At 42.4% G+C, this 72,089-nt stretch overlaps 1 long non-coding RNA gene across 1 annotated transcript; it reads left to right on the top strand.

The window, feature by feature from the left end:
• Positions 1-40,122: 40,122 nt before the first annotated feature.
• Positions 40,123-53,511, top strand: LOC138845791 (uncharacterized). The gene is made up of 3 exons (XR_011382941.1): positions 40,123-40,702; positions 41,441-41,577; positions 53,241-53,511. It is a non-coding gene; the product is annotated as an uncharacterized lncRNA (long non-coding RNA).
• The last annotated feature ends 18,578 nt before the right edge of the window (positions 53,512-72,089 follow it).

Here is a 72,089-nt window from a genome sequence, read left to right as displayed (position 1 = left end):
TGCTCTCTTATGTTTGACCTAGAAACTTGCTAACATAGCTATTTTTAAATATTTTTCTAACTCAGTAATGCCCATAAGAGTTAATTTGGTGGGGGCAGTGTTATGCATAGTATATAAAAGCCACTATGCACTGACGCTATCTGGGGAGCAAACTAGCAATATAAGTGCTCTCGCGTGCTCTCTCACTCTCTCTCTCTCCATCTCTCTGTAACTCTGATTTAGAGTTAAATGTGGGCCAGCGTGTGGTTAAGCAGGTTAAGCTACAACCTGTGATGTCAGCATCCCATATGAGCACAGGTTCCAGGCCTAGCTGCTCTACTTCTGATCCAGCTCCCTTCCAATATGCTTGGGAAAGCAGTGGACAATGGCCCAAGTACTTGGACACCTGCCACACACATGGGAAACCTGGATGGTGTTCCAGGCTCCTGGCTTCAGCCTTGCCCAGCCCTGGTTGTTGTAGTCATATGGGGAGTTAACCTGTAGATGGAGGATCTCAATCCCTCTCTGTCCTTCTCTCCTTTTCTGTAACTCTGCTTTTCAAATAGATAAATACATGCCCTTAAAAAAAAAAAAAAAAAAAAAAGAGGCCGGCGCCATGGCTCACTAGGGCTAATCCTCTGCCTGCGGCGCCAGCACCCCGGGTTCTAGTCCTGGCTGGAGTGCTGGGTACTAGTCCCAGTTGCTCCTCTTCCAGTCCAGCTCTCTGCTGTTGCCTGGGAGGGCAGCGGAGGATGGCCCAAGTACTTGGGTCCCTGCACCCGCATGGGAGGCTGGGAGGAAGTACCCGGCTCCTGGCTTCGGATCAGCACAGCGCCAGCCATAGCGGCCATTAGGGGAGTGCATCAATGGAAGGAAGACCTTTCTCTCGGTCTCTCTCTCACTGTCTATAACTCTCTCTCTCTGTCTCTGTCTCACTGTCTAACTCTGCCTGGCCAAAAAAAAAAAAAAAAAAAAACTAAATTGAATAAATTGAAATTGAAGATCCATGGTGGCTGATTAGGGAAAAGACGTGCTGATTTTGACCACAGAAAGATAACAGAAGAAAAACAGAGGAAGTGCATTACCAGGGGAGAGTTGGAGAGAAGTTTACCGTGGAAATTCTACAGAAAGGAGAGGGCAGTGTGGAGCAGCATGGGCAGCACAAACACACAGTGAGCAGGGACAGCGCCGGTGACTCCTGCAGCTGGGGCTGGAGGAGATACTATCTTCCAGGAGCAAGGTGGGAGGATACTGTAACAGCCCATGTCACCAATGATATTGATTTTGCGTAGAGAACCTTGTGGACCTAGCTGAATTAGAGTCCCTGCTGGAGTGCTAGCAGGGGACAGGTGCCCCCTTAAGAGAGAGCACATTTCTTTCTCCTCATTCCCCTACAAGGGTGCCTGGAGACTCTCAGCGAGGAAGTACCATCTTAATAAACGTGAGTGCAGGCTGCAGCAACTCATGTGCACTTACGATGAGGGAATTTTATCAGAGGGCTAACTCTGAGTTCCCCACTGACTTTGAGTATGGCCTGGAAGGTTGGCAGGGGGCTGGGTGCCCATTTAGGATTGTGAGGCTCCCTCACAATCACAAGAGCTGTGCTTCAACTTCCAAGGCAGAGCGCCCACAGCCAGCTGGCACTCCCACATATGGGGCAGGCTCGTGGGGCTGACAGCGGATCCCCCGCACACTGTGACTGTGGGGGCTTTCTGTGCTATGACTGCCGGAAGTCTGACTGTACGACAGAGTCGGGGTTTAGCTGGGTCTCTAAGCAATCACTGTGTCTGTCTTCAGATTCTCAGTGTTCCCTTAGTGCCTTGGGGTGAGTCATTGCAGAGGGTTCCACGTTCACACTAAGAATGACACAGATTGTACATCCACCTGCATGGGTGAGGGGGTTGTAGTCACTGTGGGCTAAGCCCAGGCATTGATCACCTTGCCAGAGAGGAGGTGAAACTATAATTATGCCAGCAGACGTGAACATACCCTCCCTCTGCTGACAATAGAGGACATCAATCATGCCCAACTTGGGTGTCACCCTGAACTCTTGCCTGACTCAAGAGCAGTGACCAGGACCTCAGTCCTTATTCAGCACACACTTTGATATCCACTGAAGGTGCACAGGCTCCACTGAGCCTCAGAGGCATAGTTCAAAGATAAAAGGCATCAGAGGAGAAAACCAACAAGTATCTCCACAAATGCCTAAAAGTAAATGAAGAAATACAAGAAATATGAACAAGGAATACAATATGACTCCCTAAAAGGAACAAAACAACACTTTAATACTATGAAGAGATTGATGAAATGCCTTAAAAGGAATTCAAAAGAATGATCATATCTTGTATCTTTTCTGACCACAACAGAACTAAACTGGAAATTAACAACTTAAGAATCTCTAGAATATATGCAAATATTTAGAGACTGAACAACATGCTCCTGAATGAACAGTGGGTAAAGGAAGAAATAAAAAGAGAAATAAAAAATTTCCTAGAAATGAATGAAGATGACAACACAACATTCAAAGCTTATGGCATGCAGCAAAATCAGGTTTAAGAGAGAAGTTTATAGCAATTAGTGCCTACATAAAATAAATGATCTAACAATGAATCTCAAGGACCTAGAGAAACAAGAACAAGCCAAACCCAAAATTAGTAGGAGAGAAATAATAAAAAATTGAGAAGAAATAAACAAAACTGAAACAAAAAATATACAAAATATCAGTGAAATGAAGAGCATTTTTTGAAAAAATGAACAAATTTGAAATGGTCACTTTAAGATATGATTGTTGGCCGGCGCCGCGGCTCACTAGGCTAATCCTTTGCCTAGTGGCGCCGGCACACTGGGTTCTAGTCCCGGTCGGGGCGCCGGATTCTGTCCTGGTTGCCCCTCTTCCAGGCCAGCCCTCTGCTGTGACCAGGGAGTGCAGTGGAGGATGGCCCAGGTGCTTGGGCCCTGCACCCCATGGGAGACCAGGAAAAGCACCTGGCTCTTGGCTCCTGCCATCGGATCAGCGCAGCGTGCCGGCCGCGGCGGCCATTGGAGGGTGAACCAACGGCAAAAGGAAGACCTTTCTCTCTGTCTCTCTCTCTCACTGTCCACTCTGCCTGTCAAAAAAAAAAAAAAAAAAAAAGATATGATTGTTATTTTTAGCCATTGGTTATACTCCTGTGGAACAGTAGTCTTCCTACTTTTTACCTGTTGAATATTATGGTTAGTGGTGAATTAAGTTTATGAATATAGAGTGGATTAAAATTGTGTCTCCAATGGAAGCGAGAGGAAGGAAGGAGGAGGACTGAGCAGGGTGGGGAAAGGGGAGGGAAATGTTTTTGCCTTCTTGGAACTTTACCTTTGGAATGCATGAAATCTGTTCTCTTTATACTAATAACAAATATAAAAACAAAAAATTAATACCTCCAGGAAATTATTGAGGCGTAGAAGAAATTGTAAAAGAAAAATCTATTACATTGACCCCTTCAAATGGAGGGATGGGGCATTGACTCAAGTAGTAAAACATGATATTCAAATAAGGGCTGGTGCTGTGGCACAGCAGGTTAAAGCCCTGGCTTCAGCACCAGCATTCCATAGTGCCTGTTTGAGTCCTAGCTGCTCCACTTGCGATCCAGCTCCCTGTTAATGTGCCTGGGAAAGCAGCAGAGAATGGCCTTGGGTCCCTGCACCTGTGTGGGAGGCCCAGAGGAAGCACCTAGCTCCTGGTTTCAGATCAGCTCATCCTTGGCTGTTGTGGCCACTTGGGGAGTGAACCAGTCAGAAGGAAGACCTCTCTCTCTCTGTCTCTCTCTCTCTCTACACCTCTCTCTGTAACTCTGTCTTTCAAATAAATAAAATAAATCCTTTTAAAAAGATATTCAATATATCAATAATTTATAGTTATTGCTCCTTATTAGGTAATAAATAAGACAAATTTCTGGAATTATCTCAATTTCTACAAGGTTGTTTAGGTGAGTATGTAGCTACCCAGAGTATGCTATCAAGGAGACTGAAAAGCAGAACAGGAACAAATGGATGAACTATACTGAGTGTTTGCTGTAGTGAGGAAAAAGAATCAATTATTATGAGAGTGGATTTCTTGCCAGTTACTGTGTAAAGTTTCTTTTTTCATTCATTTCAGGGAATCTTCACTATAACCAGGAAACCAAGGCACAGAGAGGTTAAACAACTTGCCCAAGGCAACAACATAGTTGGTAAGAAGTGGAGTTGTCCAATCTGCTTCTGTCACTTAAACCAAACTGCCCACCCACAATTTGGTAACAATATTGATTTAACAGATTTTATGCAATGCCTATTAGTAACCACATAAGCAGATAAAAATTTAGACAACATTCTTTATAACAATAAAAAGTCAATGAAGTTTTCTATTTATTGTAGCTGTTAAAAGGTTAGTGTTGAGTCTCAGGTTTTACCCACCAAAGAGGTCAATGGGTGTGTAATATCAAGTGAAAATTGTCAAATTAGTAAAAGTAACTTATTTCAGATGTGTTATGTTAGAAAGTAAAAAATTCCAGGATATCCTCAATACACATTACCAATTTGAATGATTCTTTCAATAGCATCTGAAGGTCTTTATTGTACTTCAACTTCTATTTCTTCACAGGTAGTTCATAGTATAGCTGTCAAAATACTCTTATAACTCTAGCTTTGTTTACCATTATTTCACATTATTTGTCCTTGTTCTAGTTGACAATGTATTTCCAAATTAAGAATATTAATAGTTTACATTTAGCTTTTTATATTTACTACTTTCAAAAATATAAATACTATATTTTTCACTTGGAACCTTCTCTGTGGCTACCAAGTAAAAACAAACAAAATCAAAAGAGGAAAAAAAGAGTTGAATTATCAAGAACTCAAAATAAAAAGGAGTTAAATTACAAGTATGGTTTTATAAAGAAAACAAGAAATATCAGTTTTAACCTTCCGTTCTTACAAATTGCCTTCTCAGTGACAACAACTTCTAATTGGTTTTGGTTGTTCTTGTGGGTACTTGCTAGCTACTTTTCCAGAGCTATGTAATAAATTACACAGGTGTTTGGTTCTTAAATTAACTCATTCATTCTTTCATAGTTCTGGATGCAAAAGTCAAGGTCTAGGTGAGGCTCTATTCCCATTGAAAGCTGTCCTGGGAGAAAAATGCTTCTTTTTCTCTCCCTGCCTTCCAATTCCATCACTCCAATTTCTACCACCATCTTCTCCCAGCTGACTTCCCTGTGCATGTGACTTGTGTGTATATGTGTTTTCACAGGAAGTCAGTCATTGGACATCTCACCCACCCTCATCCAAGTCATTACCTCTGCAGAGCCCCTGTGCTATGTTTGCTTATGGTTTGTTTCATGTGCATGCAAGCTTGGTCCCCAGCGTGGTGATGTTGGGGGATGATGCAGGCCTTTTAGAAGTGGGGTCCGGTGCAGAGTCCTTAAGTCATCAAAGCTTGGTTCTCAGAAGAAACTGAGATATTTCTTGTGGGACTCTGGCTATTTCTTGCAAAAGAAAGCCTGAGCCAGGCCCCATCTGGTCTATGGCTTCCTATTTTGAGGACAGGATCTCTCTTTCTCCCTCTTGTTCCTGTCATCTCTCATGAAGTTCTCACCAGAGCTGAACCAGTGCTAGCACCATGCCTTTGAATCCCCAGAACTGTGAAGTAAAAAAATAAATCTTTTCTTTAGAAAGTTAACCTAACTTGGGCACTTCAGAAAGTTCATGGAAAAATAATGGTATTGAAAGATAAGTTTTGGTGCAAAGAACTTGAAATTCATGTGCAGTATTTTCATAAAATGTGTTTCTATGACCTTTTGAAGACCCCTCATATTTTTTTTAACTTTTATTTAATGAATATAAATTTCCAAAGTACGACTTATGGATTACAATGGCTTCCCCCCCATACCATCCCTCCCACCTGCAACCCTCCCCTTTCCCACTCCCTCTCCCCTTCCATTCACATCAAGATTCATTTTCGATTCTCTTAATATACAGAAGATCAGCTTAGTATACATTAAGTAAAGATTTCAACAGTTTGTTCCCACACAGAAACATAAAGTGAAAAATAATAGATAATTTTTTAAATGATGATGAAATCAGATCAGACCTATTGTCATGTTTAATCCCAGTGAGAGTCAAGTTGGGAATTGATAATTTCTTTTTTTTTTTTTTTTTACAGAAGATCAGTTTAGTATACATTAAGTAAAGATTTCAACAGTTTGCACCCACATAGAAACACAAAGTGAAATATACTGTTTGAGTACTCGTTATAGCATTAAATCTCAATACACAGCACATTAAGGATAGAGATCCTACATGAGGAGTAAGTGCACAGTGACTCCTGTTGTTGACTTTACAAATTGACACTCCTGTCTATGGCATCAGTAATCTCCCTATGCTCCAGTCATGAGTTTCCAAGGCTATGGAAGCCCTCTGAGTTCTCCGATTCTTATCTTGTTTAGACAAGGTCATAGTCAAAGTGGAGGTTCTCTCCTCCCTTCAGAGAAAGGTACCTCCTTCTTTGAAGACCTGTTCTTTCCACTGGGATCTCACTCACAGAGATCTTTTGCCAGAGTGTCTTGGCTTTCCATGCCTGAAATACTCTCATGGGCTTTTCAGCCAGATCCGAATGCCTTTAGGGCTGATTCTGAGGCCAGAGTGCTGTTTAGGACATCTGCCATTCTATGAGTCTGCTGAGTATCTCGCTTCCCATGTTGGATCACTCTCCCCTTTATTTATTCTATCGGTTAGTATTAGCAGGTACTAGACTTGTTTATGTGCTCCCTTTGACTCTTAGTCCTTTCATTATGATCAATTGTGAACAGAAATTGATCACTTGGAATAGTGAGATGGCATTGGTACATGCCACCTTGATGGGATTGAATTGGAATCCCCTGGTATGTTTCTAACTCTACCCTTTGGGGCAAGTCAGCTTGAGCATGTCCCAAATTATACATCTCTTCCCTCTCTTATTCCCACTCTAATGTTTAACAGGGATCACATTTCAGTTAATTTTCAACACTTAAGAATAACTGTGTATTAATTACAGAATTAAACCAGTCATATTAAGTAGAACAGACAAAAAAAATACTAAGAGGGATAATGTATTAAGTTGTTCATTAACAGTCAACCCCTCATATTTTGTTACACTAAGAAAAATGGACCATAATACCCTCCTTCCAAAAAAATCATTCCCAGCTTCTGGGTACACATGAATTGTAGAGGATACCATTCAGCCCAGCTCACATACTCTCCTATTTCTTGATTTTAAAAATTTACATTTTCCTACTGATTGATATAATAGCTGTGGATTATTTCACCTAGGCATTTTCCACTGCCCCTCCCCTTTCCATACAATTTAGCAAACATTCAAACATCATATGTGAACCTTCATTTCTGGGCCATTAACCATAGTTTATATCTCTTGGCTTTGTTCCTACTCAAGTACTTCTACCTGTCAACCTATGTCAGTTTTTCAGATGTTTTTGCATTGTTGAGAATTTTAACATTTGAGCTCTAAAGTATAATATGCAGTACTATAACTATTATACATTTTTTATGTTATAACATTGTGCTAGGACTCAACGCTGAGCTACCCAGTGGAGAAAGCACTTAACATTAGATTCAGCTGATTATCTTTTGTGCAGTCCACTAGTTACAGTCACATACATTAAAATGTTTCAAGCACTCAGTCACACTTCTTTTCTGGTTATTAGACTTTTCTCTTTTAGGTAAACTTTCCAAAAAATGTTCATCTCTCTGATCTAATGTGAACTAATCATTTCCCAAATCTATGTAGTCTCCCTCCTGGAGACTACATCCATACCTTTCAGTACATATTTGGAAGAATGTACTCCTTCCTGAATCTCATGCTTTCCTCTTTTATCAAAATCAACTATACTTCTTCTCTGGCAAAAATAAGCACCAGGGGTCACTTACTACTCTTCTTCAGTCTTAAGACTGCTAGCTGATTTTTTCTCTTACTATTTTTTTTGCTTTTCATTAAAACTTCTCCAACTATTTTCCTTTTAGATGACCACATTAATTTATTTACCGCAATGAATCCAACTTCTTAAGGATCTTTGTTTTCTCTATACCACTCTTTGAAACACCATCAAGTCATTTCTTCATACTCTATCACTTACAAATATCCTGAACGAAAATCGTTTTTTTCTTCCCCCTCCTCTATCCTGACAGTAAAATACATGCCATAAATGAGGTTATAGTTAATTAACTGATTGCTTAAGTATTTATTCTTTAAAGATGTATTTATTTGTAAGAGAGAGAGATATCTTTCATCTGCTCATTCACTTTCCAAATGGCTGAAACACACAGGTCTGGGCAACACAGAAGCCAGAAACCAGGAACTCTATCAGGGTCTCCCACATGGGTGGCAGGAATTCAAGAACTTGAGCCATTGTCTGCAGCTTCCCAATTACACTGAAACAACTGTATGGGAAGCAGGGTAGCTGGGACTAGAACCAGCCACTCTGATATGAAATGTGGGCAACCAAAGCAGTGGCTTAATCTGCTGCGCTGCAATGTCTTTCTCTTCTTAACTATTTAAATCTAATTTATAACAAAGATGTTGTTTTCCTTATCATTAAAAATAAAAACCAATGTTGACATAAGTCTCATGAATTTTTGGAGCTTCAGTCTAGTAAGACAGGAACAAAATGTCTTTGAAGATCAAAAAACGGTTGTGTTAAATACACTTCTGGGAAGCTAGAGGCCAGGTCCAGCTATAAACTGTGGTACGTATTTTTAATGTGTGTACATATTTTTAATTGGGCAAATGAAATGATGTAGGTCCTACCAGAAATAATTCTATGGTTATTAAGCTATGTATCTAGAGAAATTTCCAGCTGGATGTTTAGAGAATCCTGCAACCTGTTCTAGTTAACTGCATTAAAACTTTTGCATCTTTATATCTCATTAAAATTTACTTTTTCATCTATATTTGAAATCCAAATATTTAGTGGTTATATGATTTGGTGTTGGAATTAGTTGTATATTATCTATAGAAATGGTTGGTAATGTTTGCTTGTTCCTTTGAAGTAGATAATTACACAATGTAGAATGGCATGAATTCATTGGCATTTGGGTTCATCATTTGTCCTATTGATTTTAAATTGTTTTGTTAAAAAATAAAGAAGTGAACATGTCAGTGATATTCAAATACATTCTTTTGACTGCTCATCACAAGTAAATAGCAAGACTAAGATGCCAATGAAGAAAATTAAGTATAATAAGAGCAATAAGAAAATTACTGCTTTTTACAAACAAATGTAACCTAGAGTAAACATCTCATTACATAACTGATTGTAATTCAAAGTTCTGGTCCACAGAACCATACCTTAACTAGATCCATGCCTTTCTCCAGTCTTGCTTAGCCACAGACTCTATCTTACCTAGTTCTGAAGTAATTATGACCAAGCAAGCATGATGTACCAACCTGAACCTAGGATGTGACATGGCACCTTCTGCTAACCTACCTGAATGACTTTGGCTTCTGAAGACAGCGCCCAGGTGACCCATCAGTCCACTTGTGCTGTGCCCTGCTACCACTGCCTAGCAAAGCCTTGTGATTCCTACTTCGAGGGCTTTACTTGGCTCTTATTTTAGGCTACCAGTTCTGCACCAAATGCCTGTTGCTACTCATTTTCTTCCAGAGCCCTCGTTTCTCAGTGCTTTTCCTACCTCTTATTGTCTCCTTCCAGAATCGACTCTAGTATCTTCCCAGATGAGCTCTTCAAATGTTTATTTGGACTCTTGATTTCTGGTGGAGGTACAACCTATAGCGAATCCTATCCTCACTTGATTCTTCTACCCTCCATGAGAAATGTGGAAATCTGTTGGACGTATTCCTCGTTTATGATGGTTCTTAACCATTTTGAGGTCTTTGAATAGATCTGCATAATCTCCTCACCCCCAAAAAATGAACATAAACATAGACGTGTAAGGTTTGCTTCACTTATATTACAGGGATTAGTGGATTCCCTAATATTCTTCCAAGTACCAAGCACTCCTGCTTTTGTCCTTGAATTCTCTGTGGTTCCATGATATTTAGAATTTCAAGTGCACATGAACTTCTAAATCCAATTATTTTCATGCCTGGATGCAAGAAATCTTTTCTTTCTCAAAAATTCTTATTTCAATTTCCTCGGGGATAGGTTTAAAAATAAAATAAATGTTAAGCTAAAGAGACAAAGCCCTACTTAAAACATTTACTAATTTTCTTACACATTCATGTTTTATGTAGTTAAAAGAATATATTTATTTAGAAATATTGCTGTTTTGGACACTTAACTTTCATAAAGCAGTTGTGCTCATTTCTCTGCATTTCTCTTCCCTGTCAGGTATGCACATCTTCTATCATCTGTAGAGCTCCTTGCTGAGCCATCCAACAGTTTTCAAAGGAATCTGTTTTGTTGTTGTTGTTGTTTTTTATAAAGATTTATTTTATTCATTTGAAAGACAGAGTTACAGAGAGAGGTAGAGACACAGAGAGAGGTCTTCCATCTGCTGGTTCACTCCCCAGATGGCCACAACAGCTAGAGCTGTGACGATCTGAAGCCAGGAGCTTCTTCCGGGTCCCCCACGTGGGTGCAGGGGCCCAAGGACTTTCGGCCATTTTCTACTGCTTTCCTAGGCCATAGCAGAGAGCTGGATCAGAAGAGGAGCAGCCAGTACTAGAACCAGTGCCCAATGGGATGTCAGCACTCAGGCCAGGGCTTTAACCTGCTGTGCCACAGCGCCGGCCCTGGGAATCTGTCTTTAATCTGTATCCAAATTTTCAAGATGGAGTACCTTTAATTCCTGTGCTATGGGTACTATAACTCAAACAACCAACCAAAAGCCCATACTCATCCTCTCAGGGATGAGGAATTTCCAGCCTTCCAGCAATATATATAACATCTGCAAAGTCATTTGGTCAGCCCCTGCCAAGGAGACTGCAGGCAGTACATGAAATTCAATATAGCTAAAGGAAGCTAAGCTTTAAATTGATAATTTTGTATGGCTCATGGATAATGTTATAAATATCTGAATGGCCTTTGAGAAAAAAAAAGTTTCTCATCCCTGCTAGAAGTGTATATGTAGCCTCCATAATAGAATCACTTGCTTCTAAAAGTGATCTTAATGCTTGTTATAAAGATATCAACACTTGCAGTAGTAATAAAACACTAATAAAAAACACCTAAAGGTATCAGATTATTGGAGAAATGAATTGTTTCATAATTACATGTCTACTCTAAATTGTATTTTGGTGTTCAAATTAATTTCAAAAATAGTTACATGAAGCAAGAGAACTAATAACTACTTAAATATTGAGTAATTGTCTTTTTTCTATACTGTATTTTGAGGGGAGAACAAATTATATTAAAGTAGACAAGGTTTTGTGTTTCACTGTCAAGTTAGTTAAAATTTCCAGTCCAAACATTTCGATACACCTATTCCCAAGAGTATAAAGTCTTCTCAGGTATATTTTGTGTAAAGACAACTTGCTGAAACTTCTCCAAATTCCCACCTTTAATAACCATATTGAGTAAAGTATACAAATATCAAATAGAAGATGGATAGCTATAGTAGATATTTTTTCTCCGTTTTTTTTCTCCTAATGACATACACTGCCTTCCCTTTACTGCTGCTTCTCCTTTTTTTTGCTTTTATGTCTGCTTCTAGATATTTCTGAGTTTTTGCTACCTAGATGCTTCAGAATGCTCTATGGGCAACAGATTTTATGAAGATATAATTTTTGCTTTAGTTTTTTTCTTGCACATTTGCATTTTGTTCTAGATTTTTTTTCTTCACCTATTCCAAGAAGATAACCTCAGTGGAGGAAGACAACATTCCTTCCCTTGTAGAAGTCTGAACTCACTGCCAGCAGTGCTAGGAATTCAAAGGGCAAGGGCTACATGGGAACCTTGGAAGGTTGAACTCCAGCCCTGGTACTCTCTCTCTCTCTCTCTCTTTTTTTTTTTTTTTTTTTTTTTTTTTTTTTGACGGGCAGAGTGGACAGTGAGAGAGAGAGAGAGAGACAGAGAGAAAGGTCTTCCTTTGCCGTTGGTTCACCCTCCAATGGCCACCACGGCCGGCGTACTGCGGCAGGCGCACTGCGCTGATCCAAAGGCAGGAGCCAGGTGCTTCTCCTGTTCTCCCATGGGGTGCAGGGCCCAAGCACTTGGGCCATCCTCCACTGCACTCCCTGGCCACAGCAGAGAGCTGGCCTGGAATAGGGGCAACCGGGACAGAATCCGGTGCCCCGACCGGGACTAGAACCCGGTGTGCCAGCGCCGCAAGGCAGAGGATTAGCCTAGTGAGCCGCGGCGCTGGCCCCTGGTACTCTCAACCTTGTACATCCCAACATGGACCACTGTTTTTGTATCCAGGAATAGAACAGAAACCATGGAGGGTGGCTGATTTCAAGAACTCACTAGGGGTGAGAACCATAGTATCTTGTAGGAACCAACATTACTGAATCCAGAATTCCCTCACTGGGTCCCTACTCTGTGTGAGATCCTTGGAAAAATGCTAATCCCAACGGTAGGAAGAGCCCAGGGACTTCCCAGTGGTGCTGATGAGTGAGCATTTGCCATAAAATTAAAACTGATTTGAGGGGCGGGTGGTGTTGCACAGCAGGTAAAGCCGCTGCATGCGACACTGGCATCCCATATGGGTGTTGGTCCATGTCCCAGCTACTTAAGGTCTGATCCAGCTCCCTGGGAAAAGCAGCAGAAGATGGCCCGGTACCTGGGCCCCTGCCACCCATCTGAGAAACCCTGGCTCCTGGCTTCTGCCTTGCCCAGTCTGGCTGTTGCAGCCATCTGGGGAGTGAACCAGTGGGTGGAAGAGCTCTCTAGCTCTCTCTTTCAAATAAGTAAATCTTTATACAAAAATTTTAAAAGTGATTTGAAGAAGAAACATTTCATTTTGTGTCCATCCAAGGTTGTCCATTTTTCCTTATTTTCTACAAAACTTTTTTTTCTCTAGAGTATCAAGTCCTGAACTTAAATCTTCATTTTCTGCACAATTTTTTTAAAAAGTAACAAAAACTCTGTCATCCTAAGTCCTTTGAATTATTATAGACCATCTTTCTACATTATCTTGCCCTCATAATTTACTTAGAATCCAATTTGTTTATTGTATTACAAACCTAAATTTTATTATGCTTATACTATGGAATATATTGTTGAATTAATGGTATCATATTTTATGCCAGTCTTTAAATTCTTACAATGGTTAACATCATAAAATGCAAATAAGGTTATAGGGAGGCATAAACTTGTAATTGACAATATAACAAGAGAATTTCATTTTCAATCAGCCACATCATGGTCTATGGCAGTGGCTACAAAAGAGGTGGAAAAAATATGCAAGAAAACAACACAGCTCACCCAAGTAATGAAACTGACCTGCCGTTCAGACCAGCCCCCTAAGTGAGAAGACACATTTTCTGATGTTAGTTGTGTTGAGAGGATTTTGTAGGGGCCAGTGCTGTGGCGTAGCAGATAAAGCCATTGCCTGCAATGCTGGCATTCCATATGGGTGCTGGTTTGAGACCCGGCTGCTCCTCTTCTGATCCAGCTCTCTGATATGGCCTGGGAAAGCAGTAGAAGATGGCTCAAGTCCTTGGGCCCCTGCATCCATGTGGGAGACCTGGAAGAATCTCCTGGTTCCTGGCTTCGGATCGGCATAGCCCCAGCCCTTGTGGACAACTGGGGAGTGAACCAGTGGATGTGGAAGACTCTCTCTCTCTCTTTCTCTCTCTCTCTCTCTCTGCCTCTCCTCTCTCTGTGTAACTCTGACTTAAAAATAAATAAGTAAATCTTTTAAAAAAAGGATTTTGCAGACATTTAAGACACAGTGACTTAACTGGATCACTATTAGTTTTTTATTACTTGGGTGGTTTTTTTGCATGTGTACAACAAAGTGAAATACCTTTGATTAAATGTATTAAAGGGCATTTTAATTTGATTAAAGGACAATAAATTTATTAAAAGCATTTAATTTGATTAAAGACACCTTAAAATGCCTCATTCTGTTATAAGACTCTTGATACAATGCAAAGTCAGCTGGCAGCTCTAGGCCCTTTTCACTGATGGCACCAAATGTTTGTGTTAAGTTTTTAAAAATTTATTCAGAAGGCAGAGTGATGGAAAGCAAAAGATAGGGAGAGAGGGAGAGGAAGTGGAAAGGAAAGGAGGAAAGGGAAGGGAAGGGGAAGAGAGGGAGAGAGAGAGGGAAAAAGAGAAAGATATTCCATCTGCTGGTTTACTCCCCAAACGCCTGCAGAGTCAGGACTAGGCCAGGCTGAAACCAGGTGCCAGGAACTTCATTTGGGATGCCCATGTGGGTGACAGGTTCCTAAGTATTTGGGCCAATATTCTCTTTTTCCCAGATTAATTAGCCAGAAGCTGGATTGAAAGCAGAGGAGCCAGGACTCAAACAGGAAGTCCATTGGGTCAATTGCTTGAGCCATCTCTGATGCCTCCAAGGCACACTCAAAGAGCTGGATCTGAGGCAGAGCAGCTAGGACTCAAACCAACACTCTGATACGGAATGTGAGTATACCAAGTGGTAGTTTAACCCACTGTCTCCAGTTGGCATTTGAAAATGAGCTGTCAGGTAAAAATCTAGATGTCTGGCTTCCTTTGACAAAGGAGTTTTCCTAGTGCTCACTAGACCCACTTCCCTCATTTTTCACTTTCCCACACGCCAGCTATCTGCCGAACGTGCTCCCTCTGTGGCTGCTCCCTTTATTTTCTCCTTAGTCTCTCAAAATCCTCACACTTGGTCCACTTCCTTCAGGGGCACCTGCACAACTCCCAGGAATATTTGAATTTGAAAATCTACATAAGTTTTCTTCGAGTAATCAAAAACCAACTGGAGTTCTGATACTTATGAGATTGTAACCAAAATCAATACCAAATGATACTATTCCACGTAGTATTTTTTTTTCAAGGTATTAGTGCAGAGAGGGAATGAAATAACTAATACATCTATTTAAAATTACTGGTAGGCCAGCGCCACGGCTCAATAGGCTAATCCTCCACCTGCGGCACCGGCACACCAGGTTCTAGTCCCAGTCGGGGCGCCGGATCCTGTCTGGGTTGCTCCTTTTCCAGGCCAGCTCTCTGCTACGGCCTGGGAAGGCAGTGGAGGATGGCCCAAGTCCTTGGGCCCTGCACCCGCATGGGAGACCAGGAGAAGCACCTGGCTCCTGGCTTCAGATCAGCACAGTGCAGCGGCCATTGGGGGGTGAACCAACAGAAAAGGAAGACCTTTCTCTCTGTCTCTCTCTCTCACTGTCCATTCTGCCTGTCAAAAAAATTTAAAAATAAAATAAAATACATAAAATTACTGGTATGTATGCCTTTCTACCAGTAATCGAGCAGTGACATATCTTCTTGTTGAAAAATAAATCTCAGGGTTGCCAGGCAGGACAGAAAAAGGAATCACTAATTGGAGCCCCTTCCCAATTCACCGAGTGTCCATTCTCCGACCACTGGGCACCCCAGCCAGCTTCAAACCAATCAGAAGCCAGGGGTATACAGACCCTAACTGCAAAAGACCTCCTACTGCCCCATTAGAGACATTCTCCACCCCAAAGCAGCCCAGAATTGCCCAGTACAGCTGGCATAAGAGCTTTCTAGGAAGCACCGTCATTTTGAGTGTGTCGTGCGCGAGGAGAAGCAATGAAGCCTGCGCAGAGCTCTGAGCCATGAGCCAACGGGAATGAGCCAGAGGCTAGTGCAGAACAGCCACGCCCCGTCATCCCACAAGTCCGCTGGGCTCCCGTCAGCCAGTTGGCTGCCCCTCCTGGCCTGTGTTCTTCCTGACGGAACACTGACCGCCTGTCAGTGTCCACTGCCTGTGAGTCAACACCCCCGAGTGCTGGCAGCTGGATGTGAATGGATAATTATCTTTCTTGCCTACTGTGTTTCACTTTCTCTCCCTGGGAGTACTGTGGAACTCTATGCCCTGCAAATAAGTAATATGACAGAAAAGAACAAACGTCTTGTTTATGACAACAGTCACCAGTGCTAACGGGGCGACGGCTCAATCGAGAGGGGGAGGGGAGGGGGAGGGGAGGGGGGTGGGGAGGCCCTCAGGTGACACTTCCAAGGAAGCAATCTTCCCGCCACCACTCAAATGCCATCTATCATGCTGATAGAACTGGCCCGCGGAAGCTCTCTGCGGATGGTGTTTACCCCGAAGTCTGAGGAGCCAGGCAGCGCGGCAAAACAGGCCTTCCCGGGCACGGTGTCTGCTTGAGCTACTCCTGACCAAGGCTCAGCCTTCTGTGCCCCTTGGCAGCCGTGCGAAAAGTGCCCGCTCCCCGGCCAGCTGGCCAGAGGAGACCGTTATCTAAAGAGGTGAACGCCACAGCCCCGGCCTGCCCGGCTGCAACTGGAAACCAAAGCCACGATTAATTATGGATGGAATGCGGCCAGGCGAGGCTGCAGTTGTAATCAAAGGAGACCACGCGGAGGAAAAATAACATTTTATCCCGCACTGGGTAGCTCACAGATAGATTTATGACTACACTGCCAGCTGGAGATAAAGTAAAAATCAATCATATTATTCATACGAGTAACATAAGCAAGAACTGGAGAAACAAAAAATAGGCTTCCTATGATTGTGTTGCAGATACTTCATATACACACAGCTTTATTCAGCAGAATCACAGATCCACAACTTTTTTTCATGAAAGCTGAGAAATACACTATCAGCTGCCACTATAATGAAGAGATCTGGGAACATTTTATATTCCAAAGCCTTCCTTGCAAAAACATATTACAGTATTTCCTGCTTTATGGCCTTGCTTATATTTTATTACAACTTCACTGCATATTAAAATGTGGAGCCTGGATACTACTAAATATCCAGAATCAACAAATAGACCAGCTTGTTAATTATGTCTATGGGTAACGAAAATGATTTTTTTTTTAAATTCTAATTTTCTGCAAGAAAAAGCTAAAGGACACTTTTTCTTTAGAAGCACGATTTAAATCTCCAACCAGTTTTGTAGAAGAAGGAGCATCATTAGTTCAATGTTCCCTGGAAGAGCTGGCCATTCTTTAGAGGATTAATTTGCCAAGCTGAAAAGAGAAACTGCCACAATAAACCACAGGTTAATGGAAAAGCATGGCTCAGGGACTAGAATTAATTACAATTTAGCAAGTCCCACCCCATTAAAAAAAAAAAAAAAAAAGAAAGGAGAGGGGGGGGGGGGGAAGAAAGCATTCTGTTGGTATTTTCTTGATGCACTTACTTATTCGCAACAGAAGTGACATCCCCTTAAAAAAAAAAAAATCCCTCAAGGGCCTGTTTTGTAGCAAAGCGGGAAAAGTCACTGTGGACCACACCTGCATCCTTTATCAAGAGTGTTGGTTCCAAGCCCGGCACCTCTGTTTCTGATCCAGCTCCCTGCCCAGGTGTCGGAAAGCAAAGGAAGATGGCCCAAAACCTTGGGCCTCTGCCACCCATGTGAGAACCCTGGATGGAGTTCTAAACTCTTTGGCTTTGGCCTGAACTAGCCCAGCTGTTGCTGCCATTTGGAGAATGTACCAGTGGATGGAAGTGCTTGTGCACTCTCTCTCTCTCTTGCTCTCTCTCGCTCTCTTGTCTCTCTCTCTCGCTCGCTCTCTCGCTCTCTCTCCTCTCTCCTATCACTCCGACTTTCAAATAAATGAATCTTTTTAAAACAATTATAAAAAGAATCAGAATATGATTGTTTTACAGGGAAGCTTAAGTTACTTTAGCAATTAAAATGAAAATAGATTTCTCTGTTTAGCCCCCAAACCTGTAAATTATCTGGGGCAGTGAGATCTACAAATCAACAGTCTAGAAGATATTGCATAGGAACTGGAGTCTGCCTGCCTAAATCTTCCATCGCACTCCATTTTCTGCTTGCTTTCAGTCATACGCCTTGTTCAGCAAAGGTTGACTGGAGAGAAGCCAGGGGGTTCCAGCAACAGAGGAGGGAGGGAAGGAACTGGGACAGAGTGCACAGCAGGCTCACCTGTCATACACGTCTCTGTTCATGCTCCCTTTCTTTCTCTCCCTTCCAATATCTGACAGGGAAAGCCAGATTAATCAAGTGACCATAGTTTACATGAAGTCATCTTTAATCAGTGTCAGCCAGTAACATTAGGCCTGTGAAAGGGAACAGGACATGAATACACAGTTAAAAAAAAAAAAAAAAAAAAAAACAGGCACAAAGCCAGAAGCAAAGTGGTTGCATTTGTGGATTTCGTGGATGTCTTTACACTTCTCAGTCCCGACAGGACTGCACCTCTGAGTGTAGCTTCTAATGAAAATTAAATGATAAATATTGATAAAACAGCAATGGTTTCTTGCTCAAGGGGGCTTGTTGTTGGCTTACTGTGGCACAACTGATGTTGCCTTTCCACATTGCCTTGCTCTTCAGAATGAAGCAACTACACGTATTTGTTCAAATTACAGACAATGACTCTCATTGCCTCACTGAAAATCAAGATGGACGAACAAGGACACCATAAGGAGTTCTAGGAAGCAGGTGCTCCAAGAGCACGCACTATCCACTTATTGCCATGTATACATGAAATTCAAGTGCCAGTAAGTGTCTCCCTGATCCCTTTGCCTGCGTGAGGCCCAGTTACAAGTGAGTAAGGCTTTGATTTGTTTTCCTGAAAACTGAATTCCTCCTTCTCTGTAACTGGATAATAGGATCCAGTTATGCTGCAAGACCGAAACAGAATTTTCAAACTACTCAGGAGCCTGTGTGTGTGTGTGCACACACGTGTGTGTGTAAATACACTAGGAGAAAAAAAGAATATTTGCAGTCTCTTAGTTCTTTCAATTTCTGTCTGAATTCAGCATTTTGTCATGACTTTACAGGAAATCTTTCTCGGTGCTCAGATTGGGTTTATTCCTTCCTAGGGCTGTGCCTTTGTTTTTATTGGCTGGGAATCTATCACTTCCCCAGGGACTCCTCCTCCTGATCTGTGTGCCTATACTGGAACTGTGCTTATATTTATGGCTTTGACTAGTCAGCTGCTTCTGTGCCCAACAATTCTCGATTCCTCTGAGACATATGTGAGGGCAGAATCTGCAGTAATGTGTGCACAGCCTGGCACCTAATAAGTGCGCAATATAGTTTGTTAAGTTGGCTCAAATTTAATAATTCAGAATATAGCTGGTGAAGAATTCCTGTGTACACATAGCCTCTTTCAGTCTGCACTGCTGTTTCTTAAACATGTATATATTTTAGGACACATACTAATCTATCTAATTGTATTGTTCCTTCAGTTTATTTATTTAATATTTATATATTTATATGTATATATATTTACATATATATAAGTAAAAAATCTGTACAGGGATGGCTGTGTGGTATAGTGGGTTAAGATGCTACTACACCTGCATCCCATGTGAAAGTGCCTGGGTTCTAGTACAGGCCTTCACTTCTGGTCCAGCTTCCTGCTGATGCTCACTCTGGGAGGCAGCAGTTGATAGGTCAAGTACTTGGGTTTCTGACACCCAGAAGTGAGACCTGAGTTAAGTTCCCTGGTCCTGCCTTTGGCATTTGGGTAGTGAACCAAAAGAGCAAAGATATATATTCTCTCTCTCTCTCTCTCTCTCTCTCTCTCTCCCCTCCACACTTTCAAATAAATAAATGTTTTTTTAAAAAAGCTGTAAAATGTCCAGGAAACTACAAATCTATAGTTTAGGAAATGTTACATAGAAACGCTGGCCCCAGTTCTGTTCCACTTAACTTCTGCCTCTTTCCACCAACAACTGAGTTTCCTGTGTATATTTCTGGGGCACCTGGATAGAATCAGGAGACCCCAGGCCTAATAAGACAGGGCTATATTGTATCCAGTGCTCTCTACATATTAGTTTAATTCCAAAGTATAAGTTTTTATTAATTAATTTTTTGAAAGGCAAAGAAACTTAGAGAGAGAGAATCTTCCCTCCTCTGGGTCACTTCTTTTTTTTTTTTCTGACAGGCGTCCACAGCAGCTAGGGTTGAGCCAGGCAGAAGTCAGGACTCTGGAAGTCCACCGGGGTTTCCCACAAGTGTGGCAGGGATCCAAGTACTTGAGCCATCATCTGTTGCCTCCCAGAGTACACATTAGCAGGAAGCTGGAATCAGAAGCTGATATGTGATGCAGGTGTTGCAGGGAGAGTCGTAATTGCTGTTCCAAATGCCTGCCCCTGCAAACTATGTTTTCATTTCCTATTTTGCCCATAAGAATGAAAGATTGTCTCTCACACAAGCTATTAAACAGAAGGAACACAATTCAAACATTACTTTCTGATTTCCAAAACTAGATGAATCGTTCTGTGACTTTATACAGCAATCAAACTGTGCTTACTTAGCATATTTTTAGTATATCACTACATCACTAGATTTTTTTAATTTTTAATTTTAATTAGTTTTTACCAGATTCAGTGTGCTTTGTAGATACAATGCTAAGAACATAATAATATTCCCTTCCTCCCTCCCTCCCACCCTACATTCTTCTCCCTTTCTATTTTAGTTTTTGAGATAGCATATTTTAAATTTACATTACAGTAAAAAGGCTTAATACTTCAATGAATAAGAAGTTTAACAAGTAAAATGCAAAAAAAAAAAAAACACCTAGTCTAATGGGAATATAGATAGTGGCTGTAAATAATAATTGAATGGAAAAATTACCATTTCATAAGTTACCATATACAGTAAATTTTAACATTCTTAGCTTTTTAACTAGTTGGCAAAAGGTATTTCTTATTCCATTAACAACTCCTTATTGAGTACTCAAGTGATGGTAAACAGTCTGATACATGTAATATAAAGTACCCGGGAAAGTTCATGAGAAAATGCATTTATGAAAATCTGCATGGATTTCTCTTTTTACACCAACATAAATGTATCTTTTAATTCCATTTTTTCACAAGCTTTTTGGTGTATCCTCATATGTGTTTTAAAATAACTAGAAGAGAAAATTCTGAATGTTCTTAACACAAAGAAACAATACATGTATGAGATGACTGAGATGCTAAATACTCTGGATGATTACACCAAAATATGCACCAAAATATCTTTCAGTACACATAAATTTGTACACTGTCAATGAAAGACAAACTAAAAAAATAAAAAGTAGGCCGGCACCACGGCTCACTGGGCTAATCCTCCGCCTGTGGCGCCGGCACACCAGGTTCTAGTCCCCGTCGAGGCACCAGATTCTGTCCCTGTTGCTCCTCTTCCAGTCCAGCTCTCTGCTGTGGGCCGGGAAGGCAGTGGAGGATGCCCCAGGTCCTTGGGCCCTGCACGAGCATGGGAGACCAGGAGAAGCACCTGGCTCCTGGCTTTGGATCAGCGCGGTGCTCTGGCCACAGCGCGCCGTCCACAGCGCGCCGGCCGTAGCGGCCATTGTGGGGTGAACTCTCTCACTGTCCACTCTGCCTGTCAAAAAAAAAAAAAAAAAGTAAAATAAAATCTGCATGGTGTGTGCATATTGAGCTAATCTTCAGAAACATACTACCAAAAAAAAAAAAAACCCCAGGAGCTGACTATTGTATGCTTTGTCTTTAACAAAATACTTCAGAGTGAAACGTCTAGCATCAGAGAAAAATGTCTTATAAATAAACACTTAGGTACCCAACTGTGACTTGATTCCCAATTTAGAAATACATAAAGAATGGCTTGAGTCATATATTTAGTCTGTTTTAAAGCATTTTCATTTTGAAAGTAGGCACAGTAACATTTAAAGCTTGGTATGCAAAAACAACATGCATTTTTCTCACTTGTACATAATCATAGAGACGTTTGTAGGAAGGAGAGTTGTATGTATTCCGTTTATGCAGGAAAGCTTCATAGAAACCAAACCTGTGCCTTCACTGTACACAGACTGATAAAAACAAGTCCCTTGGCTTCCATCTGGACCCTATATAGTTCACTTTTTTGAGCTTGAAAAACTAATCCTAGGGGCACTGTGGCTCAGTAAGTTAGTCCTCTGCCTGCAGCACCAGCATCCCATATGGGCGCCAGTTGTAGTCCCGGCTGCTCCTCTTCTGATCCAGCTCTCTGCTATGGCCTGGGAAAGCAGTAGAAGATGGCCTAGATGCCCTGCACCTGTGTGGGAGACCTGGAAGAAGCTCCTGGCTCCTGGCTTCAGATCAATGCAGCTCCAGCTGTTGCAGCCATTTGGGAAGTGAACCAGCGGATGGAAGACCTTTCTCTCTGTCTCTCCCTCTGTCTGTAACTCTCTCTCTCTCTCAAATAAATAAATAAATAAATAAATAAATAAATAAAATCTTAAAAACTAATTCTGTGCCTTGTTGTCTTGATCTGATTCCTACTTCTCTTTCCACACAATGTCTCTAGCTTGGAAGATTTTTTTTTCCTACCTCCTAGCCATCCGTTGACTACTTCCGATTTTTCCCAAGGATTCTTCTCCTGGAACTGCTGAATGCTCAAACCCCGCAGAATTTCATGTCTTTATAAATGTCAGTTTCTTTTGAAGTGCTACGTATGTTAGTTCACATAATTAATTTTTTTTCTTTTTAGAAGGGAGTCCAACATCCTGATTTCACTACTAAATCAAAACACTCTGCTCTTATTTCCTGTCTCCAAAGGGTAGGTACCTCTAAAGGGTAGGTAGCAACAATCACACTGAAGTCTCTCCACCCACATGCTACTTAGACATAGAAGAGGAGCAAGAGATACTGAAGAAATGATAAATGTAAAATAAGACAGGTCAACTGTATCAACTAAAGTGATACCATTGGCTATTTTATGCTGATAAGTAACTCCATTTGACAGTTATAGGTATATAAAAATAAAACATAAATTATGATTAAACACCATTTGACAGGGGAAAATCAATATTGGATTTAATAAAAATAGAATATGATGTGACCAACAGATTAAAGGGCTTACCTCCCTACTATTTCATTTCCCCAATACTAACTCCAAGCTATAGATTCTGTCTCACTTCATAACAGTTCTGGCCATGGATATAAGAGGCCAAACTTAGAGAGTTCAATTCTATTGACCATTGGTTCTCCAGTGGCTGAATGAGGATGATCTTGTAGCCTAGGGTAGACTATGGCCCTGGACTTGACCATTGCTCCCCAAATCCCTGAGTTTGTTCTCTTGGCATCAGTTACCTTGCTGTTATTTAGGAAAACATACTTTACAATGAAAATAGATAATGAAAGGGGAAGAAAGATAAAACAAAAAATTCATAGACATTGGAATAAATGATGTTCTTTGGTATAAGCAATTTTTGAAATCCATGGGTAGTTTTTCATAATATGCATTTTAATGAATTTTTGGAAAGTTCTCATACACATAGGTATCAAAAATGCTTTGCACCAAAATAAACATATATTTTAGTTCCATCTTCTCTGAATATTTTGAAGTGTTCTCATGTGTGCAAATATTACACTGTATACCTCTGGAGATAGAGTTCTTTTAAAATGATATTTAAGCATTAAGTAATTTTTTCAGCATCATATAGCTGTGAAATTAAACAGCCTGGTCTAGAACCAAAATGTGCCTGCTCCAAACACTAGTGTCTTTCCTCCCTAATCTGGGGATTTAGCTGTGAGGAGACCAGACCTTATCTAAAGCAGAGGACAGTAAAGTCATCCTGATGCAGTCAGTGCAATGATTCCCAGGCGTGTGACTCAGGTCAATATGGCTGTCTTCTCCAGAAAATTTCATTCTGATTATGTCACCTCCTGGCCTACAAGATTACCATGAGAACCAATGAGTTACTTGAGGCCGAGAACCTAGTTCAGTGCTGGACACATGTGGGGCACAATGAAAATCAGCTTCCTCTCTTTGACTTCCTCCCTAGACTATGAGTGGCCTTAATTTCCAGATAGTATACCTATAAAAGAATGAGAAATGTGGTCTGACACTTCCACATGTGACCAGCATAGATGCTAATTCTTCCATAAACCCTTTCCTGTTTTCCAAAAGTTTTATTTTCTCTTTTCTAGTCACTAATTTCACTGACTATAATTCCCAATCAATAGTCAGAGACATCCAAGACACTACTACTTAAAATATGACAAATCAGTTCTAAGTTGCAGCCCACTCCAGACATGTAAGAAATGGGAAATGTGTGCATCTTAGAATGATTTCCTTATTGTGTCTGTGGTAGGAATCTGCAGAGCTAGTTCCATTTTGGACCTGGGCTTTTGCACAAATGTGCATTGGCCTGGTCAGCCCTGGCAGGGGTGAACTCTCAGGTATTTCCAGCAATCCTGTGCACCAACTGCTGAGAAAAGCTGCTTAGTAACCCAAAGAAAGTCTTGGAGAAGGGCTACAGGTGACAGCTGAGTTGTTGGTGACAAAACTGTTAGCACAGAACTTTGGAAATGGGCACTTGGACCCAGAAGGGAAATTCAGAGTCATCTAGGAGGAACACCCATTCTATCCACTACTGGTGATGCTTGATACAGGACTACAATAGACAGGCCAATTTTAATGTATGGACTATAAAATCAAATCTCCATCTCCATAACCACACTGCATATAGCTAAGATAAACTCAGACATATTTTATTCTAAATTGAAGATCATTTCACAAAAGAGAGAGAGAGAGAAATCTTCCATCCCCTGGTTCACTCCACAAATGGCCACAAAAGCAGGAGATGGGTCAAGCCAAAGGCAGGAGCCAAGAGTTTCCTCCAGGTCTCCCATATGAGTTGGGCCATCTTCCACTGATTTTCCAGGCACATCATCAGGGAGCTGGATCAGAAGCGGAATAGCCTGGACTCAAACTGGTACCCACATGGGATGCTGGCAATGCATGCAGATGGAGGCTTACCCTTCTATGCTACAATGCCAGCCCCAAATTGCCAAATTTTAATTAGCTTCTGTTTTGGTGGATTCTACTGACACATCAAGTATGAGAGTACTTCAAAATGTTCACAGAGGGAGCTGGCCGTGGCTCACTTGGTTAATCCTCCGCCTGCAGTGCTGGCATCCCATATGGGAGCCGGGTTCTTGTCCCGGTTGCTCCTCTTCCAGTCCAGCTCTCTGCTGTTTTCTGGGACAGCAGTGGAGGATGGCCCAAGTGTTTGGGCCCTTCACCCATATGGGAGATCAGGAGGAAGCACCTGGCTCCTGGCTTCGGATTGGCGCAGCACTGGCAGTAGAGGCCAATTTGGAGAGTGAACCAACGGAAGGAAGACCTTTCTCTCTTTCTCTCTCTCTCTCTCTACAACTCTACCTGTCAAATAAAAAAAAGTTCACAGAAAAAAAGAATTAAAAGATATTAATTTTTGTGCAGAAAAATCCATACATATGAGGTGGTCTTCACAAAGTCAATGGAAGATGCGTATTATGAAAAAAACACATGGATTTTAATTTTTTTCACAAAATTACTACATTTTATTCCATTTACCAAGAACTTTTTAAAGTATTATCATTCATGAACTTATAATGTTTACAAATTAATTTTATGATTTTCTGGTTCTTAATTAGTATACATGCTTAATGAACATTACATAACTAGTCAGATTATACCTAGGACAATCTATTTGATCATCTTGCTTTAGTTCCAAGTTTAATAAGGTGCCTTGCTGCCTACAGACTAACCAGATAGTTTGTATAGCTAGAACTCATATCTGGGTAGCCATGAAAATTTTGACCATCTGCTATGAATATTTTTGAACTTGAAGGATGTATAAATTATCTGTTTGGTATTAGAACCTTTCTCGTTAAAGATCCTCTTTTCTACAATAGTGTTGCTGGATACGGCTCATCCTCTGGCCCTAGGACCAGATGTAGCCAGACTAAAACCAGGAAAATGTGTGAAGTTGGTTCCACAGACATAGAGTTAAACTGACTCCAAGAAGCTAAGACAGAATTAAAAGGAAAAGCCAAGGTCAATATAATTTCAGGCTGAAAGATTCTAATCAATAAATGAATAAGTACTAGAGTAAATAAAAACTGGATGAAAACCAGAGATAAATGACTAAGCAAGAAATGGTGGCACAAGGAGATTACCCACCTTAATTCTGGAAGGAATCAACTTGCTGGCTTCGTGTTCCTTAAGAACTTGAAGGACATACTTCCCCAGCTATAGGAGGCAGTAAGAGTAGAAGACCCTGTCTGTGCAGGCTGTGGATCCTTTGTACTTGCTTAGAGCACCACACTGACTCTGGAGTTTGCATTGCTCTTATCTATAAAACCTGGATCCTATCAGTGCAATTTCAAAGAAACACCTGGTAGGCAAATACCAACAGCCAATTTCTCAGAAGAATTCCAATTTAAAAACTGAGCTCTTTATTTAAACTTGGACTTCTTGTATTTCTTCTTTAACTTAATACCACTACTAAACATCATCTGCTTAATAGCCCGGAGAAGAACTTTTAAACAGCATTAATGAGAATATAGGTCATTGTCATCTCAGTCTCTAAATGATTCAATTGTCTGACATTTACTTTTGCCCTCTGAATGACAACAGTCATGTCAGCTGCTGGCAAGAGGGGAATTTTCCAGCCGCTCTTAAATAGACTGTTTATCTTTGTTAGCTTGTTGTTAGAATTCACTCTGACCAGAAGTGTAAGGTGTCACTCATCAAAGTCTAGAGTGGTACTATTTCTACTGTGTATACCTCTGTTTCTTTTCTGGTTTTATGCCTTTGATGTTTCAATTTTTACTTCATGTTATCAACATGTTTTAATACATTAGTCTACCTAAATTTAATGTTCTCAATCATAAATGTAATAACTACCATGTATTTGCAACTCATTTTTATTATACATTCAGACAGGAAGCAAATCTCTTAAATAGGATTCCTATCAAATTCGGATGTCTTTGTTGTTATGTTACAGAAGTTGTTTATAGTATCTCCTTTGCATGGGATCCAGTAAACTCTCAGACACAAGGCTGGAACTTTATCAAGGGGTAGTTACTAAAATTTCCCTTTTTAACACTCACTACCTGGAATTCTTTCTAAATACCTGCTACTCCTACAGTCTCTACCGAGTGATCTTTTTTTTTTTTGATCATTTAAATGATATATCTTTTGTCACTACACACAAAAAAATGCAGAAGTGAATAATAATGGAGAATACTACTAAAAGCAGGAAGGTTAACACAGTTATCTACATGTTTGAATAGATTTCAGAATTCAAATAGCTAAAGATTTAGGTATTTATTTGGAAAACAGATTGTCATACAGAGATACACAGAGACAGAGAGAGAGAAAGTTCCTCCATCTGTTGGTTTACTCTCCGAATGGCCACAATGGCCAGAGTTGGTTCAGGCCAAAGCCAGGAGCCCAGAATTCCATTTCAGTTCTCCAGCATGGAAGGTAGAGGCCCAAACACTTGGCTCATCTTCTGCTTTCCTACAGTCATTAGCAGAGAGCTGGATCAGAAACAGAGTGGCTAGTACTTGAACTGGTACTCCAATATAGGATGTTGATCCCTCAAAAAAACTACTTAATGGTCTCCTGTTTCTGAAGGCTCAACTTATGTTAAGGTTGAGTCTGCTTTAAGGAAATGAAACAACTAATTGGAAAATAAGGAAAGAAAAATACAGATCCAGAACTCTGGGGAAAAATATTAATCACAAAGTTTCCTGTGGGGATTCCTGGACCATAAACATCAGCATTGTCTTAGAGAACTCTTCCCTATCCCTCAGTGCCTTTCCAATTGTATTTGCATTCAAATATGTAGAGACATTTATAACAGTGGCAATCTTAATTATGGTTCTAACTACTGTATGTAATAAGTAAAAGGGGCATTTTGTTAGCCTCGTTTTCCAGGGCATATAATCAGAGTGATGCTTCCTTATTTCTAAGAATAACATCATACTTTATTGTGTGCTTAGAGGAACTGCAGAGTGGGTTCTGTCCCTCAAGTCCTCTCCTGCTTTGGAATCATTGCATTTGCTCTTCTCTCAGCCTGGGTGGCTTTCTGAGATTCTGAGAGGCTGTATCTGACTCCTTCATAGGTTTGACACCTTCCTAAGGTTGTACAAAAAAGGTAAACTGTCAGGGCGCGGCAGGTTAAAGCACTAGCCTGCAGTGCCAGCATCCCACATGGGCACCAGTTCGAGTCCTGGACACTCCACTTCCAATCCAGCTCTCTGTTATGGCCTAGGAAAGCAGTATAAGATGGCCCTCCACCCTCGTGGGAGACCTGGAAGAAGCTTCTGGCTCCTGGTTTCAGATCAGCTCAGCTCCGGTCATTGCAGTCATTTGGGGAGTTAACCAGCGGAATGGAAGACCTCTCTCTCTCTCTCTCTCTGTATCTACCTCTTTCTGTAACTCTGCCTTTCAAATAAATAAAATAATTCTTAAAAAAAAAAAAAGTTAAACTGTCAACCTGTGAAGGTCACACCAACTGCTTTTTTCCAAAGCACACTTCTGAGTCTAAAATAAATCACTCATTTAACTTCTTTATGCCTACCTTGCCATACACCCAACTTAAGTCCCACGAGGGCAGAAAGTTCATCATATGTACCTCTGAAGCTTGCCTGAGGTCACCCGAGCAGTCAGGCAGCACAGGAGTTACAGCCATACTGCTAATCCTCATGGGTTTTCCTTTCCTTTCCTTTCCTTTCCTTCCCTTCTCTCCCCTCCCCTTCCCTGCCCTCCCCTCCCCTCCCCTCCACTCCACTCCCCTTCCCTTCTCTTCTCTTTTCTCTCTTTTTTTTTTTTTTTTTTGCCACTTGTACTAATATCAGTTATTAGTTCTACCATTTTCCCAACACCTGCACTAAAACCCTGAGGTCCACTCCATCCTTCTTTATTTATCATTCCACCCAAACAATGAGTTCCCAAGCCCGTAGATCCAGTCCTGCTCCTCCTCTCCCCCTGGTCTAAACAGCCTTCATTGGGGCCCTCACTGTGTCTTGTCAATATTGCACCTTTTGTCTCCTAAGAGGTCCCCGGCTGCTATCAGTGACTTCCTCCATCCTCCACACCTCCACCAGGGCAACTGGACAGATTTAACACTGTGTCCTTCTGCTGAGAGGGTTCAGGGGCTCTCCCACCCCTCAGGGAAGTCATAAAGCCACTTGTGGGCTGGGCTTCTGCCTTTTGCATGCTCACTTCCACCACCCCCTACACTGGGAGCTATGCAGAGCAGACCTGAAACATTGGTATCCCTCCACATCCATGTGTTTGTACATAGGTTTCCTCTCTCTGAATCTGTTTGCCCACCTGTCTGTCTTAGTCATATCTAATCATCCTGCAAGACTCAAACTCTTTTTGAAGGTTTTACCTGATCTGAGCCCCATAGGACAGTCACCACTAAGCAAAATTCCATACCCCTACCTTGGCTCTTACAACAGTGTGCTAAAACTGTCACATTTTGATGTTCGTGTTTTTCTTTTTGTTCACCTTAAATTTTAAAAGATCAGGTGGCACCTGTGTAATTTTCAGAAGTTTTTGGTTGAAGGAATGCATCAAACAGTAGATATCTGGACATGATTGTAGTTAAGTTCAATGTAGAAAGTGAAGTGTGACTGTGCAGTGGATTTCTAAGGAGAGCAGAGGTGTTCTGACTGTAGGGGAAGAACTCTGCAGGTTGGTGGTTGCTTTGCACTGCTCCAGCTCAGCCCAAATAGCTCTGAAGTCCTGTGGTCAACAACATAGAAGACATCAGGATAAATAATCCAATGGGAGAGAAATCATTTTCCAAAGGAATTCATATAAACCCCCTGACTTCGTTTTGCTCAAGATGCATGACCCACAAATTTATCAGTAATCTTTTGGCCTAGTCTTTATTCTCAGCTAACAAATTGTCTTGAAATAGCAAATGGCCTCTAATCATGGATTCTACTCATTTGCCCTATATACTCTTTTTTTTTTTTTTTTGAGGGCTATTTAAACGACTTTACAGCTTAAAGTACAACTCCATAAATTCAGGGGCTATTAAAATGTATACTTGAGGGACCAGCACTCTGGCATAACCAGTAAAGCTGCTGCCTGTGGCACTGGCATCCCATATGGCCACCATTGAGTCCTGGCTGCTCCACTTCCAATCCAGCTCCCTGCTAATGTGCCTGGGAAAGCAGAGGAAGATGACCCAATTGTTTGGGACTCTGCACCCATGTGGGAGACACAGAAGAAACTCTTGGCTTCTGGCTTCTGGCTTCAGATCAGCCCAGCTCTGGCTGTTGTGGCCATTTAGGGAGTGAACCAGTAGATGGAAGACCTCTCTCAATGTCTCTCTGTAACTCTGCCTTTCAAGTAAATAAATCTTTTTTAAGAATAAAATGTGTACTTGAATTTTTAAAATCTTATTGTCAGGGCCCGGCGCTGTGGCGCAGTGGGTTAATGCCCTGGCCTGAAGCGCCGGCATCGCATATGGGCGCCGGTTCGAGTCCCGGTTGCTCCACTTCCCATCTAGCTCTCTGCTATGGCCTGGGAAAGCAGTAGACGATGGCCCAAATCCTTGGGCCCCTGCACCCACATGGGAGACCCAGAAGCAGCTCCTGGCTTCGGATCGGCACAGCTCCAGCCATTGCGGCCATCTGGGGAGTGAACCATCAGATGGAAGACCCCTCTCTCTCTGTCTCTCCTCTCTCTGTGTAACTCTGACTTTCAAATAAATAAATAAATAAATATTTATTTAAAAAAAACTTATTGTCTAGAAAATAAGATTTCCATTTGAGCCTTTCTGAGACACAACTTTTTAGTCAGGCTCACCAAACACTATTTTGCACATTTCAGATACTCACAATGCTATGTATAAATTTCAAATTCCTAGAAAGCATGGCAGTGCCAGCCGATGAACTGCTCAGGGGACACAAAACTACAAGTAAAAAGCAAGCTGGAATGTGCGTGTGTGAACCTTACAGAATTGTATTGCTCTACCTTTGTCCAAGTTTCCATGGAAACCCTTCTCCTAGAAATGTGCAGCTCTTCAGAGCCCTCGTCCTGAATGTAAGCAGAAGACAAACCTGGAGCTGTGGTGTATTTTTTCGTGCTGCTGTGAGTTGCAGAAATCAAGGAAGAATGATTATAAGCAAGTCAGATGTGAGAATGAGTGTAACAGGGAAACAATAGGTTGAATTGTACCTTTGATCTTCCTTCTGCCTTTGTGTAAATATAATATAGGGATACAGGGATACATAGGTTTGTCACTGTATATACAACAATGAGCAGTACAACAGCAATGAGATTCAAAGGTACCAGAAATCCATGTAAATCTGTTTCATCCTATCAACGTAAGGGCAAATAAAAGCAACATTTCTCAATATAAACAGACACAAAAATCATTTGGTCATCTACAAGAAAATTCAAGAAAAAATCCTTTTAAAATGCAGATGTAAGTAGTAGGATGATGCTTTTTGTTCAGAAATATTTTCATACTAGGAAGGTCCATGTTATATGTGGGAAGTGTTGTAAGGCAGCACTATATCAATGATATCATGTATCATAAGAGAAGCATAGAAATTCCCAAAACTCACAGAGGAACAGAGTCAAGTAAAGGAGTCTGCCAAGGCTCCGGGTGTGAGAAGGAAGGAAAGCAATATGGATTAACAGCATAGTATATGTCTTGTACACTCAGCATCATCCAGAAGGCCCTGGGTATGGGGTGTGGGTGTGGGGTACATAGGAAAGATACGGCTCCTTCCCTCAAGAGCGTATAACCCTGCAGTAGGCATCAGAGACAAACATAAAAGATCTATTTTCACAATTGCTGAATTATGTAAGAGATTCCACGGAAAGATGAGCAGGATTCCAGGAGCACACATAGGAGGGGACCTGACCTTACAAATGCACTCTCCTTTGGCTCTCACAGCAATCGGCTGTGTTAGGTACTGGGAGTTTGTTCTGCAGAAGACAGAGGACACATGCAAAGTAAGCATTCCTCCCCAATGTCAATCAGGAAGTAAATTGTGGATCTAGGATTTCAGCCAGTGTCAGTGTTAGGGTTTCCGATCTTTTTGTTATGTCACAGTATTTGTGAAGTGACTCTCTCAAATATTTTCTGATTGCTGAATTTAAGAATTAGGAAGAGAGGAAATATATTTTGCAGGAGAAGCTAGGATTCTGTGATGTCTAGGTCTCAGAATTGTTTATAAGCACCGAGGGATTCTCTTTGAGAGGAGTCTTATGGAATTGGCCATTCTTTCATATTGATTCATAGCTGCATACGCAATGATCCATTCTTTCATTATGACTCACAGCTATATACTTATGGATTTGCGCATCTCAGATACAGACACAACCATGGCTGGGCTGGGATGTCAGCAAGGTGTTTTTGTCCCTACACTACGGTCGGTGTGGAAGTTGCAGATGCTCCACACGCAGCCCTAATTCAAATCTCTCCCTGAGCCACCACTGCCTCCCTTCATTCACATTAGTATCTGCATATGTATTAGTCAGGCTTTCCTCACTGTAATGAAATACCTGAGACAGGCTATCTTTATAAAGATGTGTTTATGCCGGTTCACAGTTCAAGATCAGGTGACCCTCTAAAGGTAGTGGCTGGCAATGGGGGAGCACATGTGGAAAAAGGATGCCATCGTGAGCCAGGGAGCTGGGCCCAGCCCCAGACTTTCCTAACAGCCCTCTCAGTGAGAACTGAAGGACTTCTGAGGACATGTCTCCAAAGACCAAGGTCCTCCCACCTCTAATCACTTTAACTGAAGTAGTTGCTACATTCCTAGTAAAATCGACTTATGACGTTGAGGTTTATTCTATTGTTTTAAAAGTTCTTTCTCTTACTTTCTTTTTTTCTTTCTTTGAATTGCAGAGTGATGAAAATAGGGAGAGAGACAGAGAAACAGAGATTGAGATAAGATGACAGAGATAGAGAGAGATTTTCCATCATCTAGCTCACTCACCAAATGGTTCCAGGCCAAAGCCAGGAGCAAGGAACTCCATCCAGGTCTCCCACACAGGTGGCAGGGGCCCAAGTACCAAATATTCAGGAAGCTGGATTGGCCTCAAACCAGTTCTCTGGTATGGGATACAGGCGTTGCAAGTTGCAGCTTAATCCACTGTGCCGCAAGACCGACCCAACTTTGAGGTTTGAAGTGTTGCATGAGTTCAGAAGTCACATTATGCTAAAACCATTGCAGAGTATGTACATTTCTGTCTTCCTACCTCAGCTATGCATCTTTTTGAAATACAAGACAACTGATTTAGCTTTGTACCATGGTGACAAGCATAGTACTTTGTCACAGTAAGTAGTTAATTTTTAAATAAGTAACAATATAATAAATAGGCTAAAATATTGTTCTACTACTTGATAACAATATTTTTATTTAATATTATTTCAACTAGATCCAAAATCTACATAAAAGATCTATATAAGCAGTTAACTTTGAATGTATTTTTCCAGGAGAGTTATTTTTGTAAGATATTTGTTAGTTACTGTTGTGATGATATTATTCTGAGATGTGATTTGGCAGAGTCAAATTTCCTTCTGCATGAAAAGCCAGAGGATGGGATGAAATATCATTCTCTCTAATGTCATCCCTAACCCTCCTGGTTTCTGGAAATAAATAATTTCTAGCTTAGTTGTCTGGCCAGTATTCTCCTTCTTTCCAAAACTGTCAGCTTTGTAACCTTAGAGGTAGCCTCCCTTTATCATTTATGTCTCACTGTAAATGATAAAGAGTAGCTGCAGTTTCCACTCCTGTGAACCACATGCAAAACACCTTTGCAATGTCAGCAAAACATCATTCTCCAGAAAGGGGTGCTCCATTATCCCAGTTACCCACAGGATGAGGGGGTGCCATGACTACTGTTTTAGGAAAAATGAAATCTGTCCCCTTTCTTCAGATCACAACAGTTTAATTGAGATAAGATATTTACTAAGCTCCCACAATGTGCCCCGTGTGGAAAGAGATGCTGTCTATAGGAAATGCACACACTCTTCCCACAATCCGGGAGACTGACATGGCAGTAGATAATTCCTGCTAGTTTCAGAGGAGCAGGACCTCACTCCCACACACTCACACGCCGATTCACCCACATGCAGACAAGAGCTCCTGTGCAACTTTTCAGTGGGAATTCAATAGACAAAGCTTCAATAAATGGATAGAAACTGCAATGATTGGCTGCCTCTGACTCATAATTTTCCTCATCACATATGTATTTTTCTGAAAATGTCCCATTTTCTACAGATGTATCAGCCCAGCATCCAACTGTGGACTAGTTAGCAAGAATGTGTGACTCATTTTTAGAGATGAACCTTGGGAGTGCAATGAAGATTCTCTAATTCTTTTAAAGCTTGCCTCCAAGATTCTAGAAACTCAAAAATAGGATGCTGGGGCTGGCGCTGTGGTGCAGTGGGTTAATGCCCTGGCCTGAAGTGCTGGCATCCCATATGGGCACCGGTTCGAGTCCTGGCTGCTCCACTTCCCATCCAGCTCTCTGCTATGGCCTGGGATAGCAGCAGAAGATGGCCCAAGTCCTTGGGCCCCTGCACCCGCATGGGAGACCCGGAAGAAGCTCCTGGCTGCTGGCTTCAGATCGGCACAACTCCAGCCATTGCGGCCATCTGGGGAGTGAACCATCGGATGGAAGACCTCTCGCTCTCTCTCTGCCACTCCTCTATCTGTGTAACTCTGACTTTCAAATAAATAAATAAATCTTAAAAAAAAAATAGGATGCCTTCTTTTTTCTAATATTGCCATAATCCATCTATCTCTTTTTTATCCTCCTATTGACTTTCATGTCAGTCTGTATTCTGACACTTTCTATTGTGTGTTCATAAACAGTCCAGGGGCTGCTTAAGGGGAAAAGAGGGGTTGTAAAGGAGAGAGTTCTGCCTTTGAATGAATTTGGAAGTCTACAAACTATTGTTTAGTGATTCATAATATAAATTTAAGACAAAGTCTCTGAGAGGAGCAGGCATGAGTGCAATTGTTAAATAGCGGTTGGGAAGCCGGTGCCACGGCTCACTAAGCTAATCCTCCGCCTTGCGGCACTGGCACACCGGGTTCTACTCCCGGTCGGGGCGCCAGATTCTGTCCCGGTTGCCTCTCTTCCAGGACAGCTCTCTGCTGTGGCCAGGGAATGCAGTGGAGGATGGCCCAAGTGCTTGGGCCCTGCACCCCATGGGAGACCAGGAGAAGCACCTGGCTCCTGCCATCCGCACGGTGCGCTGGCCACAGCACACTGGCCGCGCGGCCTCTGGAGAGTGAACCAACGGCAAAGGGAGACCTTTCTCTCTGTCTCTCTCTCTCACTGTCCACTCTGCCTGTCAAAAAAAAAAAAAAAAAAAAAAAAAAAAAAAAGCGGTTGGGACACAAACATCCCATATCAGAGCACCTGGTTTTTCATTTCCTAGTTCCATTCTCTACTCTAGCTTCTTGCTAATGTGCACCCTGGGAAGCTCAAGTACTTCAGTCCCTGCCACTCACACAGGAGATCTAGATTGAGCTCTGGGCTCCAGGCTTTGGTTTGGCCCAGTCCTGACTATTGTAGGCATTTGGGGAGTGAACCATCTGATCAGAGATCTCTGAATGTCTATCTGTCTGTCTTCCTGCCTATCTCTTTCTGTCTCCCTTCAAATAAGTAGATAATTTTAGATAAGTCTCTAGATATTCTTATAATATAGAAGTACAAATCACTTTATTTAGCCTACCAGTTTCATAATTTACTTGATCAAAAATATTTTGCTCGTAGAATTTATTAATATCCAAAAATATAAGTTTTTCATGGAATGTATTTAGGAAATACTATTGTAAACTGATCTCTTTGGAATTATTTGAATGAGATGGGAAGAATTCTATTTTCCAGAGCTAAAAACGTACAATTCTTCATTCATTTATTCATTCACCAAATGTTTCTGAGCACCTACAATGTGCTAAACACTTGACTTCCATTTGTTAGTCGATGTCTCATCCACACCTCAAGGACTGATCAGGTCTCTAAATGAGTGAAATATAAAGAATCTCCATAGAGCGCCATAGCTAAGCATCAATGCTATTTTGTAATTAGCCCTGTTATGATTCTGTCTCTTTTTTCTAACAGCCAATTCTCAGGTATATTTCTTTTTTTTTTTTTTATAAAACTTTGATCCTTTTTTTTTTTAAGATTTATTTATTTATTTGAAAGTCACAGTTACACAGAGAGGAGAGGCACAGAGAGAGAGAGAGGTCCTCCATCTGATGGCTCACTCCCCAATTGGCCTCAACAGCCAGAGCTACGCCGATCTGAAGCCAGGAACCAGGAGCTTCTTCCAGCTCTCCCACGCAGGTGCAGGGACCCAAGGATTTGGGTCATCTTCCACTGCTTTCCCAGGCCACAGCAAAGAGCTGGATCAGAAGTGGAGCAGCCGGGCCTTGAACTGGTGCCCACAAGGGATGCCGGCACTTCAGGCCAGGGCGTTAACCCTCTGCGCCACAGCGCCAGCCCCAGGTATATTTCTTTTACCAGTGCCAACCTCATACCCTACACAGACTTACTGCATCTACATATTGTCCCAAATATTTCTAAATATCTCCTTTGGCTTCCTCTCCAGTTCCCCTGAACTGAATCCTGCTAATTCCCATCAGGATCTGCAGGGAATTGGAACCAGCTCTCCAGAAACAGTGCTCACAGCTGGGTCCCTGACCCCTGCTGCCAACACCTACCACCAGGCCTCCATGCTACACTATATTCATTTCTTTACAACTTCCACGCTTATGAAGTCACCATGTGATTTCATATGCCTGGCTCCTAAATCGCAGCCATTTCACATTTCCTCTGTCTTAGGTCAATCAAACGTAAGTTGTAGAACTCTGCTCTGTTTTCCCTCCTTCCTCTCTGGAGACTTTCCACTTCCTTTCCACCTTCCTTTGTATTCATTTCCACCTCCTTTCCACCCACTTCCGCTTCCTTTCACTCATTTCACTCTTTTTCACTTCTTTCCACACCCCTTCCATGTTCTTCATGGACTTCTTTTTAAGCTGCAGTTGCCTAATCAAAGTCTTTGCTCAGGAACAGTCTCATGTCCTGGACTTCTCTTTCTCTCCACTGTCTCATGGCAGCTCATTTACCCTCAACACTCCTGCAATGATAGAAAATATAATCAAATGTTAAAAATCTAACTTATTTTTCATCTTTACCAAAACCTACAAATTTTTGAAGACATTTATAAACATTCCATATCAATGTTCATGGGGCTTGTTACACACTACAGCAATTTCTATATATTAATATGCACTATATTCCTGTAGACTAGATGATGATAATCATAAACTCCTTTTCAGCAGGTATCAAAATTTAAGTCTTTCTTTATTTTCCATAATTATTTTAGAATACAAGCATTCCAATATATCTACTGTATCTCTCTTCCAAAAAACATTTAAAAAATTGATTTCCATTCTGTCTAGCATCATTGAATACTCATCTGAAAAGACATAAAAATAAATACTCCAAGTATCATTGTTTAGTTAAATCAGGAGTTAAAATTATTTCTATATATAAAAGTGATAATTCCCTGACTCATTGGTATAACAGCTGATTGTCATTTTCAGTCCTAGTGATAGACTGATATGTAGCAATACTCTGTATTTATGTAACTATGAAGTACTTCCAGATTGTCCATCCTCAGCAGATTCTAGTGAAAATGAAGAGTACAAGCAAGAATCTCCATTTTAATATTTGGGTATTGGTTCACTCAGAGTTTAAGTAACTCTTTGAAGATCACATGGACAAACCTCATCAAATGTAGAGTATAAACCTTATCTCGCCTATTATTATCAAGCACAAAGCTCTGAAAATCTTCATATATTTCATCTCTTGGAATTATTCCTAAAATTAATAACCAACATAGCTGAGGAAAAAATAACTTAATACAGAATATAAATTTCAAACACTGTCCCATTTTACAGGCAAGGAAACTTGAGACCAGAAATTAATGACCAAATTCAGAAAGACATAAAGCCCTTGCACATCCAAGTCACAGAAATTAAAAAAAAAAGAAGCCATTAAAAAAAAAGAAGCTAAACTGTGACGTGTCATTTGTACAGATAATGTAAATATTGAGAATGTGGTTGTACTTTACCCTTCACCAACTTCTGAATAGATTTGTTGGTTCAGTTTTCACCACTAATATTGAAGTGGCATTTGTCTTCTAACAATTCTCAGAGCTAATTTCTCAAGAAAAAAATTTTGTGAGGTGACAATTTATCGAGGTCAATGACTTAATTTCTTGTACTATTTTGAGGTAACTGGGCTAATAATGACTTTTTAAAGTATGTCGTCTACAAAGCTTCTTTCCTCCTTTTGTAGGTAATGCAGCAGTGACATTTAACGTGTACATAAGTTCATGAGTGGATGAATCCTAACAAATCAAGCACAGCCTGATATTCCCTTTAAAAATAATACACTACATTGTTTAGGTGTGGAAATGCTTAAAAACATATAATTGATGTGAAGTATATCTGTAAAATTTTGTATTCCCATCAATTTCTTGGACTTTCATTGTAACTCTTATTCAGTAAAAATGCCTACTTCTTACTTTGAGATAAGAAAATATGCATTTCTGAATTTCTTTTTAACTCATTGTGATAGATACGAACGTGTAAGAAGAAATTTCCAAATATCTATAATAAAAAGAAGAGAAGATTTTTAAAGAGGATGTACTGGCCGGTGCCGCGGCTCACTAGGCTAATCCTCCGCCTTGCGGCACTGGCACACCGGGTTCTAGTCCCGGTCGGGGTGCCGGATTCTGTCCCGGTTGCCCCTCTTCCAGGCCAGCTCTCTGCTGTGGCCAGGGAGTGCAGTGGAGGATGGCCCAAGTGCTTGGGCCCTGCACCACGTGGGAGAACAGGAGAAGCACCTGGCTCCTGGCTCCTGCCATCGGATCAGCGCGGTGCGCCGGCCGCAGTGCACCGGCTGTGGCGGCCATTGGAGGTTGAACCAATGGCACAGGAAGACCTTTCTCTCTGTCTCTCTCTCTCACTGTCCACTCTGCCTGTCAAAAAAAAAAAAAAAGGATGTACTACTTTTATCTCACAAAAAGCAATAATGCAATATGTAGAAATGTGGCAATGGATTGGTTAACCAGTTCCCACCTGGAACAGAGACTCAGAGATTTGTGATAAACTATCTCTTTAGGGCCCTTCAAACTTCTGCTGTGAAATTTTCTAGTTTCCGGAAAATTAAAGTAAATCCAGCAACATCATGGAACAATAATCCTATTTTACTTAGGCTGTAGCACTTATTCAACATCATTTTTTTTTTCATTTCCATAATCAATACAGTTTTGTCACAGAACCTTCACATCTAGATCCTCTCACCTGACACCCAACAGTTAATACAGATGTCCAGGGCGATGTTTATTTACAAAGTGTGCAGCAAGGAGCCAGGCACCTACTGCTTGATTCCCAGACTCCCTGAGGGGTTGAAGGTGACAGTTGTTAGAGGCTGAAGCTCTAAGGGGCTAAGAAGTGTGTGTTCTGCTCATGTGCAGGTCGCTGGTTGGTCTGCAGTGCTGTTTGCTCTCCATTGATTGGTCAGTGATACTGAGTTCCCTGCAGAACTAACATCGTGGCAAAGCTGGTTCCAGTCAGTCACATGATAAATACTTTGCTCAGGGCCTGGTAAAACCCTCAAGATAAGACTGAACAACAAGGCGTTATCTATAGAGGACATGAAATGATGTCATTCAAGAGTCTTGTGAACAGGGGCCCTGTTCACTCCCTCAATTTAGTGAGTTAATTTTGGTAAGTGGTTGATTTGCAAAGAAACTTTAAGCTGAGGGTGAAAATCTGAGAATTTAAGGTGATAGGGCCTTGACAGTATCTGGTATCTGTATCAAAGATGGAATAGAGGGGCTCAATTACAATTTCATATTTTTCAGATTTGCAAATTGCAATCTAATAGTAAGTCTTCGAAATCAGATTAGTGTGTTATAAACAGCATTTTTGGAGAAAAAGGAAATAGAATTTTGTGGAGTGAAATGGAAAATAGAGTGTTTTACATGCAATGGAGAAATAAAATTTTTTGTGAAATTTTACTTATGTGAGAGTATGTGTTTGTGCATGTATGTGTGTGCACATTGTGTGATCTTTGTGGTATGTGCCTGTGTGAGTATGCACACCTGGGTGGCAATGTTAAGAGGTATTTCTTAGTGTGGATGCTATGATTTGAAGGTTTGTTTCCTCTCCCAAATCCATGTTGAAATTTAATCCCCAGTGTAACCGTATCAGAAGGAGGATCCTTCTTGGGGAAATTAGGTCACGAAGGCGCCACTCTCAGGAACTGGACTAATGCTTTACTCAAGAGGCTTTTCACAGCAGTCTGATGGTGAGTCTTGGAAATCGGATTAAAAGGAAATGGAATTATGTAGTGTACCCTTCTGCTTCTGGCACGTGAAGAAGCCCACCCTCAGTGGAAAAGCCCCTCGCCAGACATCAAACAGGACAGCACCTTGATCTTGGACTCTGTGAGCAATAATTTCTATTATTTATAAATTTCCCATACTTGCATATTTTGTGGTTAGCAGCACAAATGGGCTAAGCCATGGACTGCAGTCAAATATATTTGGAAGCCACTGAACTGACATGAAGGACACATGGATCAGCCACCCAGATGGCACTTCAAGGAAAGGCTTGCTTGGGGCTGGCGCTGTGGCTCAGTTGGTTAAGCCTCCACCTGCGGCGCCAGCATCCCATATAGGCGCCGGCCCAGTTCTAGCCCGGTTGCTCCTCTTCCAGTCCCGCTCTCTGCTGTGGCCCGGGAAGGCAGTGGAGGATGGCTCAAGTGCTTGGACCCTGCACCCGCATGGGAGACTAGGAAGAAGCACCTGGCTCCTGGCTTCAGGTTGGTGTAGTTCCGGCCGTGGTGGCCATTTGGGGGGTGAACCAACGGAAGGAAGATCTTTGTCTCTCTCTCACTGTCTAACTCTATCTTTCAAATAAAAATTAAAAAAAAAAAAAAAGGAAAGGCTTGCTGCTGAATCACTGAAGGGCTGCTCTCTGATAACTCCATGTGCCTTGGGTATGCTCAGAACTACCTGGCACTTTGCTTACTCCTTCTAGGGTGTCTCATATCCAAGAACTGCAAGTTCTCTCCATCCAGTCTCCTTTCTTTCATCTCTCCTCCATAAGTATGGATCCTAAGGCACTCCCCAGACAGCAGCTGCTACCTAAAGAAACCAATTTATGAGATCTATCTGATTGAGTAACAAGTTTTGTGGACCAAGTCAGCTAAAAGAGCCAAACATATTATAAGAAAATATTTTCAGATAAAATTTAATGCCTGATTTTTAATGGAGTTATAAATTCAAAGCTGACATCAGAACCATATCCCGTTGTGCCCTATTGGTTACTGAATCATTTGGTTTCAAAATGAGCACACTTTTAAAAAGATTTATTTGTTTATTTGAGAAGCAGAGTTAAAGAGAATGAAGGACACACAGAGAGAGAGAGAGAGAGTGAGTGAGAGAGATTTTCCACTTGCTGGTTTACTTCCCAAATGGTTGTAACAGCAGGGACTGAGCCACGCCCAGAAGTGGGTAGCAGAGGCCCAAGCACAGACTGTCTTCCACTGCTTTCCTAGGCATTTTCCCAGGGAAATGGATGGGAAGTGAAACAGCTGGAACTTGAACCAGACTCACATAGGATGAGGATGTTGCAGGTGGCAGGTCAACCCACTGCACCACAATGCCAGCCCCCATGAACACATTCCTAATAAAGGTTAGTTGGTTACCATTTTTTCTTTAACTTGCACTGAGGTCTTATCTCAAATGTCACAATGATTAACCCTTCATTTCCTGTGTTGGCCTTCCTTGCCTCTAACCCATGCAAGCAGCTTTTTGGCTCTTCTCATCCTTTGTCCTTTGTCTCACATCAAAGCAGCTGAGAAACAATGACTACACAATCAGTGCCGTCCATAGTAGGGGTGGACAATAGTAGTAATAATCACTGAAGTTATTTGTATCGACTACTATTCAAGGAGAAATGTTGAAAAAATTGCTTAATAATTGGACTCTGTTTTCTGTGGCAATCACACAATAAATTCATAACAGCTGAAATATTCTTGTATAAAGTGAAATATTCGGTATTTTTTTCTAGAATATAAATATTGGCAACAGTGACTCAACCATTCTGACTAATTCGGTCAGATCACTAAAAATAAGACATGAATCATGAATATATTTATTTTGGTTATTTTATCCTTTTAAAATATTATCTTGCTGTCACATGGATATTTCTTTCTTTCTTTCTTTTTTTTTTTTTTTTTTTTTTTTTTTTGACAGGCAGAGTGGACAATGAGAGAGAGAGACAGAGAGAAAGGTCTTCCTTTGCCGTTGGTTCACCTTCCAATGGCCGCCGCGGCTGGCTCACTGCACTGATCCGAAGGCAGGAGCCAGGTGCTTCTCCTGGTCTCCCATGGGGTGGGTGCAGGGCCCAAGCACTTGGGCCATCCTCCACTGCACTCCCAGGCCACAGCAGAGAGCTGGCCTGGAAGAGGGGCAACCAGGACAGAATCCGGCACCTCGACCAGGACTAGAACCTGGTGTGCCAGCACTGCAGGTGGAGGATTAGCCTATTGAGCCGCAGCACCGGCTGATATTTCTTTTTTTTAAATTTTTTTTTTTATTTTTTATTTTTTTTTACAGGCAGAGTGGACAGTGAGAGAGAGAGATAGAGAGAAAGGTCCTCCTTTGCCGTTGGTTCACCCTCCAATGGCCGCCGCGGCCGGCGCACCGCGCTGATCCGATAGCAGGAGCCAGGAGCCAGGTGCTTTTCCTGGTCTCCCATAGGGTGCAGGGCCCAAGCACCTGGGCCATCCTCCACTGCACTCCCTGGCCACAGCGGAGGGCTGGCCTGGAAGAGGGGCAACCGGGACAGAATCCGGTGCCCCGACCGGGACTAGAACCCGGTGTGCCGGCGCCACTAGGCGGAGGATTAGCCTAGTGAGCCGCGGCGCCGGCCTGATATTTCTTTTTTTTAATGATTTTTATTTATTTGACAGACAGAGTAAGAGAAAAGAAAACTGAAAACTCCAATCCTCTGGTCCACTTCACAAATGCCCCCAACAGGTGGGGCTGGACAGAGGCTGAAGCCAGGAGCTGAGAACTCATTCCAGTGTGGATGCCATGAACCCAGTTATGTGAGCCACCATCACTGCTCACCAAGATTTGCTTTGGTAAAAAGCTGAAGTCAAGAGTGATAGCTGGAACTTGAACCCAGGCACTAGCATGTGAGCCATGGGTTACTTAGCCAGCATTTTAACCACTAACCCAAACACCTGCTCCCACACAAGCTATTTCTAACATCTTAATCAACCGCAAGACTCTCCTATTTATTTTCTTTTTCAAATATATTTCAGGTACTTCTTCTCTAAATAGGAACTAAGTGTGGTAGATGGGTCAAATGAAGGGGAAAACTTTTTAAAGGAAAGACAGAGAAAGGCAAAGAATATATAAATAGAAAAATTCTCAAGTAAGAACACTAGCAAACTCTGAGTTAACTTGATCAGAATATGCATTTAACTTCTAATACTTCAGTTGAATATGATCATTTTAAAAGTCCCAGCACAAATCTATATACTCACATTTACTTCCAAGGAAAATAGTGGGCATTTACTGTAGTCATTTTTTTCTTTAAGAAAAGTTAAACAGAAAGCAATGTTGAAAAACAGTAGTGAATCTGTTGTGCATTCAGCAAGAATGAGGTTTATTTTCTTCCACGCTAGGAATGCATTCAGAGGGGAGATGGAACATCAGAAGGATGTGAGTACAGGGACTGGGGTAATAAGCTTTGACCTTAGCCCTCAGCCAAGATATGGATGAATTAGAGGAAACAGCTGCAGTCTAGGGTCCCTCAATAAAGGGATGCCGGGATTCCGTGTGACCTGGCATTCACAGTGTCTCAATGGTCAGCCAGATTTCTTTGTTTTTCTCACATTTTCTGGCTGGAAATGTATCCCTAGCTTTTCAGCCTTCACTCTGCCAAGACAGGGTCCCTGTCTGCCTTTGCTTCCACACTGTAAATAAAGCTGCTGTCTGTCATAAAATGACTGAAGGGGCCCAGAGAGAGACTGCAGGTGGAAGGAGGTCCTTCAAACATTCACTTGCAATTGGAAACTAGAGACTAACTTGCTAGACAGCCTCAGGAGGCCAGTCCTCACTGGACTGCATTTGTAGGCTCTGGGCATGGTTAGACTGAAGCAGCACCCATATGCATCACCTGTCCCTGTCATAGCCAGAAGAATCCCAAATTCCAGATGAAGGACAAGGAGGGAAGTCTGGCCTCTCAGCAGATATCATGATTTTATCATAGGGCCCTTTGGCAGAGGACCTTTCTCTTTCCCTGTGGACCTGGATTCAACCAAGATGGTTGGATATTACCTGTGTCTGCAGCTAAATACCAACTTGAACAAATTGTTCAGTCTCTCTGATGTAGATACAGCCTTGATTCTTTCCAAGTGCAAATTTCAGATCACTCTACGTGACAAGAGGAAAGTGTTGAAGAATCCTCTTACATGGTTTTTCTGTAACTACTCAAAAACAAACAAACAAAAAAAGAATGAGATGTTTTAAGCTAAAAACAACTGAAATAGTTTAGCCATGTTAGCCCTAGTCACTTTACCCGAAGTAATGATGTCTTATTAATGAATGGTAAAACGTGCAAACATTGCACCTGTGAAAGGCAGTTACAGACTCAGATGAACTCATAAATAATAAATGATTTCTTGGGGCCGGCTTCTTGCTAATGTGCCTGAGAAAGCAGTGGAAGATGATCTGAATGCTTGGGTTCCTGCACCCATGTGGGAGACTCAGGTGCAGTTGCAGGCTCCTGGCTTCAGCACAGAACAGCCATGGCTGTCACAGATACTGGGTGTAAACCAGCAGATGGAAGATCTCTTTCTCGTCTCTCTCTCTATTGCTCTACCATTCAAATAAATAGATCTTTAAAAACAAAAGCAAATGTTTTCTGGTGCAATTTAATTATGAGACAATTTGGCACAGGTCCTGGTATGGAGACGATATTCTGGCTTTTAGTAACATTTGTGTTCTTTTTATAAGATTTCTAGATGCCATCCCTCAAATGCTTTAAGCGGTTTCCAAACAGTTTAAATTTACCACATCCCCATGACAGGAGCGCATAATCCTGCTCTAATTGTATGACCTGACTGTGAACTGTGCAAGTTCAATGATGTTAATTAGTAGAACAGGCTGGGAAAAAAGGGAGCAGAAAAGGCTTTGGGATTTTTTTTACCCTTAATGCCTCATAAATCACTTTCCTGTGGATGCTTTAGTTTATTCTCAAAAATGAATTGTCCAGGTGTATGAATTCCTCCCTTTTCTCACTTGTCTAAATACTTAGCTTAATCCAGACTGTACCATCTATAATTCCCTCCATTGTTAAATTGAAAATAAAATAAAAAGTAGAAATTCTCAAACTTATGGCAGTTTCTTTACATACTCTAACAACATTATTCATCTTTAAACAATGCCCATGAAAGGGTGTGTCCCTTTTGTATTAGTGAGTAATAAATTAACCCAAGCCTTAACTGCCTGAAATAACAAACATTTATTGCTTTGCCCACTTTCAGAGCATCAGGAATCCAGAAGTGGAGGACCTCAATGGTTCTGGCCTGGTCTCTTAAGAGACGGGTGTGCAGTGGAGTCATAGAGGAAGGTTCCATCTCAGGGCCCCAGTGGTGCTGGACCCGTCACTTACACGGGTGTTGCAGGAGACCTCACTTCTTCACCACACAATCCTCTCCACAGGACTGCGTGTTTCCTTTAGAACACGGAAGCTAATTTCCCCAGTGTAACAGGACAAAAGAGATGGACGATGCCTTTTCCCCCCACTGGAAGTTACATGCCATCATCATTTATACCATATTCTCTTTGTGAGAGCAAGTCAGTCCAACCCACACCCAGGGCAAGAACTCTTAGGCTCCACCTTTTGAACTTAACATATAATTAAAATCCACTCCAGAGAAGATTCTTAGAGGTAGGTCACCAATCTCAGCAATCCCATTCACAATACGTGGAATCCTCGTGCAGTCACAGTCACCTCTCCAAATAGGTAAGTTACCCCATCATGAAAACGGAAGGAACTTCTGCTGTACGTGACAATGTGAATAAACCTTGAAGCCATTGTGGAAGCTGAAATAAACCAGTCTCAGAATACCACATAATTCCACTTATGTGGGGTCTCTAGAGCAATCAGAGTCATAGATGCAGGAAGCAGAGTGGTGTTGCCCGTGGGGGGAGGGGGGGGGGCAGGGGAAAAGAGCAGCGGCTGTTCAATGGGTGTATAGTATGCCTTATGCAAAATGACTAAGTTCCAGAGAACTGTTGTACAACCCCACACTTACAGTCAGCAGTACTGCACTGCACACTTAAACATCTGCTAAGAAGACAGATCTGATGTGTTCTTACCACAATCAAAAATCAGCGCAGTCCTTTAGGCCACTGCTTGCAACTCCAGCATCTCACATCAGATGTAGGTTAGAATCCTGGCTGTGCTGCTTCTGATCCAGCTCCCTGCTAATGCTCCAGAGGATGGCCACAGCACTTAGGCCCCTGCTACCCACATGGGATACCCAGATGGAGTTCCTGGCTCCTGGCTTTGGCCTGGCCCAACCTTGGCTTTTGCAGCCACTTGAGGAATGAACCAGCAGACGAAGATCTCCCTCTCTCTGTTTCTGTTTCTGTGTCTCTCTCTGTCACTTTCTCTCTCTCTCTCTCTGCCCCTCTCTCTCTGTTGCTCTACCTTTCAAATAAATAAAATAAATAATTTTTAAAAAATTAAGTAAATGATTCACAATCAGAATTACTCTAGATGATTTTCTATGTTTAATGTAATAGCTATAGGTCACTTGTAACATGAGTTAGAACTTCCAGAGGATTAACTTTTTTGAAAATTTTACAGTTATTAAGTGCACTAACAATTATTAACTTAGTAGAACATTTTCTTAGGAAAATCCCATTATGTAGCCATTTTTACAAGACAAAATGTATTATTTTCCCATTGCTGTTATAAAGAATACCACACATTTGGTGGCTAAAAACCACAGACATCTAACACTGTCCATTCCTAGAAGGCAGAAGTCTAAACAGCCCCCTAAGCTGTGGACCTTTAGGAGGCTCTGGAAGGGATCTGTATCTCTGCATTTCCAGCTTCTAGACTGCACCTGTATTCCTTGGGTTGTGATCCCTTACTCGTTAAACCATCTTTTCTCTGTTCTCACTGTTTGCCTGCCACTTATAAAGACCTTGTGATTCCATCAGGTGCACTCAGATAACCTCCTTTTGCCAAGATTCCTAACTTAATCACATCTGCCAATTTCTTTTCATGGAAAAGGTGACAAATTCCCAGATTTCAAGAATTAAGACATAAACACCTTTGAGGGAAAAATATTTTGTATTCTACAACTAATTTTAGGAAAATGTCAGAGTTAATTCAATTATTTAAAAATCCTGATGGAGCTAGTAAGTTAACACTATGATGAAAAGTCAAATTAATTTTGCATATGTTAACACATGCTGGTGAACAAAAATACTAATTTCATGTACTGAGATCATGTTTGGTCATCTTTTCCAAAGTCAAATCCTATGAGACTGGTAAACCGCATTTGCCTTTTATACTTGTTTATAGTTAAGATACAGGATTAACTAGAATTGAAGTCTCAAGTACATGAAGATAATACCCTTGAACATCAGTTTCTTTCACCAGTGGCTCCAGTCCCACACTCTGATTTCAAGCGTTTCACAAATGATGAGGAAATACAAACTGGATGGAGAAACGCTTATTTTGCAATATATGAGGAATTTCAATTTTTTTCTGAGGCTGGAAAACAACTTCCCCATACACATAGACCCACAGAACTTACAGAATGTGACGGGATCTAGGAAATTTGAAAATAATGCAGTTCTTTTCCACCCTCCATGTCCATCTCACACATATAATGCTCCCCTCCCATTTTATATGTGGAAGATCTCAGGGATCCAAGATGCTGACCTGCTCTTACCTCTCTAAGTAAGTGGCATAGCTCAGCCTTCAGGGCCAATGTATTTCATCATGTGCCCAGATCTAATTCTTGTTTCTTAAAAACTGTAATGCATGGCACAGGGCAATGGTAGGAAGGCTGACCAGAGACTGAAAACTTCACATGCCAGCCTCTGTGAGAGACAGCATTCAATATATTATCTGTCTACATTTTATTTCAACAAGGTAAGAATAATTTTCTCTACTGCTGAAATGAAAAATGAGATAATAGATTTTCAGAAAACCAAAACACTTGACAATAGCAAGAATGTTGCATGTGGTTTGGTTCTGTCCTTTTTTTTTTTTTTTTCAATTGATTTGACAGATAGAGTTAGACAGTGAGAGAGAGAGACAGAGAGAAAGATCTTCCTTCCATTGGTTCATCCCCTAAATGGCCGCTTTGGCCGGCGCTGCGCCGATCCAAAGCCAGGAGCTAGGTGCTTCTTCCTGGTCTCCCATGCGAATGCAGGCACCCAAGCACTTGTGCCATCTTCCACTGCCTTCCCGGGCCACAGCAGAGAGCAGGACTGGAAGAGGAGCAACCAGGACTAGAATCCAGCTCCCATAGGGGATGCCGGCACCGCAGGCAGAGGATTAACTTAGGGAGCCACAGCGCCGGCCCCTGGTTCTGTCCTTTGAACAACAAAACTCAAGGACAAATTTTCACTAAAACCAAATATGCAAGTTGAGTAGAATTTCACAATGCCTGTGACATAACATATTTCATATACTAACCAATGTCATACACTAATGAATAATGGAACCAGGGTGGGCATTGTGGCACAGCAGGTTAGGTTGCCACTTGGGATGTCCACATTGCATATCAGAGTGCCTGGTTCAAGTCCCTAGCTATATCACTTTCCATCTAGCTTCTTTATAGTGTACCTGGGAAGCAGCAGGTGATGGCTCAAGTGTTCAGGCCCCTGACACCCAAGTGGGAAACCCAAATGGAGCTCCTAACTTCAACCTGGTCCAGTCCTGGCTGTTATAGGCATTTGGGAAAACACCAAGCAGATGGGAGATATATTTCTCTCCCTCTCTCCTCTCTCTCTCTCTCTCTCTCTCTCTCTCCACTCTCTCCTCTCCCCTCTCTATCTGTTGCTCTGCCTTTCAAATAAATAAATGTTAAAAAAAATTCTGTTTAAGGGGCCTGCACCATGGCTCACTTGGTTAATCCTCCACCTGCGGCGCCGGCATCCCATGTGGGCACCGGGTTCTGGTCCTAGCTGCTCCTCTTCCAGTCCAGCTCTCTGTTGTGGCCTGGAATGGCAGTAGAGGATGGCCCAAATCCTTGGGCCCCTGCACCCATGTGGGACACCAGGAAGAAGCACCTGGCTCCTGGCTTTGGATCAGGGCCATTTGGATCAGGGCCGTCGTGGCCATTTGGGGAGTAAACCAACGGAGGGAAGACCTTTCTCTCTGTCTCTCCCTCTCATTGTCTGTAACTCTGTCAAATAAATAAAAATCTTTTAAAAAATTATGTTTAAAAACGTAATACATAAAAACAACAGAAACTGGGGCTAACGCTGTGGCGCAGTGGGTTAATGCCCTGGCCTGAAGCACCGGCATCCCATATGGGTGCCGGTTCTAGTCCCAGCTGCTCCTCTTCCGATCCAGCTCTCTGCTGTGGCCTGGGAAAGCAGTAGATGATGGCCCAAGTCCTTGGGCTCCTGTACCCATGTGGGAGACCCAGAAAAAGCTCCTGGCTCCTGGCTTTGGATCGGCACAGCTCTGGCCATTGCAGCCATCTGGGGAGTGAACCAGCAGATGGAAGACCTCTCTCTGTGTCTCTACCTCTCTCTGTAACTCTGTCTTTCAAATAAATAAAATAAATCTTTAAAAAAAACTGTCAAGAGACTCACTCATTCATTCAACAAATGCTCACAAAGTGTTGGTTATGTATCAGGAGCTGTCTGTAAAAGCTGTTAGCAAGATTAATGATGCCCTACTCTTACTTAATAAGTAAATCACAGAATTTCAAGTAATGACATACAATAATCTTAAAAATCATATAATTTTAGCCAGGTAGGAAGGGAAAACAAAGTTGCAGAGGAAATAAACTCTCAAAAAGATAATATTTCTGAAGTAATCTGAATAATGTGAAGGCAAAAGGCATGAAAAGACTTTGGTAAACAGTGACACAGGCAGTGGGGAAACAGTATAGAGGTTCAAATTATGGGCAAAGCTTGACCTGCTTAAAGCAGCAAGAAATCCAAAGTGAGCTGAAGCCACATGGGCCAGGGTAATTAGTAGGCCATTAGGCAAGGGTGTGTCCATGTATGGTCTTATAGGTCACTGAAGATACTTTGGCTTGGGGCAGGCATTGTGGCACGGCAGGTTAAGCCACCTGCTTGCAACACCAGCATCTCATATTGGAGCTCCAGCTCAAGCTGGAGTCTTGACTGCTCCACTTCTGATCCAGCCCTCTGCTAATGTGCCTGGGAAAGCAGTGAAAGATGGCTTAAGTACTTGGGCCCCTGCCACCCACATAGGAGACCCATATGGAATTCCTTGTTCTTGGCTTTGTCCTGGCCCAGCCCTGGCTGTTGCCGGCATTTGGAGAATGAACCAGTGGATGGAAGATCTCTCCCCTACACCCCTCAAATCCGCCTTTCTTTTTTTTTTAAGATTTATTTATTTATTTGTAAGTCAGAGCTATGCAGAGAGAGAGTGGTCTTCCATCCACTGGTTCACTCTCCAGTTGGCTACAATGGCCGGAGCTGCGCTGATCCGAAGCCAGGAGCCAGGAGCTTTTTCCAGGTCTTCCACATGGGTGCAGGGGCCCAAGGACCTGGGCCATCCTCTATTGCTTTCCCAGGCCAAAGCAGAGAGCTAGATTGGAAGTGGAGCAGCTGGGTCTCGAACTGGTGCCCATATGGGATGCAGGCGCTTCAGGCCAGGGCATTAACCCACTGTACCACAGCGCCAGCTCCAACTCTGCCTGTCAAAAAAATAATTTTTTTTTTTTTGACAGGCAGAGTGGACAGTGAGAGAGACAGAGAGACAGAGAGAAAGGTCTTCCTTTGCCATTGGTTCACCCTCCAACGGCCGCCACGGCCGGTGCGCTGTGGCCGGCGCACCGCGCTGATCCGATGGCAGGAGCCAGGTACTTATCCTGGTCTCCCATGGGGTGCAGGGCCCAAGTACTTGGGCCATCCTCTACTGCACTCCCTGGCCACTGCAGAGAGCTGGCCTGGAAGAGGGGCAACCGGGACAGAATCCGGCGCCCCGACCGGGACTAGAACCTGGTGTGCCGGTGCCGCAAGGCAGAGGATTAGCCTAGTGAGCCGCAGCGCCGGCCAATAAATAAATTTCTTTTTTCTTTTCTTTTTTTTAAAGAGTGTGGTCAAAGGCCTTGCTGGTGGGTTGGACCACACTATGAGAGAAAGAAAAATTTTAAATACCCCTGACTTTTTGGACGAAGAGTGTGGTTGATAAGACATGCCATATATTGAAATGAGGGAAAGAGGGGAAGAGCAAATTGTGAAATGAGAATATACAAAATAGCATCAGTTACATGTAATAGACATCATTGCATTAAGTCAAAAAGTATAGTTATTTTCCATAGTTTATTTTTTTAATATTTATGTATATCAGTTTCATGTACTTCAAATGCAAATGAGACAGAGCAAGGGAGACATCTTGCAACCACGAGTTCACTCTCCAAATGTTTGCAACATGTAGGGCAGGACCAGGCCAAAGCCAGGAAACCAAAACTCTGCTTCCTTCAGGGATAGCAGAGACCCAATCGCCAGAGGCATCATCAGCTGCCTCTCAGGATGCATTAGCAGGAAACTGGATTAAAAGTGGAGGTGCCAAAACTCAACCAGCACTCTGCTAGGGTAAGTGGGTGTTCCATGCTGACTGTCCACATAGTTTACAGCTGGGTCATAGGGGTCAGCATTGTGGCGCAGCAAGTGAAGTTGCTGTCTGAAACACCAGTATCCCATTTTGAGCAACAGTTGAGTCCCAGATGCTCCACTTGCATTCCAGCTCCCTGCCGGGGACAGCAGCCAAAGATGTTCCAAGTATGAGCCCCTGCCACCTACATGGGAAACCTGGATGGAGTTCCAGGCTCCTGGCTTCAGCCTGGCCTAGCCCTAGGCATTGTGGCCATTTGGGAAGGGAATTTGTAGACGGAAAATCTCTCTCTTTGTATTTTCCTTTCTCTCTGTAACTCTATCTTTCAAATAAATAAAGTATTTAAAATAAACTGGGTTACAAGTACAATTACAACTTAAAATGTTAAGGTTACCCTATTAGAATTTCAAAACATACAGTTCATTTCTTTAAGTTTGGGTTATCTAAAATTTCATAAGTTACACATAATTATAGTGTAATTTATGCAAATGCTCAATCTGCATTATCTAAACAAATAATTATTTGTAAAACATTTTTTTTTGACAGGCAGAGTGGACAGTGTGAGAGAGAGACAGAGAGAAAGGTCTTCCTTTTGCCATTGGTTCACCCTCCAATGGCCACTACGGCCACTGCGCTGCGCCAATCCAAAGCCAGGAGCCAGGTGCTTCCTCCTGGTCTCCCATGCAGGTGCAGGGCCCAAGCACTTGGGCCATCCTCCACTGCCTTCCCAGGCCGCAGCAGAGAGCTGGACTGGAAGAGGGGCAACCGGGACAGAATCCGGCGCCCCAACCAGGACCAGAACCCGGTGTGCCAGCGCCGCAAGGCGGAGGATTAGCCTAGTGAGCCACAGCGCTGGCCTATTTGTAAAACATTCTAATACTTCTACATTTATTTTCAGTGGTAGAACTCAGATATCTACTTACTTATCACTGCCAAAATTATTTTACTAGCTAAAAAAGAAATGTTTTTGTTCATTGTTTCAATATGCTTTAGAAGAGGATTTTATTTACAATCATGTTTTTTTTCCCTAACATATTAGATTTCAGAGAAGTTGGATATTTGATTATCTTAGAAACAAAGACACTGTAGTTTCCAGTTTTTCTTTACTCAGTAATAAAAAATCCAGCACTATGCCCTCTATTTGCACAACATTCTCAGTGGGTCAGACAGGAACCTCTACTTACACAAACAGTTCTTGCAACTCTCAAATCCCTTTGAAGTGTACAGAAGAATTGGGGATGTATGGATGGTGAAGATTGTGGAAGGGAACATGGTTCTCCATGTAACTTTGAAAGCATACTGAATTTATTTTGTACCCTGTAAATCCAAATTCCATAGGCTCTTATGAGACAGCTGCATTTTCCAGCTACAGAAAGACCATTTCATTTCTCCACTTTCGGTCATGTCACTCAACCACCTAATTTGAATACAGTTATTACTTCATGTACTAGAAATAACTGAAAACACCTTTTTCTATCCATTTCCAGGTATGTCCTCATATCTCACTAAATCCAGCTGGATTAGACGATGCTTTCTCTCACAGTCCTGGAAAAGCAGTTTACTGTATTCTTGTTTCTCCAGTCAACTTGCTCCTATAAAGAACAACAGAATTTCAAGACACTGGAGCATACACATTGTCTTCCGTGGTTGCTATATGATGTCAACTCCCCTCTTATTTTGGCACTGGACAAAATTGACCGTGCTGCCGTATATATGTGTGAACACAGGCATGTTGAACAAATAAGAAAAAAAATACTATCACATTCTGTCTGGCTATGGAGACCGTGCCATTTCCAAATCACTCAGGCACCAGGAAGTGGAAAGGATGATTTTCGTGGAGGAGAATAGAAAGGGTTCAGTATCTCACAGAAATGCACCAAGGTTCATTCATTTGAATCCAAGGGCCTCATAAAAATCCACTAATTTTTAGGCCATCTGTGTAGTCATGTAAGAGAACAATAATTACAGTGGCTTAAGCAAATAAAGGTTTATGTTTCCACAAAATAGGAGACTCTAAAGCTGGCAATCTAGGACTGGAGAATCAACTCAAAGATCCCTCCATAAAGCCAGGCTCTGTCACCTGTACTGAGCCGCCTTCAACACGCGCCTCTTGTTCCCACATGCTTCACCTTCTCACGACACGGCAATCGTGTTTGGACATACAAAAGTACAAAGTTCAAAGATCAAATAGGGCAAATGAAAAGGCAAGCGTCTGACTTCTAATTAGATTTCATTGGCCCCAGCCATGTGTGCAACAGCCAGCTTAGCTGGGGCTTTAACACAGGTTTAGATTGAGCAAGAGGCATCCACTCTCCAGGGAAGACTTGGTAATAATTACAAAGGGAAAAGGTCACCAGATAAAATGCAGGACACCAGTTTAAAATTGATTTTCAGATAAACATAATAAATTTTAAAAGAAATAAGCCTCATGCAATATATTTGACAAACTTATATGTAAACATTCATAGTTTTTCAGAAATTCACATTTTAAATAGATCTGTATGTATTATTGGGGAATTGCTCTATACCTCTGTATGTGCTCATCTATTTTCTCTTCAGAGAATCTAACTTCAGAGATTTTTATGGGTTGACTTATAACTGACAAGACTGGTGGTTAATTTCATGTGTCAGTTGGGTGGGTCTAGCACCCTGATACAAGTGTGTCTGGATGTTGGTACGAAGTTACTCTTTAGAAGAGATTAACATAAATCAGTAGATTTCTGGTAAAGCAGATTACCCTCTGTAGTATCAGTTGAAGGCCTTAGCATAAAACAGACCGAGGTCTCACAAGGAAGAGGGAGCTGCATCACTGTTGTGAGACCCACGCTGTCATTTTAACTCTTCCACAGGACCCAGGCCTGCAGCCTGCCCTGCAGACTTTGCACTTGCCAGTCAGTGCAGCCACAGAGCCAATTTGTCCAAATAAATCTCTAGAAATATAAACAGGTGCACAGATAGATAGAGACAGACACACAGACACACATACAGACACCTATGGGAACACAGACACACAGATATATAGATAGACTCACACACAGACATCACAGACATGCACATGCACAGATACACAGACACACACTCAAACACACACATACAGACATGCACATGCAGACACACAGATTGATACACACATACAGACACACACAGTCACACACATTCACATACACACAGACACACACAGACATGCACATACATACAGATACACAGACACATATACAGACGCAGAGACACACATATGCATATTCACACCCAGACACACACACAGAGAAAAACACACACATACACAGACATGCACATACACCCAGACCCAGATACACACACAGTTACATACCCAGGTGCATACAGACATGCACATACAGACACACATATACAAACACAGAGACTCACACACACATGTAAACACAAAGATGCACACAAACACATACATACACACACAGACATGCATAGACACACAGATGCATCCATACAGACACATAGATAGACATGCACAGACACACACCACATTGGCTCTGTTTATCTGGACAACCCTGGGTGAAATACCAAGTGAATCAAATAGGCAGGAAAAGGGGCTGACGCTGTGGCACAGCAGGTTAAAGCCCTGGCCTGCAGTGCCTGCATCCCATATGGGCACCAGTTCAAGTCCCAGCTGCTCCACTTCTGATCTAGCTCTTTGCTAATGCTCCTGGGAAAGCAGCAGAGGATGGCCCAAGTCCTTGGGCCCTTGCACCCTGGAAGAAGCTCTTGCTCCTGACTTCAGAAGGGCTCAGCTTCATTTGGGGAGTAAACCAGTAGATGGAAGACCTCTCTCTCTCTCTGTCTTTACCTCGCTCTGTAACTCTGTCTTTCAAATAAATCAAATAAATCTGAAAATAAAGGTAGGAAAAATAATTGCTCGATGAAACTTAAAAGTAAAAGTAGGTCTACAAGCCAATTAGAAAATATGTAAATTAGATTTATATACTTTATCTTAAAATAAAAAGAAAATAATTAATAACCAGACATTAACCAGGTTTTTCACTGAGCTCAAATCTTTCTTTCAAAACCTGCATTGAAATGGCAGCTGCAGACTAATGTAGAGGCAAATATCTTTTTTACCTCCACCTCTGTAGAATCTAGTCATAGCAGATGCTTCAGAATACTTGACTTTGGATAATTATACACACTTTAAAAATTTTTAATTTCACCAAAATGAAGTATAAATTTTTCCACCAATAATCTACTTGTGGGAGTCAAAATGTCATTGAGAAGTTCCTGAACTTGAGTAAAATCAGAAGCTAAACTGTTAGGGTAATTTTAAGAAGTTTTTATAAATGCATTCATGTGTACATGAAAAAAAGTGACCACACAGTAAGGACTTTTTTCCCACAAAATGTAAGTTTCTAACACTGGTAATATGTTTTTATCCCTTTAGTCAAGAACATGTCTGCTGTAACAGCTTTATCAATATTTTTAAGAGACTTCCTGGGTGTGGCTGGAAAACCTGTCATCCCTTGATAAAAAAAAAAAAAAAAAAGAAGAAGAAGAAGAAGAAGAAGAAGAAAGAAACATGTTCTAAGTGACTCCAAAAGCAAAAATACACACACATACAAATCTTTTTTATTCACTTCCTTATGCGTTATAAAAACAAACAAAACACCTGTAAATTCAACTAGGGTTATATAATTTTTCTTAAAATCAAAAATGAAAATCAGAACTTCAGAGCAAATTTTTATTTAGTGTAGCAAAAAACATGAAATAGAAAAAATGTGACTACATAGTTTTTCGATCCGTGTATTTCCTTGAGAAAGTTCCAGTGAAGGAAGCTCCTGGGGTGGGTGCTTTTGCAAAGTGAGCAGGTCACCCCCACCAGGAGCACGTTGCTGACGCATGCACAGGACCCCTGCACGGCCCACGCCAACTCTCTCTCCTGTGCTCAGAAATCTGCAGGCCCTGCCCTGCTGTCACAGCTGCCGAGGAGAGGGGAGGCACAGGGGTGGGACAGGAACAGACCTCACATGGCAAAGGTGACAGGATCTTGGCCGATTGGGTCCGTGTTCCCACCCTGCCAGTCAGGCCAGTCTGGGGACTGTCTTTCTGCCTTCTTTAATAGGACTGGGAAAGTGCCGGTCTTCCTTCCAGACCTTCTCCACTCCTCCAGAGGCAAAAATCTAAATTCTTTTAAAATGTTTAAAATGTATTTAATATTGACTACTCATAATTGTACAGTTTATGGGTGAAAAGCAACGCTGCGTGTATACAACGTGGAAGGATTTAGTCAAGCTCATGAAGCCTGTGCCATTTACTCCTCCTGCCTCACTGAAGCACTGCACCTGCCCCAAGGCCTCCGTACTCCCCTCCAGGCCCAGCCTCTGTAACAACTGCTCTGCTCGCAGCCTCTGTACTTTGTTTCAGAGTTCCATGGTTGAGTGTACTTCTGAAAAGTTCATGGAAAAAAAAATGAAATTGAAATGTAAGTTCATGGTGGTGCTGCTATCGTCCAGTTTATTAATGATTTTTTTTAAAGATTTATTTATTTTATTTGCAAGTCAGAGTTATACAGAGAGAGAGAGAGAGGTCTTCCATCGCTGGTTCACTACCCAGATGGCCGTAACAGCTGGAGTTGTGCCAATCCGAAGCCAGGAGCTTCTTCTGGGTCTCCCATGCGGGTGCAGGGGCCCAAGGACTTGGGCCATCTTCTACTGCTTTCCCAGGCCACAGCAGAGAGCTGGATCGGAAGAAGAGCAGCCGGGTCTCAAACCAGAGCCCATATGGGATGCCTGCGCTTCAGGCCAGAGCGTTAACCTGCTGCGCCACAACTCCGGCCCCAGTGAATTTTAATATTAATAATCTTAGTGGCTTCTTGCCATTTATACAAAGAAGAATTCTGAATACTGGCTCAAATAACCCAGACAACATGGTAAGTGAGAGCACACAGTGTTTGTACTTCCATGCCTGGCTTATTTCACTTCCTCATAATGTCCTTCAGATCCATTCAAAGTTGTTGCAAATGACAAAATTTGCCTCTTTCCTAAAGCTGAACAGTATGCCGCTGTGTATACTTTCTCCAGGTGTGTATTCTTTCTGCATCCATCTGTTTTTTTTTTTTTTAATGGTTTTTATTTATTTGAAAGAGTTACACAGAGAGAGAAGGAGAGGCAGAGAGAGAGAGAGAGAGGTCTTCCAATCTGCTGGTTCACTGCCCAGTCTGCTACAAAGGCCAGAGCTGTGCCAATCGGAAGCCAGGAGCTAGAAGCCTCCTCTGGGTCTCCCACATGGGTGCAGGGGCCCAGTGACTTGGGCCATCCTTCACTGCCTTTCCAGAGCACAACAGAGAGCTGATCAGAAGTGGAGCAGCAGGGATTCGAGCCGGTGCTTATACGGGATGCAGCGCCAGCCCCGTGCATCCATCTCTTGATGGACACTGTCTCCTTAGTCTTTACTATTTGTTTAACGAAAAGTTACAATACATTCCAGTAGCAGGTAGCATTTGGTGGAAAGAGGTCTGTCCTGGGAGATAGAATTCCTACATGGGTAATCCTAGGTCCGCCAACTAGATGTTACAATCCCTGGGCTGCTGGGGCTTAGAGCGAAAATGGAAGAAGAAAGGAAAAAGGCTGAGAAGAATGGATAGGTCTTGCCTGAATCCCAGTTTACTTTTCTGTAAAATGTGATTTTTTTAAAAAAAGCTTCACTTAGAGCTGGGAGGGAGTGGCTGTGGGGGGCAGGGCTATTTCTGATGGGAGAAGAAATTTCCGGTATGAAACCCCAGCTCAACCTTGGCACCAGCGAGGTGCTGATTCCTCCCCTCTGTGCTCTGGGAGGGCTTCTCCAGGGGTCTGCGGATGCCTCTAGGGACTGCACCTTGCAGACTCTGAGGAGGAGTAACTCAGAGAGCCCGCGTCATAGTGTTTGGCCCACTGAAGCAGCTCTTGTGTGGGAGTTGTTTGCTAAATTAAAATAGCCCCTCAAAAATGTAACTTCAGGCTTGTACATTTGTCAGATATCTGTCTACTTCTAGTCATCTGAAAGGCCAGGTAAGTATTCAGAAATACCAGTGAAGGCAGCAGTTGCCTTTTAATGCAATATCATGCAAATTCCTGAATTTTTCATTGTTTAATATGATTTAGTCCTTGGCGTATATCAGTAAGTCTTTTGGAAATAAACAAAAACCTAAAAGAAGACATCTATATTTAGCTTCCATTAAGTCATTGCTTACTTGACTGTAGTTTATTCCAAAATTGGTCACAGTTTTAGCTGTTTATGAAGAAAAAATAAACTTGTAAAATGGAATTTTAAATGTACACTACTAAGTTTAATTGACTTTTCTTGCAAGTGTAAGCAGGGCCAGGGGTCAGATAGAATCCTAAGCAGTCGTTTGCAAAACAACAGGTCTCCCAGGTTCCCAGCCCCCACCTGCTGCTGACCCTCACCCCTCCCCCTCAGCACAGGGAGCCTGACACCCTGAGGAGGTCAGGGGGCTTCCTCTCACATCCTCCCCAGCCCTGGGCTGGGCCACCCACTGTCCTGGGATGGGATCCTGGAATCCAGCCAGAGCCACAGCCTGCCTGTGTGGTGTAGTTTTGTTTTTGCTTTTAATGATCACACACTTTTTGATCTACACTGCAGACAGAAGATAGTAGAGGTGGGGCAAGGGGCAGGGGAAAGGGAGGGGTGTGTTTTATTTAAAAGAAAAACAAAATCAGGAAAGTGAGTTCTGGATGAAGTTGTCTAAGGTTTTAAGAAATCAGTTTAGGTAAATGATTGAAATAGAAAAGCACAGTAATGAAAAGGAGGAAGACAGAAAGGAGCCAAGCATCTCACCCTTTGCTGTCAGAAATATCACCAACAGGCACCCAGCCTCAAAGCAGACACAAGTCTCAGAAAAAAAAAAAAAAAATTGGTCTGCTGCCATCCAAGAAGATGCGGAGTAAACAAAGTAAATTTGCAAGTGTTTACAGTTTTCATTGTTTAAGAATGATATATGAAAATAAAAAGGTATATGCTTTCAGTTACTATTCTCTTTCTAGACTTTTTTAAAGTGTTATGAACAGTTACTTTTTAAACTACGCAATTTAATGACATCAAAGAATTCACATAATCTCAGTGACTACTTTCCAAAGATGATGTCCGCAAGCAAAAAGGCAGTGTGTGGAGCTACTTGTTTTTAAGTAAACTACAAAAGAAAAAAAAAAAAAAAGAGTTCAGAAAGGCATAAGGTTGGCCATCAGGAAATGAGCTTAAGCAAAGGAAATGAGAGATGTTTGGTTTAGGGGATTTGAGCAAGGCCCTTACCAATAGGTTTTTTTGTTTGCTTTCCACGCTAAGTCGGGATCCTTGCCTTGGCTTTCACATGTACAAAAAGGAACACCACAGCTGGGGCAGTAGTACCCCAGGTTTTTCTATCACAGAAAGATGTGCGCTTGCGGCTTTCTTGATTTGGACTCTAACGCCATGTTGAAAGGGGACATTTCTCATGAAAAGCACTGCTGTTGTTCAAGATGAAAACTAGATCTGGTAAGACTGTGGCCTAAGAGCTTGGGACTGGGACATGGAAAGTTCACACTACATCATCTGCCAGGATCCTGACAGACAGGCCAAACATATGGGACGTGTGATGCTGGCCAGGGGGCAGGGTGGGGCCCCAGGAGGCTTCCAAATTAACACAGAGTGTCATTAAGAAACACTTTGCCTGCAGCTTCTATACAAATTCCTGAACACTCCCACCACAATTACCGAAGATTATTGTCCCTAAATCCTAACTATATAGAAATTCCAGAAACGTGTGTAAGAAATTAAGTCTACAGCGACTACAAGAGCAGGGCAGACACTGTAACCAAGAGTGCAGGCTCCAGGCAAGAGGCAGACCCAGGACCAGGGGCATTCTCAGTCACTCCTGAGCTCTCAGAGGACATTCCAGGAAGTCTTGCCTGCAACATTGCCCTTGGAGGCGGCCAGACAACTGGTCAACCACGAGAAGCTGCAGGAAACATCAGAGTCCATCTATTTTTTAAAAATATTTATTTATTTATTTGAAAGGCAGAGTTACAGAGAGGCAGTGAGAGACAGAGAGAGAGTGAGAGAGAGAGATAGAGAGAGAGAGGTCTTCCATCTACTTGTTTACTCCCCAGTTGTCCGCTATGACCAGAGCTGGGCCAATCCGAAGCCAGGAGCTCATGTTTTTCTTCCGGGTCTCCCATGTGGGTGCAGGGCCCCAAGGACTTGGACCATCTTCTACTGCTTTCCAGGTCATAGCAGAGAGCTGGACTGGAAGTGGAATAGCCAGGTCTCAAACAGGCACCCACATGAAATGCTGGCACTGCAGATGTCCACTTTAACCACTAAGCTACAGTGGCAGCCCTAAAGTCTGTCTTAAACATTCAACATACAGAGATGTGTGGTCTGTCTTCTCTGCTTCCTGCCTGCTCCCCTAACTCTGGCAATAAGAACCCTGGCGATCTGCTTCTCAGGCTTTCTCAGAGGAACTCTACCTCCCCCACCGTCTCCTTCACCTGTCACAAGTAGAACAGCTTTCCTCTGGGCCTCTCCTACTTGGGGCTGACACCTCGGTGACATCCCAAGCAGGTAGTCCTCTTGTGTCCTCCAGCAGCTCCTCTAGAGAAGTTGTACAGAGAGATCACATGGCAAAAGAGAGGAAGAAAGCAGCAGTTCTTCACAAACACCCACTTCTCAGGAGCCAGCTGGATGGCCGGTACTTTCCTTTCTAGAGAGTTACCCAGGTGGTAACAAGAACATTCCAAACCTAGGTTGCATGGAGTTGTTCAGCCAGCAGCCTAATCATCTATCACCACGACACAGGGAGGCTTCAGGAAACCATGAGGCAAAGTGTGCATGGGTGGATGCGTTACTGCCATGGAGGAGTGAGTTGAGTGGAGACGGGGACACCAGACCGCTTTTCCCAGAGTCAGTGACGCCCCTAGCAGACTGCGGGGCATCTCATCTCTGACACCGGGATTTACCCAGGGTTGCATGTGACCTGCTCTTGAGGAGCAGTAGAACCTCCTAACCTCCGGCAGGCCCAATTACTGTCAAAGAATAGCATTTGTTCTTGAAACGCTTTCCCTAGTTAGGGCGCTACTTCAAAACTGGACTTAGTCCATTCCTCACTGCCCTCCTCCATCTGCCTTCCCACTCACTCTACCCTACCCTACCCTACCCGGCACTAAAATTTACCTCCTGGGGAGGGCATTGTGGTGCAGTGGTTTAAGCCAAGCCTTGTGATGCCTGCATCCCATATTGGAGCACCGGTCCAAGTCCCTGCTCCTCCACCACTTCCAATGCAGCTCCTTGGTAATGCACCTGGGAAAGCAGAGGAAGGTGGGCCCCTACCACCCATGCAGGAGACCTGGATGGAATCCTTGGTTCCAGTCATTGTGGCCATTTGGGAAGTGAATGAGAGGATATAAGGCCAGCACAGCAGCACACTAAGCTAATCTTCCGCCTGCGGCGCCAGCACCCCAGGTTCTAGTCCTGGTTGGGGTGCCGGGTACTAGTCCTGGTTGCTCCTCTTCCAGTCCAGCTCTCTGCTATGGCCCAGGAAGGCAGTGGAGGATGGCCCAAGTGCTTGGGCCCTGCACCTGGATAGGAGACCAGGAGGAAGCACCTGGCTCCTGGCTTCGGATCAGCACAGTGCGCCAGCCGCAGCGCACCGGCCATAGGGGCCATTTGGGGGTTGAACCAATGGAAGGAAGACCTTTCTCTCTGTCTCTCTCTCTCACTGTCTAACTCTGCTTGTCCAAAAAAAAAAAAAAAAAAAAGAGAGAGAGAGAGGATAGAGGAGCTCTCTCTCCCTCTGTCTCCTTCTCAGTATGTGCCACTCTGAATAGAATAAATCTTTTTAAATTTTATTTATTAGTTTTTAAAGATTTATTTATTTATTTAAAAGTTAGAGTTACACAGAGCCAGAGAGGGAGAGGGGTAAAGAAAGGGCGAGAGAAAGAGAGAGAGAGAAAGAAAGAGAGAGAGATCTTTCATTTGCTGGTTCACTCCCCAGATGGCCCCAACAGCCAGGGCTCGGACAGGCCAAAGCCAGGAGCCTGAAGCTTCACCCAGGTCTCCCATGTGGGTGCAAGGGCCCAAGCACTTGGGCCATCTTCTGCTGCTTTCCCAGGCACATTAGCAAGGAGTTACTTTGGAAGTGGAGCCACAAGGACAGGAACTGGCATCCAAATGGGAGGCCAGCATTCAGGCGGCAACTTTACCCACTATGCCACAGTACTGGCCCCAAAATAAATCTCTTTTCTAAAATTAAAAATAAATGATTAAAAATACCTTATGTCCACTCAGGAAAGCTCATCTCAGCTTATTGGTAGAAGGAACATTGCTCTTGATCAAAAGATTCAGTAGAAGCTAAATGAGGCAAGAAGTGTTAACTCTTCCAGACCAATTAAGTAGTTTTATGTGACTTACAGAGTCAAATGCACTAATTCCTATTGACGGAATTTCTGTTGAGATAGTTTTGGCTAAGGTCTTCCTTCATTTTATTCTATGTACGATTGACACTTTTGTTATGAATAAGTCCAGTTACGAGCAGACCCATCACTTAATGGAAACAGTACTTTGGTCATGTGCTATCTTCAAGAAAGGCCACCGCCAGCCAAAAGGTAGAGGGAGGTGTGGAGTAGTGGAGAAGGCTAACTAAAAAGGAGTTTTGGATGCTATCTTGTGATGAGGGAGGAAGGGGGGAGCTACAACAGAAACACAAAATGAGAAAAATGAGGGAGGGTCAATTTTGCTGTTAACCACTTAGATACATAGCTGACAGCTCTGCCTGTTGAGGACAGGCCATGAGGACCCCTGGTGAGACAACAGACCCTACCGTTCTGCATCTGAACACCAGACCCCACAATTTACTGTACCTGGCACATTTATTTAACCACTCTGCCATGCGAGGTCTTCATTTCAAAAGCACATAACTGGAGGATTAGAGATAACTAGCGGCATATATTAGACATTCAAAAAACGGCAATGTGTAAAATCATTAGTTGCTATATAAGTCTGGGAAAAGAGCTATCGGAGGCACAGAGGGACTATGTGCATCAAATGACACTGGGGCCATCTGTGAGGAGATCTGTGACACTGTAGAAGCAGTGGAGACTCAGGGCTCAATATTCCTCTCTTCGTAATATTTTCTGCCTGGCAGCTGGTTAGCATTCCTACCAGGATTACATCCCTTACCAAACCTTAACTGATCTTACCTACTGCAACACTCTTTAAAAAAAAAAAAGATTTATTTCTTTATTTGAAAGTCAGAGTTACACGGAGAGAGGAGAGGCAGAGAGAGAAAGAGGTCTTCCATCCTTTGCTTCACTCCCCAATTGGCTGCAACAGTGGAGCTGCACCAATCCGAAGCCAGGAGCCAGAAGCTTCTTCTCGGTCTCCCATGTGGGTGCAGGAGCCCAAGGACTTGGGCCATCTTCTACTGCTTTCCCAGGCCATAGCAGGGAGCTGGATCAGAAGTGGAGTGGACAGGTATCAAACCGGCACCCATATGGGATGCTGGCGCTTCAGGCCAGGGCGTTAACCTGCTGCAGCATAGCACCAGCCCCAACACTCTTGTTTTATTTAAAAAATTAAGTAAATGAGCTAGTTATAGCCACTACCCTGAGCTATAAATCTTGGAGGCACTATGGGTACTAACATTAAGTTAGTGTTAACAGAGTATAGCTAATAGAGAGGGTGAGTTGGAACGAGTTTCTCTCCTGTTGTATGGGAGAAGTTAAGGGGTGAGGAAGGACAGAGAAAACACAACTTGGAAGGCATGGCTATGGACAACCTGAATGTCTCACTGCAAGCCAGCCAACAAATGCTATTTAAAAATGACACATAAAACTAGAAACAAAGGTCCTGACACGTCCAATAGACTCCAAAGTTCCCATTTGCTTAAGAACTGATCAGTTCTATGTTTATCAACTATCAAACTGAAAAGCAGAGGTCAGACCATCATTAAATATATTTTACAGGAATACTTACTCCTTCTAGCCAAAGAAAACTTCATATTCCTTTTCAAGGGTAAAAATATGTGTGAAAGCAGTTTTTCACATTAGCTAGAGTAATAATAGACTGTACATGATTAAGAAATGACTTTAGAATTTAAAACACTCAATTTTACTGAATGAATAATTTATGTATTGTGCATCAAAAATGTATAACTTCTAAGAACTCTAAAGAAAGTTTCACAGATGTGAACATTTCTCTGAAAAAAATCTCAAGATATTCAGGACACTGCTCAGATGTTTATGCTTAACTGTAATACACATATAATAACCAAGAGGGCATTCTAGAGAAAACACAAGTTTGAGATAAGATTTAAAAGAATAGAAATGCAAAAAGGAGAATGGGAAATTGCCAGTAGTCTGATCATCACATTCGCTTACTCAGTGAATATCACAGGGTGTCCTCTGCTTCCCAAGCCCTGAGAGTCTACAGCTCTGAAGACATCAGATACGTCCTCCAGCATCAAAGTGGAATACAGAAATATGGGCCAAAGAATGAAATTATAGCTCTAACCATAGTGTTAAAAGCAAATCATGGCCGGCGCCGCGGCTCACTAGGGTAATCCTCCGCCTTGTGGCGCCAGCACACCGGGTTCTAGTCCCGGTCGGGGGGCCGGATTCTGTCCCGGTTGCCCCTCTTTCAGGCCAGCTCTCTGCTGTGGCCAGGGTGTGCAGTGGAGGATGGCCCAAGTACTTGGGCCCTGCACCCCATGGGAGACCAGGAGAAGCACCTGGCTCCTGCTATAGGATCAGCGCTGTGCGCCGGCCACAGCGCGCCAGCCGCGGCAGCCATTGGAGGGTGAACCAATGGCAAAGGAAGGACCTTTCTCTCTTGTCTCTCTCACTGTCCACTCTGCCTGTCAAAAAAAAAAAAAAAAAAAAAAAAAAAAAAAAAAAAAAAAGCAAATCATAGGGAGCAGGATTCTTCTACAAAAGAGGGCTGAAGGGCTTGGGGAGCAGGCGGCAGCGAGATTGTATCCCAGGCATGGGAGAACTGCAACTGCAGGGTCCTGGAAGCAAAGGGAGGGAGGTGCACTAAGGTAAAGCCAGAAATCCACACTTGCTGGGGAAAAAGTCAAAAGGAAGAGTAGTGAAAGATGGCAGTGGGACTTTCATTTACAGTTTCACAGAGTGGAGGGGGGTCATGAAAGCCACAGAAATCACTAAGGGCTTTAATATCTCGAATAGGACTTGATTTGATTTGAATTTTTAAAGATCTCTGTTGAGTGACTCAGAGACAAAAAGGGGATAGTACTGGAGCTTCCTTCCATACACCTCACAAAATACAGAAGCTTTGCATGAATTACCTTATGTAAATGCTTTGACAGCATTTTTATCTTCATCTCATAGAGGAGACACAAAAGCTGGACAAAGTGTTGACAAACATAGATTTTTGACCTCTGGAAGTCAAACTTCAGAGCTCATAATTTAGATTTATTATATCTACTACAGAAATTCAGAAGACAGCTAACTGTGGCTAATACTAAGTGTTGTGGCATGAGTTCCAAGAAAAGTGAAAAGATCCCAGAGATACTATGAGGATTATGGTGCTAGAGTAGAGGAAGTGCAGAGGGAGGACAAGGTGGGCCTTGGGTGTGTACATCTGAGTAAGTTGTTTCCATAACATAAGACAATTAACAGTTTGCTTTTTCACAAGTTGCCTGAGAAGCTTCAGAAGGGAAATACCAAAGGGGCTGTTGGCTGTAAGGGTTGGAAGTTCAACAGTGAGGCTGGATGGAGACACATATCTGAAATATATCACTAATGATCTGAAACATATCACTAGCAAATGTAACTGTTTGAGGCCATAAGGGAAGATGAAATTTCTAAGATGATGTTTTTCAAATATAGACTCACTTGAAGATCTTATTAAAAACACAGACCCATGGCTGGTGCCGCAGCTCACTAGGCTAATCCTCCGCCTAGCAGCGCCGGCACACCGGGTTCTAGTCCCGGTCGGGGCGCCGGATTCTGTCCCGGTTGCCCCTCTTCCAGGCCAGCTCTCTGCTGTGGCCCGGGAGTGCAGTGGAGGATGGCCCAAGTGCTTGGGCCCTGCACCCCATGGGAGACCAGGAGAAGCACCTGGCTCCTGCCTTCGGATCAGTGCGGTGCGCTGGCCACAGCACGCCAGCCGCGGTGGCCATTGGAGGGGGAACCAACGGCAAAGGAAGACCTTTCTCTCTGTCTCTCTCACTGTCCACTCTGCTTGTGTAAAAAAAAAAAAAAAAAAAAAAAAAAAAAAAAAAAACACACACACACACACAGACCCATGCTCCTGATTCTGTGAAACACCAACTATTCTTCCCTGTTATGTTTCCATGAAAGGGGTGTGTAGCAGGCGGCAAGTGACTCAAGTTACACTTTGAGAAACTCTAAGACAAATAGAAAACGAGATAAGAAGAAACATTAAGACAGAGCCTGATGACGTCTACTGAAAAAGAGATAAGCAGAGGAGGAATACCCAGCCAAAATAAGTCAAAAAACAGCAGCCAAACTGATAGAAGGAACAGAAATGAAAATTGTGTCAGGAAATCCAATGCAGGAAAATGTATTTTGGAAGGAGAAAGTTGGCAATAATATCAAATACTGCTATCTTGGTTGCATTTCTAAGGGCCAACTCTGTCCCTGGCCTGAGGATCCCAAGGGAAATGTGTTCCACCTAAAGCTATGGGAGAGAACCAACCACACCTTCCCAACATACCACAACTTCTTCGCTTGTTGTACATATTTTGCTTTACTTATAATTTATATGGACTTAATATTTACTTAGACTTACAACATGGTAGGTATTACCTGTATTACTAATTAAGATGAAAAACATTGAAGTTTATTAAAAGTAAAGTAATTCTAGGTAATTCTGAGTAATTCTAGGTCTACAGGTAATTCTGAGTAATTCTAGGTCTACAGTATAGTAAATGCTAGACTCACAATTCTAACTCATGTCTGCCTGACTCCAACGGCAAGAATCTTCCAACTGTACAATAGCATACCCTGTTCAGTGTTGTGTCAGAGCCAAGTCCTAGATGTTGAGAAAACAGGAGAGGGACATATCTCTCAGCACGGTGGAGACAGGTGTGTCAGGGAAGGTCGCAAAGGAGTTGAACCTTGAATAGGAAGGAACTGATCAATCACATAAGGGCAGGAAGGAGTACAGTAATGGAAAAAGAGAAACTTCTGAAGCAGAGAAGACTGGAGGTGATATGGGATAAGGCAGGTGGCTAGCTAGGTTTGCTGAGCTGGAGATAACTGCAAGCCACAAGTCCCACCCAGGTTTAATACTACCCACCTACTTGTCAATCAAACTGCCTCCTTCCCAGGATGTATCTCCATCACCTGGGACCTGGTGGGGAGGCACCATGTAAGTAACCACCCCTTCTTTCCACCTCACAAAAGAGGCCAACAACTGGGACAGGCTGTTCCCTCCCTCTGCTGACAAGGACTGGAGCAGCTGCTGAAGTGCCTGCTCTCTACTTCCCCTCCTCCACCTCTTATTTCCTTCTGGCCCACTCCCTACCTATGCTCAAGTATGTGTTCACTTTCTCACCTTCAGAATAAAATTCACATTACATAGGAAAGCATTAGGATTTCCTCTCTTTATGCATGCAAGAACCTGGAATAAACATTAAACCCCATTTCTCCCACTTCAGGGGTAGGAAGTTTACCCTGAAAAGGAACAATTTAAATATGTTAAACATGGGCTGATTTGTGTAGAAAATCCATGGCAGCAGTGTGAAGGATGAATCAGAGGAAGAAGAGGAAGAAAGTGATGGCAAGGCAGATCATGTGAGAATCTGATCAACAGTGCTATTGAAAATAGAGAAGAGGGTATGGTGGGGAGATGTTGGGAAGACATAAAATAAAGGAATTGGGGTGCATGAATCAAGGGTAGGAGGGCCTGACAGAGAGGTATATGGGATGACTTGGGCAATGGACAACTGTTAGGAAACTAGGGGGAGGACAGCAGCATGGAGAGTGCAATTTTGGAGTCTATAACCAGCGTACTTCTTGGAGGACTTGTTATGAAGGTGGCAGAGGATTTGTGATGGGCACAGTAGAAGTGGCACAGGTCATGAACATGGAGTATGTGGACAACTATGACCCCCAAACGCATCTGACCACAGAATCCTTGGTCCAAAAGGAAGAATTTTTAGTTCTCACCTACTGGAAAATTTTGAAGCTTTATCAGTGACTTCCTTCTCCTCCACCCTCCACTTTTTTTGACAATAGAAGAATGATTGAACAAAACAAGCAAGACAACTTGGAGTCCTGTGTGACTCTGCCTCTCAGTCTCCGTTATTCTGCCTGAGAGTTTTTTTTTTTAATCAGTTTGATGAAAAAAGTGGGATATTATCACAAGAATAAATGGATTTCTTTCTTTTTTTTTTTTTTTTTTTTTGACAGGCAGAGTGGACAGTGAGAGAGAGAGACAGAGAGAAAGGTCTTCCTTTGCCGTTGGTTCACCCTCCAATGGCCACCGCGGCTGGTGCGCTGTGGCCGGCGCACCGCACTGATCCGAAGGCAGGAGCCAGGTGCTTCTCCTGGTCTCCCATGGGGTGCAGGGCCCAAGCACTTGGGCCATCCTCCACTGCACTCCCGGGCCACAGCAGAGAGCTGGCCTGGAAGAGGGGCAACCGGGACAGAATCCGGTGCCCCGACCGGGACTAGAACCCGGTGTGCTGGCGCCACAGGTGGAGGATTAGCCTATTGAGCCACGGCGCCTGCTAAGAATAAATGGATTTCATCTAGCTGACACAAAAATATTTTATAACTTACTTTTCTTTGTTCTCTAGTTTTCATATGTTGACATATCTACCATGGCCAATGATTTGTTTTCCTCAGTTCTGATGTAATTTGGGATAAATAGGAAAGGATGACAGAATTGCTGTTGTATTTTGTATTGTGACATTTGCATAATTAAGAAAATTTAGCTATCATGTCAAGAATTCTATTGTCAAACAGACAAAAAAGAATGACAAGGGCAGGGTTTATCGTGTGAAGCAACATGGGTTTTTTTTTCTCAAATGACAATAATGCCACAGAAAAACATTATTCTGTCATTTTCTCTTGGTGTGCTATAAGTATTCTTTAGGAAGTCTGAGGCTTGCTGTTGCATAATTTTCTTAAGTAACACTGTTAAAAGGGAATTTCCATAACAATCATGTACTTACTACACAGAAATAGAAAACTGCTAGACAGGAAGGCCCATCCCAGCCAAAAAAAAAAAAAAAACAAAAAAAAAAAACTAAACTAAGTAGATTTCCGTTTGAAAAGTTAGTTCTGAGAGATTGCAGTGGTGAGAAGTAAGATGCATAATTCCATTTCCTGAAGACCAAGTCCTCGCCCTCTTTTTTTGGCACAAATGCCTAACCTCTTTTTTTTTTTTTTTTTTTTTTTTTAGAAAGGCAGATTGTAGTGCATAAAGGGGCTGGCCTTCTGTGATGTACCAGCTGACACTGGCTGAAGATCCTGGAAAGAGTGAATCTTCATCATCCTTCAGAAATTCAGCAAATTATCAAAATTATGAGTTTTGCTCTGTTTTTTCTTTCACTAGATTGCTTCCCTTTTTGGGAATTCCTATACTTATGTTTTCCCTATTCATCCCTCCAATTACTCAAGATCATATCAGAAAGGTGATTCTTAAATCGATTTTAGTAGACTGGTAGAATTCAAGGCTTCCTAGATACCACAGTTCCGAGTAAATTTGATTACTTTCAGAAAGCCTGCTTTGCAAGTGTGTGTTATCTAAACTAGGTGTGTACATCCAGGGAAGAAATAAAATAAAACTTGCTAGGCTGATCTTAGAGAAAGGCATTATGTCAAAGAGGGTTGGGACATCACAGAGTCCAAGTTTGATTCCTCAGAAATCTGAAAACATATCTACCACATGACCCAGCCATCCCACTCCTGGGAATTTACCCAAAAGCAATGAAGTCAGAATATGAAACAATTATTTGTAATACATGTCTATTGCAGCTCAATTCCCAATAGCTAAGAAATGGAATCAACACAGATGTCCATCAACTGATGACTTGATAAAGAAAAGGTGATATAAATACACTATGGAATACTACGCAGCCATAAAAAAGAATGAATTCCTGTCTTTTGCAACAAAATGGGTGCAACTAGAAACCATTATACTTACAGAGATAAGTCAGTCCCCAAAAGACAAATATAGTATGTTTTCTTTGATATGTGGTAGTTAATATAGAATACAAAAATGTGTAGGAATGAAATGGATATCTTATGATTTGATTTTCATTTTTAGCCCTTGTTTATAGTCCTGTGGAACTGTGGTCTTCCTACTTTTTACTTCTTGAATATTATGGTTAGCGGTGCATTAAGCCTGTGATCATAGAGTGGATTGAAGTTATATTTTTGTGGGGCAGTCACTGTGGCATAGCAGGTAAAGCCGCGGCCTGCAGTGCTGGCATCCCATATGGGCACTGGTTCAAATCCCGGCTGCTCTACTTCCAATCCAGCTCTCTGCTATGGCCTGGGAAAGCAGTTGAAGACAGCCCAAGTGCTTGGGTCCCTGCACCTGCATGGGAAACCCAGAGATAGCTCCTGGCTCCTGACTTTGGATCAGCACAGTTCTGGCCATTGCAGCTGTTGGGCAGTGAACCTGTGGATGGAAGATCTCTCCCTCTCTCTCTGCCCTTCCTTCTCTCTGTGTAACTCAGACTTTCAAATAAATAAGCAAATCTTAAAAAAAGTTACATTTTTGCAAAAATAAATGAATGAAAGAAAGAAAAGGTGGGGTTGAGGAAGGGAACTATGGTTATCTTATTATATTGTACCTATGAATTATATGAAATTTCTTCTCTTTATAAAAGTTAATAAAAAATTTTAAAAATTAAAAAACAAAAAATGATAGAGTAGAAAAAGAAGTCTTTGGACAATAATCATGACTGATAAAAAGCATAATCCTTTTTGATTCTTTACATGAGTATTCAAGCCAAGGAATACGATGAGAATAAAAACTCTTTTTTTTTTTTTTTTTTTTTTTTTTTTTTTTTTTTTTTTTTTACAGGCAGAGTGGACAGTGAGAGAGAGACAGAGAGAAAGGTCTTCCTTCCTCCAATGGCCGCCGCAGCCGGCACACCACGCTGATCCGAAGGCAGGAGCCAGGTGCTTCTCCTGGTCTCCCATGGGGTGCAGGGCCCAAGCATTTGGGCCATCCTCCACTGCACTCCTGGCCACAGCAGAGAGCTGGCCTGGAAGAGGGGCAACCGGGACAGAATCCGGCGCCCCGACCAGGACTAGAACCCGGTGTGCCGCAAGGTGGAGGATTAGCCTAGTGAGCCGCGGCGCCGGCTCGAGAATAAAAACTCTTTGGGCCAATGC

The sequence above is a fragment of the Oryctolagus cuniculus genome, chromosome 16 (assembly GCF_964237555.1).
Source record: "Oryctolagus cuniculus chromosome 16, mOryCun1.1, whole genome shotgun sequence".
Taxonomy (NCBI): domain Eukaryota; kingdom Metazoa; phylum Chordata; class Mammalia; order Lagomorpha; family Leporidae; genus Oryctolagus; species Oryctolagus cuniculus.
This window is presented reverse-complemented; position numbering and strand designations above follow the sequence as displayed.